Here is a 53742-nt window from a genome sequence, read left to right as displayed (position 1 = left end):
TAACTGCGAGATAAGTTAGTGCATGTCAGCTTTCTAACGTAAAGTATAAATGTAACTTGCGTATTTCGTTACGTCTGTTTCTGTAATCTGGTGCCCATACACCGTCTGCAGCATGCTCAAGACGTATCACGTACCCCACTGCGGCTGCGTCGCTGATAGACTACCTGATTATTGTTTTTATTGCGATAGCAATTATATGAACAATCCAGGCGCATTTTTGTCGTCGGCGTCGCCGTGAGGTTCCGTATAAAGTCTAAGGGCGATAGAATTATCGCAGTAAGCTGTATGTGCGAGTGAAAGCGTGCGAGGGTGAGCCGGCGATCACGGCTCAATATGCCACCAATATCGGATATGCCACCGCACACCGGGTCGTCCTACTCAGCGCGGCCCTGGCGGTCGCGCGCTGTACCTTGAAAGCCATCTGCGACGTGGACAAAGACCGTCGTGCGCTGTGACTCTGCGAGTTGGTTCGCGTTGATGCGAGACGCAGCACCAAGGTCAATTCGCTCATTCGCTCACTGCTTATGCCGCGCTTGCTCACTCCATCGTTTCGACAGCGAGTTTCCATGGTCATCAGTGAGATGTGTTCATGTTTTCTTGCGCGCGCGGGATACCATGCTTGTTAATTTAGTTTGTGTGCCTGTGTTTACAAGTTTATACGGCCGATAGAACTACTACCCTTACTTCCTGTCGCTGTTCACTAATTTGCTCTCACAATCGATGCTTCGCCTTTCGGGCGAAACTGCGACTTTTTTTCTTACGAGAAGGGCAGGTCTTAGTCAGGTGGTGTAGCGTCTTCTACCTCTCTTCCTCATTTTGTACCCAATAATCTGAAATAAGCTTATTAAAATTGTAAGCATTATAACATCCATTTCAGCACCGAATTAGTCTCGTAATAAAACCTTATAGTCGATTTTAATGATATTCTGGGTGCTACCTTAGCACTCTTAAGCCAGCAATAAAAGAAGCTGTCATCGCTTATAATAGTAGTTTTCAGTAAGGTACGTTCAGTAAGGTCGTTGAACATATCCGGCATTCCTTTTTTGTGTAGGTTTCACAAAACTTATGTACAAATGGTGGCATCTTGCAGAGTCTTGCACATTATTAAGTTTTGTCCCCTTTAATATTTTTACGAGATGTACTTACATGAATATTTGTTTTTGTTGGGGAGTTACATAGAGACATGGTTTCAATAAGTAAATCGTTTGATTTCCATCGCTTTTCATGGAATAGTCTGACCCTCTGCATTACCGTCTACTTTTATGACTCATTACATAACCTGCCTTTTTTTCTTTAAGTGCAACAAATTCTATTGAGGCCGTTTGAAATACTACCGAATATATGACGTTTTCTGCGTTTCACATGTGCTTGAAGAAGTAAAGGTTCTAGACAATGATTCTATTTTCTTGCATATTTAGCACAGAGTACGACTTTATACAAAAAACTGTTAAAGCAATGCAGCTGCGTTTCTGCTGGCTTTTCTTGCAGTTGATAGACTTGTCACTCAAATTCGATTGAAAATCATGCAAATGTTTACCTTGTTACCACCTTTAATGTAGCGCAGGCCAATACTCAGTTACAAAGGAGGAACTCGTAGCATTCATCTAGGAGAGGTCTGCGTGTGTTCACCATGTGTTCTGACAAAGAGGAAATCGTGTACAGCACCTCCGAATGGGATAGCGTAGCCCGGCGAGTAGCCGTCTGGTCTGTGTACTACTTCTTCCCCACATACTTGCACTAAACGAACATTTCCTTAGCAAGGGAACTTGTTTTAATTATGTTTTTGCATCTCCAGCCGAGCTTGGCGCGTTTTTGCGAGTGGATTTTTCTGCAGATGTCACGCACTGCGGCGTTCGCGGTTTAAATGCATTGGCAAGTCCGACGAACAAAAGCCGTTCTCGAGTATTTTAAGGTCACACGCTCTCAAAATCTGAGTTTTGAGGACAATTCCGAATTCGTAAAAAAGTTTCTCCGACTGTTTTTTTTTAGAATTTTGCGGATTTATTCCTTAACTCAGAGGCCTACTTATAACTCTGGCATTCAAGATAACCAAAACTCAATTTGGCAGGCTCTGTGGTCATGAGGCTTCGCTGCAGAAGCACAGCTAATGCGAATGTGGGGAGTAGGTGACGCAAATAAACTATCATAAGCAGCTGTCAGAACAACACCACGCATTGTCCACTGTACAATGCGGGCCCTACTATTACGAGCGTGGAGTTTCGTACAGGTTGGTCAGACATTCTAAAATAGTTGAAGCGAAGTGATTGACGGGGACAAGCAGGAAAACATACACACGCGCTTTATAAAGAGGAGCCATTGCACACAACAACAAGAACACGAAGCCCTCAAACACATTTGCTCCATTTGGAGCTGTATCAAATACTCGGCCTAAAGTTGGCAGTCACTTACGTGGTTGATAACACGGGCAGGCTTGCAAGTAGGGCGCGTAGTAGTTGTTCGTTATGTGTGATCTGAACATTGTAATAGAGCATGGCTCGCCAAGATCAGCACGCTTCTTGCAGACTCCTTTCTGACCTCGTTGATATTTCTGTATTACACAGCAGAAGTTGTCTAACGACCCGCATTCATCGCTGTATTCGCAGATTTTTCCTACAGTTGGCTCTCCCTGAAAAACACACGGTACCAGCATGACCTCCAGAATTAATAGTTGTGACGCGTATCATTATGTATTCACTTATGTATTAACTATTGTATAAGTAATAATTCTTTATTGTACTCTCCCCCCTTACACAATGCCTCTAGGGGCCTGTAAGGTATCTTTAAATAAATAAATAAATAAATAAATAAATAAATAAATAAATAATAAATAAATAAATAAATAAATAAATAATCTTAAATTCATTTTCGTTTCAATTTCAACATTTCTGTGAAGCATTGGTTCTCATTCACCCGAGAAGTGTCTCTGGCCTTGTTTGGCATACAAATATTTACCCTCGAGACCGCAATCAATGCGACGACGTAACGTATGCGTCACGACAGCATCATTAAAGTTACTGCAATAAGGCACCCATACGCTTTAGAAAATGAGGCGGGGTCAACCAACATTTGTCTTTTTCTTTCTTTTACTAATGCGGGTGACACGATTGTCTCGGCCTTAAGGAATTAGTAAACTGCCTACTTTTCTATTGATTCAACTATCGTGGAGCTAGATCAATAGGAATCATGTAATTCCAAACGAACACATCATCATAGGCTTGCGTTCGAACTTCACGAAAAAGTGGGCCAGCTTGCATTGCGCTGAAACATAACGTTATAGCAGGTGTTAGTTCCCGTGGAACAGAAAACAAGCACCCGATTTAACAAAATAATAAAGCAGAATGTGCACTAACCGTTGCGAAAATAGACATGATGAAACTAAAGGTAACAAGGCACCCAACGAACGTGGTCATGTTTACGCGATTCTTAGCTCTTCGGTGAGCTTCCAAATCGAGAACGAAGACGCTACTGCAAAGGAATGAGACCTCTTGCTTGGTACGACCCTTATTGCGGCGCTGCCTATACTTGCAAATATTCATACTTGTTAACAATTGCACCGCGACAGGAGGACATGACATCAATCGTACGTTCCAGAAAACAATTCTCAGAAGCTAAACAACCCACGTGTCGCAAACCATCATTGCTCATCCCGAAATGGTGCTCCTCTTCAACGAAACGGGCACTCCTTGATGTATCAATGCTATCGTTACGCTGGTTCTTTCCTTTATCTTTCTTTTTGTTATTGATATGCAATTGAAGAAATTGGCGCCTGTATTGGCGCCGGTTACACCTCTTTGCAGGGCAAATTTCTCGACCTTGTGTTCTAATCACCCAAACATCTCATACGGGTTTTAATTGGTCCCAAGATATTAAAGTTATTTTTTCGGAATTCTCGAAGCCTACTTCGCCTCCTCAGCATGTCGGCCCGGGGCTGCGCTACGCTGCTGCAAAACGCTGCTACTTTTGATTTATGACCAGCCAGTATGGAGCACAGTTGGTCTTACTTTATTTTCTACACAAGTGGAATTAAAAAAAAAAAAAAGCGCAAACAATCGACTTAGAGGTGATTTCTTTAAAGCCGGGCTTTCTTTATCTATCCCCCGAGGTTTCGTGAAAGTACGTAAGTACGATATTCTCGCCGAATACACCACATATAGAGCTCTAAATAGTGACCGGCAAACTACACTTTTAGCACGGTAACGTTTATGTTAACCTATAATTGCAAGTAACTTATAACATAAAGGTTACTCGGTGACTAAAAAAAAACTTGATCTTTGTGTTTTCGTGAATTTCCGTCGCGGCTAGAGGTTACATGTGCCGACGAAGCGTATATTAACACGAAAGTGTTTTATTCCGGGGTCCACCAAGACTTCACTGACGTATTTCCGTCACGGAAATACGTCATAGAACATAATACAAAGAAAGAAACCAGAAGAAAAAGTTCCACAAACATGCAAAATTTAGGAATCGAACCCACGACCTCTCGGTCCGCGACGATAGATCGCCGAGCGTTTAACCCATTGCGCCACAAACGCATTTACAGAGAGCTACACAGACGCGCCTTATATATCTAACACTCCTCCGTGTACCCGCGCTCTTGCTCGGGGCGGTGCCGCCGCCTACGAGCAGAAAAGAGAAGTACTGCATTATGACACTAAAGCCCGGGATACATGGAGCGAACTTTCTCGACGAACTTCACGCGTCAAGTAACGACGCGGCGACACGACGCAGGATGTTTGCTGTGTTGCAATACATGCGGCGAACGCCGCCGCGCGTTGGCCGCCGTGTTGGCGGCGGTCCCGGCCGCCCGCTTCGAACTGAATTTGGCGTTGTCCTTGTAGAATTCACTTAGTTGGAAGCAAATGACTGCGTAAACGGCTTTCGCTTAGTCTCAGGCCGCTTCGACGACAGAGTATTATGGATAACCTTGAGTAGTTTTCGAGATCGCTTCTCGTTTCGAACGCGTCTAAGCCTAGCGAAAGAAATATCCGATGCCAGCGCCATCTATCGGGGAAGTCGGGAGATAGGCATGACGACAGCATGTGGCCTCTGAGATCAAAAGATTTCTGTTGAAGGTTGTTGTAGAGAGCTTGCACTGCTTGTCTGTTTCCTCGCAGATCAGCGGATATGGGATGTACAAATACAACGCGATTCCTGAGAGATCATACTAGGAACTACTCAATCGGTGCAGAGACATGCAGACACGGCAACACCAACGCGATTGCAGACGACGCGAAAAGGCGCGCGCGCGCGAAACACCAGCATGCATTGCGACCGGAACTAGTGCCTCCTGATTGGCTGTCGTCCACCGCTGCGCGCTAGACGCTTCCGGCGGCGGCGTTCACCCGACGAAAATGTTTGGACAGGCAGATCGGCTGCGGACGGCAAATTTCTTGACGCCGGCCGTCGGACGTTCGCCGCCCGACGAAGTTCTTCGCTCGGACGCCGGTTATTCGCTTCATGTATTCCGGCCTTAACGCGCACCGACAGTGAACGCTTCGGTGGTCTCAGCACTACGACGCCTCGATGCCAGCATTCGAAGGGACGCTGGCATCAAGAAGCACTACCAACGCCACCTAGGTGGCGTTCACCGTACTCAGCACAGCGGAGCGTGGCCTCCGCAATTAGCTCTGAAAATGTTTCTGAAGTTGATCGCGGAGGCTGCAATTACGACGCGCTGTACGCGCTGATTTGACTCGGTGACGATTCAGTTACGTGCTTTGTCTTGCGCGTTGTATTAGTGTGTCAGTTACGTGCTTCGTCTTTCGCGTTGTGCTAGCGTGTGCAGCGTAGTGCAGCTTCCATATGCACGACGGTTGCTCATGGTCATCGACGTTGGTAGTCGTGATGGAGGAGACGTGCCACCAGGCGTCAGCGTGGGTGCATCAACGCCTAAGGGCGCTTTAGCCACAAAACACCAATAGACATTATATATCAATGTGCAATAAACATTACACTACTTCTGTGAAGACACGTTTCACTTTCGTGTTCTATACCGATTCCTATATAAGAGGGATCAACCACATTTTTTTTTTAAAGGTTACTGCGACGCCAAATGTCTCGTAACCTTTAGATTGTAACCTCTAAGAGAGTTGGCATTCGTGGCTTAGGGGACCTACGGTATGGATTGGAAGTTTACTTATTATTGTGTCGTATTGCGATTCTGATGTCGTGTTTTTTAGCCGGGACTAACCTATACGATATGCTGTGCGGCCGAGGGAATGAGGCGGGTTAGACTAAATTAATATTTTATTGATACCAGTGGGGATCTTTGGTTTCGCAATGTAAAAAAAAAAAAAAATCTTGCACGAGCGTATGCTCAAGACAGACAGCAGCAATTCATTCGCCACTGATCTCTACTGCATACCTGCCATTATAATCTAAAAGGAAGCCACAGAAACAGTGAACGTACATCGGAGAATATTGTGGCAAACGATGTTGTGGCATGAATTATCACTACAGTTCAATGTGATGGAAAGCCCCCGCTACCGCTGCAGGCATTTTAGGCTGTGGTATAAAACATGGACTTGTATACCTGCACAAAAACTAAAAGCGGATGCATTACGGTGATTGAATATATATTTGTACCGAATATTTTTTTTCGTTTTTTATTATTTCCTTGTGTATCAATTCTCCCTATATTCGCGTTTGTTTTATGTTCTCCTGAAACACGACACCCACTAACAGCGGGCGCACTCTGAAGGTCGCACGTGGGCGCACGCTAGAGTACTGTAAGAGTACTGCAGTACTGAGTAAGAGTACTGCACGCTAGAGTACTGTGAGAATCAAAGCGTCGAGCAGGCCCAATAACTAATTTGCAGGGCGAGAAAGATGCTTCGTAATCAGACTTACTGTACACTGCAACTGAATGTTTTGCCACCGCGCTTTGTTTTCTTCTTTTCTTTCTTTTTTGTATTTTTGACGTATTAGAGGGAGTGGTTCCTAAATTACAGCAAATGTTGGGTTCATTAAAGAATACGAGACACGCACCAATTTTGCCCGATCACTAACACGCGAGAAAGACGCCGCTACATTCACATGACAACGGGCGACAGCCGCTCCAGTAAGGTCGCGTAGAGAGATGAACGTGCGCTCACGGTAGGAGGCCACAATGGCGGCCAGCCAAATGAGCAGGGAGAAAACATACAAATACAAACGAGCAACAACATCCGGAGACATTAGACTATTAGCATCTTGATATATATGGTCTTGTGACACTTTGAAGTAACTGTAGTTTATCTTTAGTTGCGCTAGATGTGGGGCGAAATCAAACGCGCTTCAGCTTCAGCCAAACATGAGCGCCGTCATATCTCCTCTGCATTGCGCAGCTCTCGCGATGCATGCCGGGAATAGTATCGCCGGTGGTGTCTTTTTGAAACGGTGTCGTGTCACGCTTTGTTTCATCGCTTTAACCACGTTTTTACGCTTTCCGACTTGGTGGCGTGCGCTTACCAAGCGTGTTGTGTGTCTGAGTCACTCGTGACGGGTGGTACAGTTACGAAAAAGACCCCTAAAAGCGCGCGCGCCGCTGAAAAGAAGCCACGACGCCGGGCGTGGAACAGGGACATGTTTGGCGTGCTGCGTGGCCGCTGCGACGAGACGCATTGCCGATTGCCAATGGTAAAAGTTCTTCGCTTACCTGAGAGTGGTGAGCATCGGTTGTGTTGTGACTGCTGTTATGAATGCCAAAGACAACAATAAATGTGACCTAGGTAAGCAATGCTTCCTGTTCAACTATTTATTTGCTGGTGTGTGTCTGTCGTAAATTTCACCGTCAATTCATGCTCATACTCGCACTATTCAGTTTTATTGAAGTGAGCTACTTGCTCGCTTCATAAACACTGTTTTTTATTTTTTTTCGCTATCAGTCACCGTTTTGGTTATTCTTAAATCTCAAGTTTATGTTACACTTTTGTGCGGACGCACAACATTGACCTCATGCACGGAACTGGTGTTTTGTGCTGATATTCAGTTTGTAATCACTTGATATTGCGTTTTGACTGTTAAACTGTCCATATTATTGTGTGTTGTCTTTTGTACGAAGAAATCGTCGCCGCGCGCCGAACGCTGTATATGCGAGTGAAAGGGCGCGAGGGGCGCGTCTTTCACGGGGAGTGAACGCACGGCGGAGAACAAACGCGCGTTCTGCGCCGTGCTCGCTTAAGGGCTGCAGAAGTAGGCGTCTCTGTTCTCCTTCACAATCACCATGTATGTAGAGCAAACGCGCCTTCTTCCGACGAGCGAGATGCCGTGGGGGAGGCGACGTTTAGCTGCGGCACGCAGTGCCTATTTATATCAGAGGCTCCGGCAACAGTCACCAACGCCGCACGCATTTTGAGCGAACGCGGGCAAAACGCCGATGGCGTCGACAACAGTTCTGCGTGTTGCCGATGCTGCTGCATGTCCAAGTTTATACAGCTGATAAAGCTAATATCATTACTCCGTGTAGCTCTCTACAAGTTTGCTATCGCAATTGATGCTTCGCCTTTCAGGTGAAACTGCGACAACTTTTTATTGTGGTGTTGTCTTTTGTACTTGTACTGGAGGGGAGTTTTTTAATCTTGAATTTTTATTCTTACAGACATTTCCTAGAGAGAACAGTATATTCACCTTAGGCGTGTTTAATTATTTGTTCTGTGGTATAGTTTTTCATCTGTTTGGGGTATATTTATGTCTCTTTCATTACAGGCAACTTATTAAAGTCCTCGATGAAGCGTTGATGACAGTCCACAAAATGTAAACAAGCGTATTGTTGAGAAATCTAACCCCGCAAAGGGAGTGAGTCAGCATGTATGTGCTCATCTTACGCGATCCGCATTGCCAGCTGTTTGAATGAAGTGATGTATTTGATAATTGTTGGATTGTTCTCTGAGCTCGTGCGGGGACAAACGTTCTGCGTCTGTTTTCAAATGCTGTGATATATACACGTAACCTTCTCATGACCTTAAGAGGAAGCTTTAGCTCGGCGGCTCCTATCTAAATGCATGGAGAAGGACAAATCGTTTTACAGCGTAAGCGGTTACGGGCTCATTCCGATAGCCGTTTCGGTTGGCGACGGTGTCCGCCGCCGCCGCTGTAGTCCGGTCTCCGTACGGACACTGGACTACGGCAGCGGCGACGTAGCAGCTATCGCCGGGAAGGAGAAAAAAAAATCCGGTTCCCGCCGGGATCGATCTCGGGCCCGCCGCGTGGGAGTCAGCTATTCTACCACTGAGCCACGCAAGCATTTTTTTAATTGTATTTACGCATGTATACGCACGTAAGCTTTATGAGCCACGCGAGCGCTTGCTGTCATGCCGCAAAAAAATGCCCTATAAACGCGCCCTAGCGCGCGAGACGCGCGATGTCACATGCGCGCCCCATAGCGTTGATACGTGGACATTTTGGATTGAAGTTGCTTATTATTACACCAGGTAGAACGCGATTTAGCAGATGCACAGGTAGCAAGTGGTACAAGGCGGTTAATGAAGGTTTGAGGAAGAAAAAAAAATGGAGGACGCTTAAGCTTCGCCTTTAAGAGTAGAACGCGATAGCGTTATCGGGACCCGTTCGCATCGCATCGTTCGCATACGGCAAGTAGGTTTCATTCACGGCAACGCGGAACGTGGGAAAGCCAGCTTACAAAGACCAAGCTTACACCGATTCTTACCCGCCGGGGTAGCTCAGTCAGCTAAGGCGTTGCGCTGCTGAGCACGAGGTCGCGGGATCGAATCCCGGCCGCGGCGGCCGCATTTCGATGGAGGCGCAATGCAAAAACGCCCGTGTGCTTGCGTTGTAGTGCACGTTGTAGTGCAAAACCCCAGAAAGAAGTACACCGATTCCCTTAAAGTCGGCTTCACTATTAAACAGAAATGCATTGCTGGAAAGACGTTTTTCCAGCGGCAATATAAGTGGCCTTATATTAAAATGTGAAGGCCCTAGCTCCTTTTTTATTATTTTATTAATTGTTTGCTATTGCCCCGACGCGCGCGCGTGTCCAAAACGAATTAGCAGGCGAAGTCCCAATTTGACCTGCCTAGGATGCGAGCGCCATCTGGATATCATTTTTGCAAGTACCCGAACGCGCGGCTATAGGTCTGGTGGAAATGCTGGAAAAGGGGTTTCTGTTTGAGTTTCCTCGTAGCAGAATTAGGTCTTCTCGTACAATTACTTTCTTCTCATTCTCGTAAATCGCCATTGTCCTTTTTGTTTCCTTTCCTTGCATCCAATTCACTGTCTCTGTTTCTCTCACTTTCTTTCTGGTGATAATCGCCGTAACACCTGCATTTATCGTGAGATAGGTTCTGCCAGTTTTCTTAAGCCGGCTATGAGAAAATGTGAAATATTGTTTACAAAAAAAAAAACAATTGCGTAGAAACCATCAAGAGTGATTGTCGATGTAAGCGAATAGCTCGAGCGTGCATGAACAAACGAATAGAAGAACGAACGTTTTTCTTGCCGAGTCGCTCCACTACAGCACTTACACATTCATACACATCAAAGCTCGAGCGTAATAGCACGTGCGTATCAAAGAGCTATGAATGAATTCATTAACATATTTATTGAAAGGGCTATCACTTGTGCCTGGTTTGGGAAGGGGTAGTAGGAAAGATGTCCCTAGCAGGGACATCTTTAAAAAAAATTATGGAGTTTTACGTGCCAAAATCACCCTCTGATTATTAGGCACGCCGTAGTGGGGTACTCCGAATTAATTTGGACCACCTGGGGTTCTTTAACCTCCATCTAAAACTAAGTGCACGGGTGTTTTTGCATTTCGCGCCCATCTAAATGCGGCCGCCGTGGTCGAGATTTGATCCCGCGACTTTGTGCTTAGCAGCCCAACACCACATCCACTAAGCAACCACGGTGGGTCTGTACATGTTCGGGTAGATGCCTGTTTCCAAGGCGGAGGACCACAGCGACTTGAGAGAGGCACGAGTTGGCGCTGCAAACGGGACGATCCACCCTTCCAAAGAGCGCCCCGCACCCGCGTGACCCCGGCTCGCATGTTTCAGCCCTTCACTGGTCCACAGCAGGTGTCTGACATTGGGTGCCGTTTCCGTGTTCGCAGTGATAAAATTTAACGGTGGTTGAAGTAAGTCCGGGCTGTTGCCGAGGCGGCGGCATCGCACCTGGCTCGTCATCAGCACTACTCGCACTTGCTTGCATCTTTACGTAGGTAAAGTTGGCATTCGGCGTCGAACGCGCGCCCGCATCTCGGTTGCGCTAGAGGACGCGTCCTTTGCACCGGCGCCTTATCGCAAGTCAGACCATCGACCACCGACCGCCGATTACCGACCGCCCACGTACCACAGGAACGGGCTAAAGAGGCAAAGAAAGATATTCGCTTTAAAGGTTGCCGTCTAACACGCAAAGCGAAGCAGAGACGGGAGACGGAATAGCTGGCGCTACACTATGTTCGCTAAATCCTGCGCTGTGTTGTGTGGTTTCTGTAGACACCCGAAAATAGCGCGCGAGCCGTCTCCTTTCGAGCGCCATTAAGCGGGGGAAATCCGAGCGGACGTAAACCAATCGTAACGTGTGCACAGTGGCGGAAGTGCGTTCTCCCGATGCAGTATTCATCTAGCATCGTTTCTGTGGCTGAGAGGTAAAAGTTTCGACTGGGAATCTGTGGGCCCGCAGTTTGAATGCTCATGAAGCGGGATGCTTTGTCTTTTCCCTGTGCATTTATCGTAAAACACGTTGGGATTCATATGACGGACAGCTTTTGACGTCAGGACAATTAGGGTATACATAGTGATCACATATAGCAAGCTTTTCACTGTGAAAAGAAAGACAAAACAATCGGCAAATAGCAAACATTACAGACACACTAACGCAAGTCACAAGCGTTCAAGTGTTGTCATCGCGGGCGACAACCACACGAAACACGGTTTGGTATTTCGCACAGTAACATCATAGACACATTGTGAGGAACCCTGCAGGAGGCCGACATATAAATATAAGCGGCACCCAAATTTGCATATACACCCACTATGGAAAACCACCGTAAGGCAGCGACGTGAACATCTTTAAAAAAAGTACAAAAGGAAAACAACCGTATAAAAAACAGTAAGAAAATCACTTTCCGGCCAGGTGTTGCTACTCTTCGTGAGTCACCATAAACGCCATAATGCAAAGGTAGGCGCCAGTTGGAAGATCGTACATACATATACTTGACATTGAATAAAACATCAACAATGAAGCTGTTAAAAACGAAAAGAAAATGAAAAGGATATTGTTCCCCAGCGCGTACTGCCCTATTTTGTTTTTCTTTCTTGCCGGCGAGCACGGGTCGGGGCCCTCTACATCATGTTTACCTGACATGTGGGGCCACAATAGAACTTTCCAGCGCCTAATTTGCTTCGTGGAGAACAGCAATTTCACAAGCAAGCAGGAACTGCAGAACTTGAACAATTGAGAAAGGCAATAGAGCTGTACGCAAGAAAAAAAAAAGCAGAAAGACAGCAGAAGAAAAACTAAGTGGCGATTGAGCAGTAAATGCGATAGAAACGAGCCAGAATTACGTCGCACCTCATTGAGGTCCCGTATATATATATATATATATATATATATATATATATATATATATATATATATATAGCCGCGCCACACTTCGCTCCGCTTGCAACGTGCCGCACGAGACAGATTGTCCGCGCCAGCCAATATATCGCGAAGTGAACACACGTGTAGAACTGCGCTCAAATTTCGCATTAGGTGGTATCATAATAGTCGGTGAAGTTTTTCCACTTTGACATTCCTAATGGATAGGATAGGAATAAACTTTATTTGTCCGACGGTTGTGGTTCTTGGTGCCTGGGGCTAGGCTGCCAGGGGTCCATCGTCGGAGAAAAATCTTCCGAGATCCTCGGCAATAGCCCTGGCCCGCTGGACGGTCCACTCCTGGTCCTCGGGTGCCTCGCTGAGGAGCGCGGCTTGCCATCTCTCAGCGAGGCGCCCCGCTTCAGAGGGTCCTGCTGTTGCCTTCCCCTTCCTCTTGGTCCTTCTTCATCATGGCGTTGGCATTGCCAAAGCATATGGGCCACATCAGGCCGTTCGGGCTCGCACCACGGGCAGCCGGGCGACGGTTGCAGCGCGGGCCACAGGCGGCGCAGGTGGTAGGGGTTGGTGAAAGTGCCCGTCTGCAACCGCCTCAGGTCGACTGCCTAGGACCTGTCCAGCCGACCGCGGGGTTGTGGACATTTCTTACGTTCTTTCTTGTAGTGACCAAGAACCTCTCGGTACGAGGCCGGAAACTCCTCGATATCGCGGTCGGCGTCCCTGTGGCCCCCAGATCCGTCCGCCGCGATTTGGGTTGTGTTGGTAACTCTTCCGCTGGGGTCCCGCACAACAACGGCGGCGGCTGCCCTCTGGGTGATCGCGTCGCGGTGTGTAAGCTGCTTCTATATGACTGGCCCGTTTGAAACCTTGCCCACATATACCGTTTTCTAGCACTGGTTAAGGAATATTTAAAAAGGAACAGTAATTCATCCACACACATTTTACTCCGTAAAGACATTGGCCCTAATGTCGATCCCCTCCCTTCAGCTCTTCCTTTGCTCACGGTTACGCTCACGGTTTGATCAACGGTTACGCTCATAGATTTCCGGGAACAGCTGGATAATTTCTGGGTTGTTCGTGGAACACAATTACAACGCTCCAGGTCACTTGTATATGTAATTTACTGCTAACGCAATAGTTAATTCACACACTTTAACCTTCGCTACATATTTCGCATAACATGACTATAATTTTAAATGAATGAAACAAGATGCCTTGTTTGGTTCACGGAGGACAACGGGGAAACCGACTATGAACTCCTTTGAACCTCGACTATGAACAACGTTTTATCGAAGTTGAGAAATGCATTTGAAATTAAAATAGACTATTTCAGGAATACTTTATCGCAAAAAGTACTCCAATGTGTTCAGAAGAAGCTGAGCTATTGGCAATGAAAGGTCGCGTATGATCCCGTTCGCTGTGCTCCCGTTCGTCCTTCAATGATTTGCACTGCGAAGGTTTCGCCGGAGCGGGGCCTACTTACGACGCTCCGCCTTATTGAATGTCGCGGTGGCGCGCAGTTCAAGTTTGATTTTGGATGTTCACGCAGACGCCACTACTGCCACTAATACCGATTTTGGCGCCTATGACTCACCAAACGTAGTGAAACGCGGTTGTCCGCAGGTAGCATATGCAGTAACTCTAGCGGACTCGTCGCGGAAGCCGGTGGCAGCCGCGGTATCTACGCTACGTAGCAGACCGCAGCTGTGGTGCGTATGCGCAGCGTTTGCTCTGTGCACGACGGGGCTTTAGTGCGCGCACACGCATATTCTCCAGTCGAGTCGTGCGGACCGCCTTTCTCCGGCTCCAGCTTGACCGACGGATAGTAGCCGCACCCAACTTGCACATTTTGAAACGCTACCAATAGCCCAATACGAAGCAAAGTCTGCCTGGGCGTCTAGTCTATCCACGAGAAGCTAGGGAGTGTGAGCGCTGGCAATCGTGCGTGTAGTCTGACCTTAAGGTATGCTTGGTTCGAGGCTAGTTCAGTGTTCAAAAGTAGTCGAAATTTGTGAGACTTACACAATGGAACTATCAGCGCATCTGCGCCCACCATATAACACGGCGCGCGACATTAATTTTGACCACCTGGCGTTAAAGAACCCCAGGTGGTCAAAATTAATCCGGAGCCCTCCACTACGACGTGCCTCATAATCACAACTGGTTTTGGCACGTAAAACCCCAGAAAGAACATACGTATCGTAGAACACTGCAGTTTACATTCGCAGTTGCACCGATAAGAACAGTGGGAACTGCAACGCCGCGCTACCCCGCGCGCTTCGGTGACTTCAAGGTGCCACACTTTACGTCGCGCTTAATCCCGTACACACTGCGTTCGCTAACCTCAGTCAGCTCGCTCACCTTCCGACATGCGTCTGTGATAGGAAGCTGCGGGTCGCTTTTGCTTACTTGTGCGTAAACGTTGTACACTCCTTTCTTGGCCTTCGTGGACAGCTTTTCCATCGACAATGCCAGTGTTATTGTTTTGAACATTATAAAAGAAAGAGAGTCTCAGATATTTTCGCCTGTTTTCAAGTAACGACCACCCTAACTTTTCGCGCAAACCAGAAGAGCTCTTTTGAAAATTATAGTCGCCGAATCTGGCAGCCCGTTTTTGGACGCGCTCCAGTTCTTCAACGTACAGCTTTGTATGCGGGTCCCAGGCTGCGCAAGCGTACTCGAGTATAGGACGAACACTTGAAATATATAAAGTTTCCTTTAGCTTAACGGGAGCAACCTTAAAGTTACGTCGGAGGAAGCTTAATGTGCGGCTGGCTTTCGCGGTGATATAGTTGACGACGTGTGTATTCCATGATAAATCAGTGGAAAAAATGACTGTTAAGTACTTATAAGTTGAGACAGCAGATATTTCTGTGCTACCAAGGAAGTAGTCTGCTTGAAGGAATTGTTTCTTTTTCGTAAACCGGGCCAGATTACATTTCAAGGGATTCAGCGCCATATTCTATTTTTGGCACCAAGAGTACACGGAGTTGTGGTCACGCTGTAGTGTAACTGCATCTGCTTCAGAGGATATGGTGCGGTAGACACAGCAGTCATCGGCGTAAAGTCGAACGGTACTTGAAATGTAGTTACAAGATCATTTATAAATATCAAAAAAAGAAGAGGGCCTAGAACCGACCCTTGCGGAACACCAGAGGTCACACCCACACTTACTGTTAAAGAACCCCAGGTGGTCAAAATTTCCGGAGTCCCCCACTACGGCGTGCCTCATAATCAGAACTGGTTTTGGCACGTAAAACCCCATAATTTAATTTTTTTACCCACACTTACTGAACTGATACCGTCACAAATTACGCACTGTTTTATTTCCACGAGATACGCTCCAATCCAGGTTAGGAGTGTAGTAGGAATATTCAAAAGTGAAAGCTTCTGCAGTAATATGTCGTGAGCAACTAAATCGAAGGCTTTTCGAAAATCTAGAAAAAGACAGTATACCTGACCGGCAGAGTTTAAGGAAGCGGAAATATCATGCGTGAATTCTACAAGCTGTGTTTCACATGAGAAACCTGACCTAAATGCATGTTGTGTTGGACAGAAAAAATTATTGTTTTGTAGATGGCTGATTAACTGAGTATAAATGATATGTTCTAGTATTTTGCACGACACGCTCGTCAAGAATATAGGCCTATAGTTGCATGTTTTACTTCTTTCACCACTCTTATGTATGGGAACAACATTGGCACTTTTCCAGTCATGAGCAAGTTCACCCCTGTCTGAAGATTTCTGAAACAGCACAACTAGATACGGGGCAACAGAAGCAGCACAATTTTTCAGAATGTAATTTGAAATGTTGTCGGGCCCCGGAGCAAATGTAAGCTTAACTTTCTGTAATAACAGCATGATTCTTCGTTCAGAAATTTCTATATCATCCATTCTTGTCAGGTTGCTTGAAGTTTGGAAGGAAGCGTGTCTTGTTTTTTTTTTATTTTTTTGACTGGAAAACACCGATTGGAAATAGAGATTGAAACAGTTCGCTTTTCCCCTTGAATCCTTGCCATAATCAACTCCATCTAGTATCTCAGGTAAAGTGACACCGGTGTTTCTGTTGCTTTTAACATATTTCCAGACTTCCTTCGGGTTTGTCTTTAATCTCTGCCCATGTGTGCTTAAGTATGCCATTTTTGCTTTGCGTATTTCCTTGGATAGGTTTTTGGTTTGTTTGTTTTTTTTTCATCTCGGAGTACAGATTTAGTGCCGGCGAATCACAGTATTACGAAAGAGGCTTTTTCGTCTGGTTGAACATCACTCGCAGCTGCCTATTCATCCAACGCTTATCGTCACGACGCTTAGCTGAAATGAAGCGGGACGGGATGAACGTGTGTGTCAGAGATAATATTTTAGTTTTAAACAAGTCCCAGAAGGAATACACATTCACAGACGGTCTGTGGAAAAGAAACTCAGGAAAAAAAACGCATCAAGTTCTCATGATAACGACGCATAATAACCTTTTTTCGTAAAAATAGACTTTGCGGGGTTGCGTGGGCTGCCGCTTCATAACTTTATACGATTGTCACAGCTGTCCCCGATTCGTCGTCGGCGCGAAGTCGATCGACGGGGTAGACAAGCTGGTTGGTCGTTCCGTACGCAAGCGAGCACAGTGAAAAGAGTCAGAGTCGGGAGTAAACAAAAAACAAGATATTTATCGGCTGATAAATACACACAAGTAAATAAAATACAATAATAAAAAAAACACAAGACAGACCAACACACCTGAACTTAATCTAACACAATGATGAAGACAAATAAATACGAGCAATGAACAGTAGATATAAAAATGAAACAGTGCGAGGATCACATACACAAGAATACACTTAGCAGTTATTGACTAAAGCAAAGTTCCAATGAAAACAAAAAGAAACAAACGATGTCATACGCGTGGCCGGGCAGCAGCAGCAAGTCCATAAACCATGAAGTCGAAGCACAAAGCTTTCCCGAAGAATGCTGGTGGCCGATCTTGTCGAGGTGGATGCGAATTGCTGGGCTGGGTTTCCCGGGAGTCTAGATTGGACGTCTTCTCTCAAGCAGGTTGAGCTAACTTGAGGCGAACTACCGTGAGCTTCGTTGCAGACGCTGGTTTGACGTCTCGTACGTCAACAAGTTCCTCGGAGTTCCGACGTGGCCAGGCGGCCCAGGCGATACTGGACGGCACTAGCCCCCCAACGGCTTCTCAGCAGCGCATAGGTTCAGCTTCTAGACTAATCAGCAGGGCCCAAAACATGCGCCTAAATAGCCTCTGCCTTCCCTAGTTCCCTAGGTAGGGAAACTGCCGCTACGTAGCATTCTCCGAATTCAGCTCTCTTAGCTCCCAACAATCTTGGCCGCACTCCCACTATGGACGAAGAACCGCAGATCAGCCTCTCTCCCACTGTCAATGGCCAAGGTTGATCCCGGCACTACCACGTGGCCGTACGCGCACACTTCGGGGCCCGTAATTCGGCGTGTCGATGTCGAATGCATTGTACGCTGCACAGTCAGGAGCCCACGTGTTTGCCGCTCGTAATTCGGCGTGTCGATGTCGAATGCATTGTACGCTGCACAGTCAGGAGCCCACGTGGTTGCCGCTCGTAATTCGGCGTGTCGATGTCGAATGCATTGTACGCTGCACAGTCAGGAGCCCACGTGTTTGCCGCTCGTAATTCGGCGTGTCGTTAATCAGCGTCCAAACCATTCGAAAATATGCCGCTCCGTGACAACGATAATTTTGCTAGAACCACATCATGGTCACTTATGCCTGGCAGTGTTATTGCAGAGGACACTAAGTTGTGGTCATTGCAAAAAAACTAAGTCTAGCACATTAGCGATGGAAGCGCCCAGTCTCGTAATGGTTTCAACAAACTGGAATAATGAATGCGCATTGATCATTTCACGGAATGCAGTATACAGAAGGGATGGAATGCAAATTACTGGTTGGTAAGACGACCATGCCGCGCTAGGTATATTAAAGTCTCCGGCAAGGAGAATGTATGTTGCGTGTAAAGTTAATAATCTATTGCTAAGTTGAAAAAAAAATCACAACATATCCACGGGGTGAATGATGATGAGTGGGCGAAGCTCCGGAGGGAATCATCGGATCTCCCGCTTAAGGGGACGCTAGCATAAACGCGTTAGAAACGTGCAGTACTCTCTAGTAAGGGGGAGCGGCCACAGCGTCTTACGCAGCCATTTACACATGCCGGAACGTGCACCGCGTTTGCTGACGCCATCACATGACTGCTGAGATAGTATACCCCCCGTATTCATAAACGCTCCTCGACTTGAACTTGACTTGCCACCGCCTTGGGCAGCGCGTTCGAAACGCGTTGAAGGTAAGGCGGAGAGGCCACAGCGTCTTACACCAGCTTCTTACACGGGCCGTAACGCACTAGCACAAACGCGTTAGAAACGCGCTAGAAACGCGGCCTTTCGTTAATGTTGGGTATTTATTGCCATCGTGGTGCGTGTGTCTATGTGCGCTTCGTGGCGTAGTGGGCTAACGCCGCGCGCTCGGAAGCGAGGGGTCCCTGGTTTGATTCCGCGCTACGGACACAACTTCGGATTTTTTTCCCCCATTTTTCTCAGACTGGTTACACACTACTACTACGACGACGGGGACGGAACGGGTGCCGCTATAAGGAGCTTCGCTCCTAAAATGATACTGGACTGGTGGAACCTGGAGGCCTATAAAAGAACCAACTGCTAATGAAGTACCATCGCCCAGCACTTAGCAGGGTACTGTCTGGTGCAGTACCCTGCACCAGACAGCTTCACAGGAATCCCCGTCTATGTTAACCGATACGCTTTTCAAACTGCTATGAACAAGGATGAATACACCACCACCACGCGCATTGTGATCCTTCCGGTATGTGGTATAGAATGAAGGAAATATTTTACTATCAGTCATGTTGCTGTCCAGCCATGACTCTGTTCCAATTACCACATGTGCATTTGTCATTTCTAAGAGGGAGAGGAGCTGATCAGTGTTGTTTTATTGCGATAGCAATTATATGGACACTTCAACCGGATTTCTGTCGTTGCCGTTGCCGTTGCCGTCGCCGTCGCCGTGAGGTTCCGTATAAAGTCCAAGGGCGATAAAATCGTCGCCGCGCGCCGTATTCCCCCGCGCGCCATCACGGAGAGCGAGCGCACGGCGGAAAGCAAACGCGACCGTCGCGCGAAAGGCCGTAGAGGTATGGGACGTATGGGAGGGAGGCGGGGCGACGCTGAGCTGCGGCACGAAATGCGTATCTTGCAACCGGGCGCAAGGGGAACTGGCCACTCAATCTCCCACGCGAAAGCAAGAAAGCGGGAAGGCAGCGCGGAAGGGAGGGGGCGGGGGCAGCTTCTACTCTGGCAGCAACTGCGTTTTGCTTTGCCCGGCTGTGGCGGTCGCCCGCACCGTCTCTTATCTCCACATGGCTCTGACCTTTGTATGCGCTGTACATTCGCCGCTCAGTTTCCGTTGAAGCGATAGACCGTACGAACCTTCGCCCGCTGCAGCGGCTGCGCTTGCTGCCAGCGTTTTGACAGTCGTTGTCTGCGGTCATTCCGTGTGATCTATTCATGTTTGCTTGTGCGCGCTGACACCACGCTTGTTGATTCAGTTAGTAAGCGAATGTGTCCAAGTTTATGCACCCGATAAAACTACTATCCCTACACCGAATAGCTCTCTACTAATTTGCTATCGCAATTGATGCTTCCTTTTCGGGCGAAACTGCTACATTTTTTAAACTGCGACAATTAATGACAATGCAAACAAGGCCACTTTTAGTAACAGTTCGTGGGTTAGCTGAAGGGCATGGTGATGGCTATTCGTCTACGCATGTGATAGTCTGTTTCAGTGTTGTACATGAAAGTTTTTTTATCCAAGTGTTGTTATTAAAGAGCAGTTTCAGTTTTCCTCCGCGCTATTTAGCAAACTGTAGAAGCTTTTTTCTTTGTTCCCGAAGATTGGGCGAATAGTCCTCGCTAATTGTCCAGTCTGTATCCCTTAGTTTTGCCGCATTTGAAAGGATTCTGTTCTTATCCTTAAAAGACTAGAATTTCGCAATCAGGAGCCTCTTCTTGTCTGGCACATATCTGCCTAGTCTATGCGCTCTTTCAATGGTCGCAGCATCAACAGATATACTCAACTTCTCAGAATAAAGGAGATAATGTTTCTCTCAGACTGTTCCCATGATTCGTTTACATTGTCAAGGATGCCGTAGAAAATTAAGTTGTTTCTACGGGACTGGTTCTCCAAGTCATCGTGTGATGACTGTAGTAACGTGCACGCGGCATCAAGTTCTACCTCATGCGTTAGCGGGAGCACCAATGACACATTATATTCAATGAGCTTGACTTTGTCATTAAGTTTTGTTAGCTTTTCTTCGAGCGTCTTTTGCTCAAGCCGAATGGAACGTAGTTCTTCCAGTATCATGGACTGCTGCTGCTGCTGCTGTATCAATGGTATTTTTACAATAGTATAGAACATCTGCTTTTCCTGTTCAGGGGACAAAGGCCTCGGGTTTAGTTCTACGTCTCCCGCAAGCAAAAGCAGTTGTGGCAAACGGTGTAGCGTGCGTAAAGAAAGGAAAAGCACGCAGCAGAACACCTGGGTGTTTTTCTTCGTTCACGCGCGAGTTTTCGAAAACACCTGGAAGCACAGATTTCAAGTGAAGCTGAATGCCTAACTGTAGTCATATATCATAATAGTTTGCGCAGAATTAACAATGCCCTGCCAACGCTCTTATTGCACATAATACTGAGCCTGCAATGTCCGCACTAACCGTTTGTATATAGGCAAGACATCGTACATATATATATACCGAGATAAGTCCACACTTTTCTGATTCGATTTCTCTGGACCACACTCCCATGAGAGGCCATGCTGATGAGATGTTACGGAAAGGGAAGATCATCACCACGACGCTTCTACTAATTTTTATAACCAGCCATGCCTCTTCAGACCTCGACTGGGGTTTTGTGAGTATGAACTGGCGTCGTTAATCTAATGTCGTTTTTATATTCGTATTGCCACGTGTACGTATTTATATATCCCGATAACCATCTTTTACAGGCTAACAATTGCTCAAAACTATCGCCCAGCGCTAGACGTGCCTTTTTGTATCGGAAATTTCTTGAATGTAATCGCTAGTCCTATGTGTTGTTTATGTTGTTACTGAGCCTTGTGTAATCCGACTGCGTGCGCGAGACTGGTGTACATTCTAGAACTTATGCGAGCACCTGCAATTACGCTGGAAGGTTGACTGAGTCGTGTCTAAATAGCCGACGCTTCTGATACGCAAATCAGTCTTCGACGAGCCACTACGGTGTGCCGCTGTAGTTGGGCTGAGTGTTACCTGTGTTGCTGGGAACAAGTTCGCCCAATAAACAGTTAGTTTGGTGACTTGTATTGTGCCATTATGGTAGTTCACCATCACTACAACGTGGCTGTATTTCCTTTTTATTTTATCGTAGCACATGTTATACTTTCCAAGTACAATCACGGTGTCGCCGTCGTATCGTACCTAACCTAACCTAACCTAACCTAACCGTACAGCTACCTGTAAAAATTACGGCAGAATTAAAAACTAAATTCTCGGGTTTTACGTGCCAACACCGTGGTATGCTTATGAGGCACGCCGTAGTGAGGGACTCCAGGGTTAATTTTGACAATCTGGGGTTCTTTAACGTGCACGGGCGTTTTTCCATTTCACCCCCATCGAAATGCGGCCGCCGCAACCGGGATTCGATCCCGTGACCTCGGGCTTAGCAGCGCAACACCTAAGTCACTACGCCACCGCGGCAGGTAAAATTACGGCAGAAATCATCGATCGCCTATCGCCGATCCTGGATATAGTGTAGAAAGGGTCCAAGCTCATTGGCACATACCAGGAACGAAACAGAAAGAGAGGAAGAGAGAGAGAAAGAAAGAAAGAGAGAAAATCACCACGAAGGGCAGAGAAAGAAAGAGAGAAAGAGAGAGAAAAACAAAGATGGATATAGAGAGAGGAAGAGAGAAAGAAAGGAAATCACCCCGAAGGTCAGAGAAACAAAGAAAGAAAGAGAGAGAGAGAGAGAATATCACCACGAAGGTCAGATACAAACACAAGCTTCGCTTACTCCCATTTTCTCGACAGGGGAATGGCTGGTGATTTATTAATGCTTTGAATAGGTTTGATTCAGGCAATCTTGTTGCACCATGTTTATTTTAGTTTCATTTCTGTGTTATTACGGTGGAGGCCGCATTGTGGTGAACTTGTGAACGAAGTCATATTGTCTATTTCTATCATTCAGTAGGACAACATCGAAGCACCTACCTGGCTTACGTATCCGAAGCGTTGCCTTTGAAATTACCTTTAGATATGATGTTTCATTACAGCATTTCTTGAAGTCAGTGTTTGTGTAAATCAATCCTTAAACGGTCAGGAATGAGAAAGTTCGAAATACAAATACACCTTCAAGCGCATATAGTATGAAATATGTGAAATTCATCAAGTTCATTTGCACGCATTTATACCTTGACCCACGCAAGATGACAGAAGTAGCCCCAGAAGTGTAAATAAAGCAGGGGCGCGCGAGATTGCAGTGGTTATCTGTAACTTTAGTTTTCAACCAATCACGACGCAACGAGTTCCAAACGCCACTGGGTGATGATGCGATCGGAAGCGGTGTAGTGATTCGTTTGCGTGATTAAAATTGTATATATTTTGATATCGCTGCCGTGACCTACGCTAGAAGCACCGTTATGCCACGTACACACTAGCGGAAAAACGCGCGCGGCGCGCCGCCGGCGGCAAGACGGGCGCCGCGAAAGCAGCCGCGAAACGGGTTTTTGTTGCCGCGGCAGGGATCGCTCCTGGACCGATTTCTTGCGGTTTGCCGCGTGCCGCGGGTGAAGGAGACCAATGAGAGCGGCCCGCTTCCGTGACGTGCGCGCGGGAAACTGGTGCCATGCGGACCCGCCCGACCGCTTGTTTCTCGTTTCGCACTATCCTCTGCACGCGTGAGCTCCCGGATAGTTCGAGAAGGGGAGAGGAGTCTAGTCTGTCACGTGATTACAGCAGCGTCGCGCCGCCGGTTGGTGTGGCCGCCCTGCCGCTGCTGCGTTTTGCCGCCGGCGGCGCGCCGCGCGCGTTTTGCCGCTAGTGTGTACGTGCCATTAGTCTACGCAACCAGCAACAGAAATATCGTGGCTCGAAAATTGTTCGAGGGCCCTTTTAACAATGTGCAAAAGCTCACTTCCAGTATTTACCATATCCCTCATTAAAGCGAAACTTTATGTGCCCTCTTTCCCAGGTATTTAGCGCTTCTGCTCAGTCGGCTTCTTGCCGAGTAAGGTGGGCCGGTCATGCAGATTGTGAAATAGTAAACTAGGCTGATGAAAAAAAAAAATCCGGGGATACCTAAGCACCTCTTATGAGTTGTGAATGCGAAAGCATCAATGTCCAAATGAACGCCGCTGAGCGGTCCTTCGAGGTTTATGCTGTTTCGAGTTTTACGAATACATTGGTGCGAGCGATTTTCTTTTTACATTTATACGTTAGCATGTTGGCTGTAGACCGGAATAATTTGGATTATATTGACGAGAAATCAAGGACGCCGCATGCCACCGGCATCCTGCGCAACGAGAGACCGAGGAAGCTGCAGCGGACACCAACGGGGCACCAACGCGACGCCCCTCGGCGTCCCGTCGCCTTATCTGATCCGTCGAGGCACGCCTGGTGACGTGGCGTCGCGGCGATACCCTCTCCCCTACACCTAGTGCGCTAAGGGGCAGCAGGTGTTCACTTTCGCCCGCTCCGCTCCGTCGAGGGCCAAGCCAGCAAGCGCGAGCGAGCGTCACGAGCACGAGAGGGACACTAGTGACGTGGCGTCGCAGCCAGTGGGAATTTAGGTGCTACTAAAATTTCCAAGGTTGTGCCAGTGTTCAAGAAAAGGGATAAGATGAATATGTCCAATTACCGACCAATGTCCGTATTGTCCCCATTTTCTAAGGTTCTTGAGAAGCTAGCTCGGTTAGGTACGTTTTTCGCAGCGCACGTTTATGATAAAGAGCAATACGGATATATAAAAGGAAAGTCGACTGACACAGCGTTAATTAACATTCTGGAAAAAACTAAAATAAACTTAGTGCAGTGGGGAAGAGTCCGCAGCCATTGAGAGAGTATGACGAAGTCCAGCAGCCCGAAGAGCGCGAGACAGCGACCGACGCTCTTGAGCCAATTCTGTTGGACTTCGTCATCCTCTTCCACACTGGATACTATACTTCCATGCCGGCCGGATGCATCCGAATACCGGCCAGCCTCAGAACTTGCTCAATGTGCCGTGGAGTGCCACCAACTTGCACGCTCATTTACATCAGTGACACAATTAAGATCTTCAAAAAGAGCGCCTTGACCCGGCTGAACCTAGCCCTACCTTCCCTGTTGGCTCGTTCGTGTGGCTTTCAATTCCATGCCCCACCCCTGGTCTCTCCCGCAAGTTTGCAGCGACATATCACGGTCCCTGCCGGATCGTTGAATGCACATCGCCGGTGAACTACGTCGTCGAGCCTGTGACACCTCCCACCGACAGACGCTGCCGCGGTCGTGAAACAGTCCACGTGAGCCGCTTAAAGCCCTACTATGACCCTCTGGTGCTTGCCTCACCTTGAGTCACCTGGATGGCTCCTCTTCGCCGCCGGGGCCAATGTAGTGGGGAAGAGAGTCCGCAGCCATTGAGAGAGGATGACGAAGTCCGGCAGCCCGGAGAGCTTGGGACAGCGACCGACGCTCTCGAGCCAGGCTGTTGCGTAGCCCTAACTGCTTTATAACTAAACCCCCTGACATTAGAAACAAAATTATTAACCACGGATATTTTCATGGACCTAACCAAGGCTTTTTATCTTCTGAACCACGACATATTACTAAAACAAATTGAAAGGTATGGTATTCGTGGAGCAGCCTTGAGCCTAATTCGTACATATTTGAGAGACCGGCAGAAGTATGTTGTGGTTAACAATATGTCGTCATCTGAAATGATAACAGCCGACTTCCCCAGGGATCCATATTATAGCCCTTTTCTTTTTCTGGCATACATCGACAATTTACCCGACTATCTCTCAGAAGACTGCATTTTATACGCTTACGATACCAATATTTTCCTGACAGCTGGTACGGAAAGATATCTGTACAAAAAAAAAAGTAATGTCGTCCTGCTAAAACTATCTAACCGGCTTCAACCCGGCTTCTCACAAACACAAAGAAAAGTAACTATATAGTTTTCACGGCAAAAAACACCTGACTAATGAACACTAAATCATTAAACTTCAACAACTCTCCTTAAAAAGAGTTAACGAGGCGAAATTTTCAGGCGTCTACCTCGACAGTCAACTAAAGTGGCATAAACATATCATGAAACTACACTAACAATCTATAAGAAACTCCCAATACTGTATAAACTACGTTAAATTTTTCCTGTGAGCACACGCCGTACTTTTTATGCCAGTTTTATACATTTGCATATTACGTATGCTATTATCATGTCCGGACTCACGTACCCCAACACTTTATTTGGCAATTATTGCAGCACAATATACAGCGCTTCGAGCTAGTCTCTATACCTAAAAAGACCGAGCTCAATCACATTCGCATGCCACTTACTTGATACCCGTGAAACATTGTATTGATTACCACGTTATCATTTTGCTTTGCAAAATCATGAACAAAATCTTACTACGTCCTTCTGTAAAAATTAATTATCAAAATACCACATACCCATTAGGATCAGTCACCTCGAAAACGCTAACTGCTCCAAAATTTCGCACTAATTACGGATCACTTACATTCTCGCATGCCGCATCCCAGCTAGGGAATAAATTATCAACAGATCTAACAGCACAACAGCCATATCTACCAGCTACAAAACCAACCTTCACTCTTTTATACTGGCGTCACTTGTTCAATGAGTATGTACCATGTTTGTAATTTTTAGATGCGATGCATCTTATGCTCGGGGCTATGTCACTCCCTCCCTCCGCCGTGCGGCGTCCACTTCCGGTTCCGATTCCGGTTCCGGAAGCCAGCTTCCGGCTTCCGGAGAACGCTTCCGGCGTTTTGCCCGAATGATCCCCCGTTGCTTCGCCCACTCATCATCATTCACTTCGTCCTGTCATTCTCCTCCCGCAACGCCGCGATGAGTGCCACGAACAGCGCCAGCGTCAACGCCAGCGTCAACGCCAGCGTCAACGCCAGCGTCAACGCCAGCGTCAACGCCAGCGTCAGCGCCAGCGTCAGCGCCGTGGACAGCGCCGCGGAGAAGAGGGCTCGAGCCGCTGCCACGAAACGGCAGCGGCGACAGGCCGATCTGAAAACTAATGGGAACTTGAGTCGGCGCCATGGCTGCTTCGCATACTACTCAGGGTTCCCCTACGGGAAGATGGCGTAATTTTTTTTTTCTTTTTTAGAATGTTGATGTTAGTGCGCCCCGTAAGAATTTTCCTGGGAATCCACAATGCTTTTAGTTATACGAACTTTTCTTGACTGTATGGTTGTCATCGCTTATGGTATGTTGCGCTATTTTGTTTGGTGCACTCCTGTTTCACAAATGCATGAAAGATGCAGAATAGTAGAGATTCATGGCTAAGACGTAGTTGATGTTTGTTTTCCCAACAGGACACGAATGCCGTCGACTACGTTGCAGGAAAGCCTTGCAAGTCAAGTGCTGACTGCGAGCCAACAAAAGAATATTGTTGCGTGAAACAAGGTTATCGATATAGACAAGGATTTTGCAACTATAGAGGTGTAGACGGAGAAAGGTGCAGCAATTTTCTTGCCAGAGATAACGAGAATAACAACTACTATGCCCCTTACCTTTATCGGTGCCCTTGTGTGCAACCAAGTGAGTAGTATAATTTATTTTCTTCTCTTTGAAGATCCCACCTGGTTGATGTGACCTAAATAAAGGTTATATCCTACAAAGTATCCCCCTCTTCGTAATCGACAGCTTTCGTAAAGAAATGTTGCATTTCGTGCGGTTAACTTGCACTGGCTACTGTGTGTGCGAATACAAAACGATTGGAAAGTGACGTCGCCGTTGCGATTAGGACCAACGCAGTGGTTTCCATTTACTACGCACCCACGCGCGCACGCAAAAATGAAAGATTATGAAAACGGAAAGACGTATAGATTGTTTCCATTGACGTGATCACGGCAGCCATCTTAGGGTACTAACACGTCGAAAAGCTGCGTAAACAAGAAATCACCGCCCATGCACCCCGTACAGATGGTAAACCAGCGAAGCTGAAATGAGCGGCCCCGGTATGAGCCACACGTGATTGCTTTTTCTTTCTTTCTTTCTTTCTTTCTTTCTTTCTTTCTTTCTTTCTTTTTTTTCTTTTTTTCTTTCTTTTTTTCTTTTTTCTTTCTTTCTTTTTTTCTTTCTTTCTTTCTTTCTTTTTTCCCTGGCTCATGCCGGCATATCCCTGGCGCATACCCGCATATCCAATGCGGGTATGAGCCACACGTGATTTTATTATCGTTAATCGTGACATAATTGAGGAGCATGTGATGTTATCGGTGTCATGACCTATCAGTCATGTTAGTCATACATTCGTACCCTTCCATGCCAATTTTGGTCAATACTAAGTGAAGGAGACGCGAGTTTTCGCCTCCAAAAATTGTTGTTCTACGCGTCGTTTTGTCCGCGGACGTGATCCGCCAGAACCTAGCCATATATAGCTTCGCTGTAAAATGTGGCACAGGCACGTCTTGCACCAAGTGACAAATTAATAGCCGTGATAAACCGCTGGTAAAGATATTCACCGTCAAAAAGAAAAACGATATACGCATACGATAATATTGTGCACTGACGTCATCTTGGCCGCCATGTTTTATTTCTAGCACGGTGAGAAGCGGCGTTCAGGACGTCATGTGCTAACTAAAGTGACGCGCACATAGATACTGAAGGCTACATATAGATGTAGCTTTCGTCATGTCACATTTCTCGTGTCCGCTGTGTTCACGACACCGTTATTGCTGATAGCCCGATATCAAGTTTTAAGTGAGAAGCACTTTAGGGGACCGGGATGTCGGTGGCTAATGTGACATCACGTCGTCGTGGTCACGCGCAAAACCAAGATCTCAAAACACGGTCAAAACAAGCGCAGAATTGATGAAAGCCGCTTCAAAACAAACACTATGCAGAATCTTTTAAAAGACAGGAATAATCAAGTATTAAGCGCATTATTAGCAGAAATTCGTGAAAATCGCTTCCGAAACGCCAGTCTGGTACCAGAGCAGTGCAGAAGGGGGCTCCACCACCCCACAAGCGCTCGATTCGTCCTCACTTGTGCCCGAATAGCACAAGAATAACTTAAGGGAAACACCGGCGCATCACTGCTTCGCAATTTCCAAGGTTCCACGTTAGTGGAACTGCATTAGCGCTGGAGTTGAACTGCACAAGCGCAGAATTTGAATCCAGCGCTTAATGTAGCTTCAATCCGGCTCAAATCCTGTCCTTGTGTAGTTCAAACCAACGGTGAGTTAATATAAGGGAAACACCGGTGCATTACTGCTTCGCACTTCCCCAGGTTTCACGTTGGTGGAGCTGCATTAGCGCTGCATTTGAACTACACAAGCGCACTATTTGACCAGGATTGCTGCTACATTAAGCGCTGGTTTTTATATATAAAAGGGTAGTCGGGTCATTCCCCACGTCGCAAGCTGCCGCGGCCGCGGCCGCCTGCGCAACAGTAATCTTTACCGGGAAACGTACGCGGGGGACGCTACGTGCTTCGCATTGTTAGCAGGAGCGCCTTGTAACTATATATGTGGTTTGGATGTTTCTTTTTTTTTTCTTTTTTTTTTTTGCTACGTAGACTGTTTCCGCTACTGTCTGATCCTAAATTGAAGTGGTATTCGTCGTGCGTCTACTCTTTTTCTTGCCTTTTTCGTGAATTGCAGGCTGTGAACGTGTACGTCTTAATCGATTACATTTAACGAAAGCGCCATTGCTATCAGCTTGCAGGACTTAGGGAATAAAGGGAGAGCAACCTCTTTACCGTAACATCATATCTATCAATAATGAACTGCCGTTTCACACTTTGAGGTCCAAATTAGGGGCAATTTGATTCCTGCACCTGTGCCACGTACATGTTAACGGCGCTACCGAGAACGAGACACGGAATGCATTGTGCTAACATTGAATACAAGGACTAACTAAAGCACCACCGGCGCTTGACGAGTTTAATTCATGGCGTGTACCACTATTGTCGTGGCTGTTGCAAATTGTCTGAACTGTTTTATTGATTGTTTACTTTGCTATGTCGGAATCGAATTAAGAAACTCATTGTCTCTTTTATATGCCATGGGTCCGAAGTCTACCCATTTTTCCGTCGTGCTGGTCTTTGACGAGAAGTATTCTGAATGCAAACGTTAGAACCGAATGAGAAGGAAGGCCTGGTTTGTTTGTGCCCTGACCAAGTCTTTTCGCACCGCCTTTTTTACTCTGCAGACTATACGTGTCATCGACGTCACGGTCTCCATACGTACGGCACTTGCCAACCGTACAGCCGCGTCAAGCCTGGTTAATACGCGATGGAGCACTTGAGCAACCAGATTAAAAAAAAAAGACATGTGATCGTTTAACCAGCGAGAATATCAACTTATAAGTTTCATTGCAGTTGAATAAAAATGCTTGGAGTCACAGGAGTTTTTCTCACTCACTCACAAGAATGTGCGCAGAAGCCATTGCTTCATATATCGGCTGAGAGTTTACCTGGCTGTAGTGAAGCGTCGCTTAGTACGGAGTATTTAAAATAAGCTATACGAAGAATTAATAAATGTCAGTCCCGTCCTTTTTTGTGCAGAGATAGAAAACACGCTTCAGAAAATGGGCGATAATTCTGGTGAAATATTATATTCTATAAGAAAGGCACGCCGGATGCATCCCCGACTTTGAGTCGTGCCTATATATATACAGTCAAGTGAGCGCTAATGGCGTGAGGTACACAGACGGCGTAAAAGTATGGGATATGGATGATGATACACCCGAACTGACGAGAATGCAAAACGACAAAAAGGGCGGACAGACGGACGAAAGGACGGACAGGAGCGTCAAAAATGCAGTTTGCAATTTTTACTCCGAGTGGCAAATACAAACTGCGAACAACAATAAGAGTCAACAAATACATACACACAAAAAAATTATGGTCGCTCCCTTTTTCATAGTAATTGGTAGAACACGAAAGTGAAACGTGTCTTCACGGAAGCTGTTGCACGTTTAATTCGTGAACTCACAGTTCGCTGCAGAGAAAGGCGCACGATTTGCGGGACGGCGACCGTGTTGCTTGTTTGCTTCGCGCGCGGCGTACTGTTGGCGAACGGCGTTCAAACGCGCCAGTGGTGTTGTCTCAACACGCTAACTTGCCCGCGAGAAATTGATAAGGGCGTTCTAAGCCGCGTTACAGTGCATGTGCCCGTGGCGTAATTAATAATAAAAAAAAAAAGTTGCGTCCGTGACGTAATGGCTCCAATGTCGGGCTTCTGTACTAGAGGTCATGGGTTCGAATCCTGCCCTTAGACTCTTTTAATAATGTTTAATTTATTATTTAATACTTAGTACTTCGTTGAAAATGACGAGTTTATAAAGTCGCGAAGCCGTTTACACTTGGTTCTTTATCCTATCGATACACCGCGTTGGAGCCTCCGCTGCAATGATGATGATGATGATGATTTATTGGCATCCCCTTTGAAACGGGGCGGCGACAAATAGTCACCTAGCCTGCTTGATTTAATCAGGTATACTATACATGTTCTTTATCTAGCATTTTTGTATACCTCTCATTATTTTTCTTTTTCAAAAATTTAGCTTGTACCGCTGCCTATGATTTTAAAAGATCAGGTTGTATCCATCTTTTCCCTGCTTTTTTTCCACCAGTACTCTAATCGTCTCTTGCTGATCTCTACGGTTGATCTGTTTATGTTTCCTTCCACTTTAAACCCAAGCGCTTCTGGGAGTTGCACGTTACCTACGGTTCTCGCTGGGTGGATCCCGTCGCATTCCATTAGGATGTGCTGAGTGGTCTCTGGATCTTTACTGCAGCATACACATGTCTCATCTAGTTCCGAATATTTGTTCCGATATGTTTTCGTCCTTAGGCAACCGGCTCGAGCCTCAAATAGCAAGGCACTGCCCTTTGTGTTATCGTACAGATTTTCCCTTCTAATTTCTTTCTTCTCATTCTTGTAAATCTCCATTGTCCTTTTCGTTTCCATTCTTTGCATCCAATTCACGGTCTCTATTTCTCTCACTTTCTTTCTGATGACCCCTGGTTGTCTATTTACAGTTTCGATTATCCTGTACTTGGTTGCCAACTTCCTTGACCTCTTCCTCCATTCTGTGTCCACGCTTTTCATGTAGAGATACTTGTGCACTTTAGCCGCCCATTTATTTTCATCCATGTTCCTGAGCCTTTCTTCAAAACTAACTTTGCTTTGTGCTTCTCTGACTTCAAAAGAGGCCCAACCCATGTCACCATGCACTGCCTCATTTGTCGTATTACCGTGTGCTCCCAAAGCCAACCGGCCTACTGATCTTTGGTTAACTTCCAAACCCGCCAATATATCCGATTTTAAGCATATAATGGCATTTGCGAGTGTTAGCGCTGGCACCATTACTCCTTTCCAGATTCCACGCACCACCTCATACTTATTGTGGCCCCACAGTGCTCTGTGTTTCATTATTGCTGCATTCCGCTTCCCCTTTATTTTCAGATTATCTTGGTGGTTGCTTGAGTAATTCTTTCCTTCGTTTATGTGTACGCCGAGGTACTTATATTGCTTCACTATGGGTATTACTTGCTGTTGAATTGACACCACGAAGTTACTCGTGTGTTCATTAAAGATCATAATCCCTGATTATCCCTGATTTCTCTGTGCTAAACTTAAGGCCTAGATTTGTCGTTGCGTTCCCACAGATATTCGCAAGTATCTGTAAATCTTTTTTATTGTCCGCTAGTAGCACAATGTCGTCTGCGTACATCAGTCCAGGGACCTTCTGTTGCACCATTTGTCCATTACGCATGTAGGATAAATCAAAACCTAATTCGCTGTTTTCCAGTCGTCTGCGCTGCGTAGGGTGCATCGATGCCAGCGCCGCCGTTCAGGGTGGTGCCAACCTTTGACCGCCCCCGCGCCGCCGCTTTCTCGCTGCGACGCCATATTGTGTCACAGCGAGCCGTTGCGATTGCTTGGTGCCGGTGCTGAGTTCGAGGCACAGTGCGCGCGTATGCTTCGCGGACGCTTCTACTTGCTAGACAGTGTTCAGCCGCATGACTGACAAGCTATCAAGTGCATCGTGTCGACATGACGGGCTGTTGTGTTCCCAAGTGGGCCGGATCGACGCGTAAAGGACTGCGTTGTTTTCGCTTCCCCCGGGACCCAGAGCGACGGAAGAGATGGGAAACCCAAGTAAAGCGCGATCACTGGAAGGCAACGGATAACTCCTGCATTTGCGAGGTAAGTGTCAAGAATGTTTAGACTACCGCACCGTGTTTTTCATTTAAATAAGAAAGTATTCTCTGATCCTCGCTCACGAACTAAGTGAGCACTGCACCGATGCTGTCTGAGTAGCGTATGGTTTGCGAGCGCGCGTCGCATAGGCTTTTTTCGTTTTGATGGGCGCAGTCTGTGCCCTTATTTTAAGGACTGACGAAGATGCTTAGCCGCGAAATAGTCTTAGATTAGCTACGAATCGTCACGTAAGCCACCTATTTTCCTTTTTCACGGGAAGCACACATCGTGTGTGTCTCTTGTTTCTTTTTTTTTTTTTTTCTTTTTTCGGTACTGGTTATTTGGGACTAAAGAACGCAGTGCTTCGTCTGGGGAGAGCGGCTGTTTTGTACGTGGTAAGCGAAACATTGTGATTTTCTCTGATTTCTCAGGAGATATCTTGCGGACCTCAGGGTGTTACGTTACATAGCTGATTTTTTAGACTTGTACATATTTGTAGCGTGGTGATCGTAAGCCGATGGTCATTCGTGCTCATTCCCGATCGTAGTGGGTACTGTGACGGTCTTTAAATGCCTGTGCACGGTATGCCCAGGTGTAGTAGAGTTAAGGGGCATCATGGGACCAAAATGTTTCGGCGCTTTCTGGCATGGTGTCTGTTGTAGCCTGTCCATTCCTTCGAAACGTGTGAAGCGAGGTAATACAGCATTGCTTCTGCTAAAACTTATTTTTAAGCACTGTAATGGGTTCTTTGTATTTACAAGGCAACTTTTCATATCAATAATCACTTTTGTTGTTTTACCTGTACTTAGAAACACTCTGAAGAGGACCAGTACGAGGGAAATCGACAGGATGGGCGCCGTCTGTTAAAGTCAACAGCCCTACATCATCATGGACTATATTTTCGAAGTGAAAAACATTGCTAATCTGTATTTGACTGTCTTAGTTTCATTTACGGTTTTTGTACGTGATATGTATGCAGTGTTGTTTATTCTTTCAATGTAGTTATCAGTTTTCTAATGGTTATTTATGAAATGTTCTGTACTCGCCATCGATGTGTTTGGCTGATGCGACGTATTCGATGGTAGCTGATGTATGTATTCTGGCTGGATATCTTGATTAATATTACCCGCGGTTGCGTTTTCTTGTTTGCATTCTTGTTTTCGATTTATATTGTGTGTAATAAGGTTGATGTACTCACTTGAACCCCCCCCCCCCCCCATGTAATGAATAAATAAATAAAAAAACTCTCTCTATCCCGAATTGTGTGTCGAGCCTACCTTGCGAATTAATTTTTTTTATGTCGTCTTTCAACGTAACCTTCAGGCGCCACACAGTACATATAATTTTTCATGTACATATCTCTTTCATGATTGATTGTACTAGACATTATAAGTAAATGTATTTTGTGCATCGTTTGATTTCTTGTGTGTACTACGCAAGATTGACACAGACAAGTTACGTTACATTTTTCTCTACAGCACTAACTAAACCTTATTTTCACATCGCAGTTATTTTTACACTAGCTTAATTCTGTCAGCACACAGTTTTGTGGGCAAAAAAAGCAAAAATTGCGCGTAGATATCGTCAAATAATTGCAACGAACGCGAAGAGCACGCGCAACGCAAGGGAAACTAACCGCCGTGCGCGAGTGGCTGGCTACGGTAAAGGAGGCGTGACGTGTAAACCAAAATACAACAGCGAAAAAGAAAAACTTCCACACACAGGGGGTCGCAAACCTTATATACCAAGCATCGAAGCGCAAAAAAAAAAAAAATAGTGCGTATTTTAAACATACACACGGCATATTAAATGTGATTGAATTAGGCAACTTGGGGCATGTTCCCGGCGCCATATATTTACGTCTTCGACCTTCGACGAGTTAACGGCTATTGGTTATAAAGATATGCAGATGGGACACCGATAAAAAATCCTCATCAAGGCAAAGCATTTGGAAGCGCGCCGCGAGTAACACTTTATGAACGCAAGCGTAGCTGAGTCTCGGCTCGTGTGACACAATATGGCGGCGCCAGCGGGGTTGTCTCCACCCTGGACGGCGGCGCTGGGCATCGAGGCACCCTAGCGCTGCGACTACTGAAGCGCACCCTGTCGGCACTCGTTAGTACCACGATGCACTACTTCGCTTCACCGCTCCTAGATGGGTGCACCGCAGCCGACGCACATCCGTTGCCTGAAATCAGTCGTGAAACCCGGCACAGAACACTTTCGTGTTAAAAAAAAAAAAAAAAAAAAGAAAGAAAACTCAATGACTCACTGACTTCTTCCTGCTTTTGACAGCCTATGGTATTTGCCTTAACGGAAATGGCGAGCTTGAAAGGCAGCGCTCATGCTTGTATGTCCTTTACACGCTTGCTTCAAGTTTTTTCCGCGATTATAACTTAGCCAAGATAGCTTAAAGGTCACAGATGACTTGATTCCCAGAAAAATTGAAGGCACGTACCACGCACTGTCTTCGAAGTAATACATCATTCGGCCGAGTCTACGCGGGATCAAAACAAGATCCCTATTTTCACATGGTGCGTTGGCATTCCGGAATGCAGGCCTAGACGCAGACGCATTCCCAGACCCACACATGGCGGTAGATTGTGTTTTCATCCCTACGAAAGTGCAAAGAAAACAGAATGGTGACTTCATAGTTGAGCTGGGCATGCAATTTTGGTGCTGGGTTGATTTATTTGATATAATATACTTTAAATGTCGGAACCTTCCATCGCTGTTTGATCCACGTTTGATGTTCAAACAGTCAGATGAAAATTACATTATGAAGTTAGGATAAAAAGCGCGCACACGCCCACACATGTAAACACACACACGCAACAGCGAAAAGCATTTAGCATCGATGTACTTGAACCGATGACGAATGCAGTGGACGCGACAAGAAATTTGCACAATGAAGACATATATATGGAGAAATGTGAACAGAATATACATACACTAAACTACGTATGTATGAGCACATAAATAAGCTCGTATTAACCAGTATACCATAAACAAAGAAGAAAAAAAAAGAAAGGAGCAGAAGGCGTTTATATTAGAACACGCCGCGTCTGGATCATTCCATAGTCCAAGTATTTTTGTCGTAGGAAAAAGGATTGTAGCCGGCGTAGGATTGTAGCCGGTGAGCTTGTCACGCGTATCAACTTGGAATGAATTTCCAGAATGACACCAGTTTGGAGACATGCGCCATCAAACTCGTCGTGGAAATGCACTGTTGTTCCACTTACTTTTCTACCAAAATGGTGTCTTATACATTGAAACACGAAAGTAACTGGAAGGTGCATGTTTTTCGTCCCACACTTCGAGAATTAATATCTCGAAACTGGTGTCATCCTGGAAATTCATTTCAAGTGGATGCGTCTTGCAAACTCACCGGCTACAATTCATAAATTGCAATATGTGTCGTAAAGTAATTAACTAAGATGTTCATTAGTCAATATTTGTTAAATTATTTGAATATGTGTTTCGCTTTCTCGTGCTAGTAATGTCCGCCTCTTTGAATAACCCAGCTCAACGATAAGAATTATGCTACCTGCCACAGGCGATTTTTAAAATTCCATAAAGCTTAATTTTGAACATCCGGTATATCGTTTATGCAGTCGCACCACGCGTGTTTCTTTCAGGAAGTGAAGAACACGTGTGACTGTCTGGGTTGATAAGCAGTGAGGCTAGGCTGCTAAGACCTTCCCTTCTATAAAAGGCCGATCTTGTCGTATGCTCAAGGCACACCGGAGTCTGGCGTATTTCGTCGAAGCGGGAGTAGTGACGTAGTGATTTATAGCCTCTTCACATTTGCACTGAGCGCACGTAGGTCAGTCTATAGAGCTTCCCTGCAATAAATACTAGAGACAACTCTGGCGCTGCGACGAGCTTATGTTGTCGCCAAACTATAATATTAATCTATCTTGCATATCATTTCTTTCTTTTAACGCAGCGCGCCCGGTACTTCCAGGTCAAGGAACAGCATGCGCGTTATCAACGTGACGTATGTATCATGCTTGACAGGAAAGTAGCGAGCGCAGAGTTTTCAAGAAAGGAAACGTAAGCAAGACAGAGGGCGATTGTCGTTTGTGAACAAAATATGCCCCAAAGAGTGTACAGCATTTTTCAGATTTTATTATACTTACAAATACCCAAGAAAGTGGACGGGAGGATGGCTGGTGCGGTAGCTCAATTGGTAAAGTGTGGCACGGATTATGTGGATAATGTTGGTCCGGCTGATACTTGCGGCAAAAATGCCAGCACTGTGCGGAGAAGTCTTCGGACATCTTCCACATGATGTGGGCATGCCAATCAACCCCGAACCTCACCCCAAAACCAAACCCCAACCGGGAGGACTGGGAGGCAGCCCGGCTCGGCTGCTCCGACCTGGCGAGCCAGAAGGCCCTGGTCGACCGATCACAAGCCGATGCGGTCGCCAATGGGCTCCTGTAATGAGGAGCCCACCTAGTGAGCATGAGAGGCGGCCCTGTCTGTGCCACCTGAAGCTTCCTCCGTGTATTTTAAATAAAGTTTTTCAGACAGACAGACAAACAGACAGGACAGGACAGACCAGACCAGACAGACGTCCATTTTGAATGGCCTGTTGCTTAATTATTTCGGCATTTCAATTAAAACGCAAAGCAATGCTTTCTCTGGCTTGATGCATTCTCTCTTGGCTTCGTGGGGTCGCAACTAACAAAAAAGATTGAACACGTCGATTCTCGATTTTTTTTCTTATCTCTCAAAAAATAAACCCAGCCGTGTCCCCGGTAGCTCGAATGCAACGTGCATTAGCCCGCGTTTTCACCACAGTAAGATTTCTCCCTTGACCGATAATTCAATGATACATTTATTTTAACTTTCAAATAGTTCATACTGACCTGCTATACCTACAGCCGGTGTTAAATTCGTTCGCATTTGACTGCTTAATAAACGTATTTCAGCCAATAGCATACGCTGCAGCACACTTCATCTTGTGCGCTTGTCTCTCGTTAGGTTGTTTGGGCACTGAATAAAACTGCCGTTCAATCAACGCAACCAGGAGCGGGCCGTGAATGCCAAGTGGTTCAAATGGCAACCATTTACAGGTTTTCTTTTCTCCCCGATTATCAGATCACCGTGCTACCTGACCGAAAGGGAATGGAGTGTTGTGGAGTGTCCTCTTGTGGAGTGTCTGTTCTCTGATCAGAAGAATTGTCTCTGTGCCGTGTCGCGCTTTTACAATCTGCCTTTTTATCAAGCTGCACCATCCAGATCAAATGAACACATTGTTGATTATCTACAACCTGTTCGGAGGGCATCGCACCAAATGAACCTTTTTCATGTCTGCCCCACAAAGCTTCCCAGACCCCCGAAAACTCTAGCACACAAACTTACTTTTGCATTAATATTAAAAAAAGCGACGGCTGAATCAGTGGCTGAATATGAATACTACTTCCTCTCAAGAAGCGCCTGAGACTGTTAAGCTCTGAACCACCACTGGCTGCTTTACACACCACGTTGCGCGCCATGAAATGAAAAAATATCGAACCTCGGCTTGGAACAGTTGTTGCGCAAATGCTTTGACACGAGGCGCGACGTCACTAAATTTCTTCGAACAATAAATGGCGATCAAAAAAATAAGTCATCACCACGGCATCAAGCGTTCATCACTTGAGTATACCTAGTCTGGTGGACCAGAGCTCTTGGCGGTCACAGAAGTTTCCAGGGCGGCCAACTTGCAGAGACGTAGAAAAGGACCATTTCGCAGATATTTGTAAAACCCGAAAGATGCCTCCAATACTTGGTATGCATACACGCCGTGATGCCATTGCACCCAAGGTATGCAAATATACATACACTATGGCCTGAACTGCCTTTATGCAAACAAAGTGCACCTTTCTTTCCTTCCTTCTTTCCTTCTCTTTCGCAAATGGAGAGTAGCTCGAAACGGTCAGCAACCTCAGGCGCGGCGCCTTTACACTTCACTGCAAATAAACGTTTGCTCTTTCTCAGTAAGCACTGAAGCTTACATGCACTTTTTCACTGGCGGGTTGCTTGCGCCAAGAAGCACGCCACGTGCTGTTTTGCCTGCCAAATGGTAGATATTAACAGCGACGCTGTTTAAGCCGACCATCAGTACGTGGAAGGTGTACAAAAACCTCGCTGAACGATGACGTCATGGCGCGTTGCCTAGCAACCAACTCGCGGAGTGGCGTGTGCTTCACCTCCTCTCCGTGCCGAGGACATCTTGCCTTGATTTGGGACGTTAAGGAGAGAGAAGGAGAGCATGCGCGCGGCGCGCGCTATGATCGGGAGAGGGAAAGAGAAAATTCTTTTTCTTTTTTAACGCAAGATATAAGTCGCCTCAGTGCACTAGCTTTTAGGTTGTTCGTAGATGCATTACCCTTTGCAGAATACCGGGTTGCCGCCGACGTAAACGTGAGTGGCAGGGTTGGTGGAACCACCTTGTTGCTCCGAGTTAAACCAGAGGTGATAAAGAGGAATTATTGCAGTAACCAACTATGCTGCTTCCTAGTTAGTTTCTGCTGTAATGGGGCGTACTCGTTTACATTCAGCCCTTTTCTTTGACTAGACCACCCCTGTAATGCAAAAACTCATGTAACGCGTTGTGCTTAAAATGAACGCCGCACAAGAGAGAGAGAGAAACGTGGTGGGAAAGGCAGGGACGTTAACCCGAAAAGATTCTGGTTTGCTACCCTGCACTGGGTGAAGGGGAAGTGGAAATGAAAGGCGGAAAGAATAGAGAAGAGAAAAAGCAGTCAAGTATTCCGTAAAGGTCAATGTGCTTATGCGCATGCTAACATGCTCTATAGTGCAGGGCTGGAACACAAAAAGCTGTTCGTTGGTAAATGCTGTTTGTCACACGCCAAACACCTTCGCTAATATATGTTCATTTCCCCTTGCCCTTCCCCCAGTGCAGGGTAGGAAACCAGAATCCTTTCAGGTTAAACTCCCTTCCTTTCTCACCCCTTTTTTTTTCTCTCTCTCTCTAATATATGTCCGTCACCATGATTAGCTGTCATATAATCTCATGAATACTTATAGTGTAAATACTGTTTTGTGAACGCAGACCCATATTGGTAGATAGATTTCGCGCACATAAGAACAAAAGAAGGTGCAGGACATCTGGCTCGTCGCTGCTGAAGGCGTCAGCTCGGTCCACTTTTGGATACTACACGTGGTCTGGATCATTTCGGACGTCATGACTCGGCAGAATAGCTTTAGAGCGCAGCTCTTAGGCGCCATTTCCTGCGTTGAGCATCGGCGTGCCTCGTAACCGAGCGAACGAAGACAGCGCAATATGAAAGAGCGAACGCGGAGCACAGCGGGTGTTGAAATATGGCGATAGCGAAGAGCGGGCGAGGAGGAAAACGGAGGAGAAGAGTATGACGAAAGGATGAGGAAGAAAGCAGTGTGCCGCACGAGACGATGAAATGGCACCATAGTATTAGAGCGCAACCTTTAGGCGCACGTTCCTGGGTTGAGCCACTGATCTCTACTTTAGGGGCTATAGTACAGATCAGTGGGTTGAGCGTCGCCGTCACTCGGCGTACCGCGCGAACGCGCACGTGCTACTGCTCATCGTCTTCTTCCAGCCGCGTCTTCTTCGCCTTCTTCTAGAGCTGGCTCGTCAGCGTCTTTCGGCGTAACCGCGCCAACACGCTCGCGTCACTGCTCGCGTCACTGCTCGCGCCTTGGTTGTCGTCTTCTTTCCACAGCCGCTCGTCATGCCAGCGTTCCCACGCTGCCACTCCCGCTGCGAAGGCGCTGACGGCACTGGCCCACTGCAAGTATAGGTGCGGCGATTTCGGTCTCAAATTTTTGTCTCGGTATATCGCGAAATGAAAACGCGTGTACAGCTGAGCTCAATATTCGCATTAGGTAGTATCGTAATCGCTGGACAGTTTTTTTTTCAAATAAGCTTACAAAAATAAACAGAACATATATTATTGCTTAGCGCCGTTTCTGTTGACGTTGCAAGGAAGAAATTGTATGATCTTAAAGAATGCGTGGCAGGCCAGCCCTGTGTCGCAATTTCTTACGGATGTGTATTTGGGTATCTGTAACCTTTTCACGTGTAAATGCCAAGTGAACAACTTTAGCGTTTCTCGTGTTTCTGCTGCCCCTCTTCTAGCTCCTTTAAGGTCACAAGAGGCACGCCACCTTTCAGTGAGCGGTTAGTAAGAAAGTGTACGGTAGTTCTGCAGAAATGCAGCTATTGTGTTTCCATTGAATATTTTCTTGGCGTCCGCTTTTCAACGTCACTCGCCAACTAACGAGTAAAACACGGACCACTAATGCCTTACTGACGTTCGGTAGCAAACACTACATAAGCCCACCGACGGAAGGAGTACGGTAGTTTTGCATGTAAGAAATGATCATAGGTTATTTGTATTTATGCCTACGTTAAATTATGTTATTGCTCTCATTCGCGATATAGCAAGAAGCCGAACCAACAACCCATGCTAGTTAGTGACTGACCTATAACTGATACAGTAGTGCCTGTCCCTACTTTAATTTGTGCCATCAGATGTACATGTTGCAACCATAGTGCATTGGTTCCAATTTCGGAAGGTGCTAATATACTCGCCGCACCATTGCACAGGTGGACTTAAAGAAACGGACTTAGACATGGGAGAGAGGGGGGAGGTAGTTGGGGTATTGCCCTTCCCCATCCTGAGATATGCTGTGCCAGCACTTTCATTTCATTTCATTCTAGTTCCACGGTCAAAAAGAAGAGGCCCGAACAAAAACTACTTCAATCTAGAGGCGCCCGGGCCCCTTTAACAAGAGAAGCAGTCCGCGTATATAACACATGGTGAAGCTTACAAATCTTACACGCTCAATATTCAGTCATATAACCGATGAAGCGCGAAACTTCCACAGCTGTGGTACATGCAGGCAAAAACAAGGAGCGCACAATATCTGCTGATTTGCACCCAAGGTACATAAGCAGGAACATCATTCCTGAGTGGACATACAACATACATGCCGAGATTCATGCGGAGTCTTTGCAGCTATGCTACGCAGAAAAGAAAGTGGGCGGATAAACTTCAGCGCGCAATTATCTCCCTACTTAAGTTGGGAGAAGAGGCAAGAAAAGCTTTGCTTTAATAACTCTATGCAGTGCTTGCGTATCGTGCTTCCATTCTGGTGGTTCCCTCCCCATTTCTACCTTGATATATTGTATATGTATTTTCATATCAAATAATAATAATAATAATAATAATAATAATAATAATAATAATAATAATAATAATAATAATAATAATAATAATAATAATAATAATAATAATAGTTCTGGTGCAAACCCTGTTTACGCAGATAATGGAAGCACTGCTTACTTAATGACGTCAGCGGAAGCTAATTTGACATTTGACAACTGGGTGCCCTTAATATGGCTTTCATGTTCTATATGAACTTTTCGTCACTTTCAACCGCTGTATATTAAGCAAAGTTCATTCCTTCAGTTTATTTGCTGAAAGAAGCCCACGACATCGTCTTTTCTAGTTTGCCAAATGCGCGTTTGCTGTCCTTTGCCTGCTATGTTTTTTTCGCCACGCTGTGCACTTTGTAGATGCGCAATAGCGAAATAAATACGTTGCCGACGGTCCAGTGCAGCTTTCATGTTCTGGGAGGGAGTCTGTTGGGAACTATCGAGGATACGGGAAGGCCGCAACCGCGCACGTATTGTAAAATAACTTCTTCTTGGGCAAGTTGGTGATTACGGCAAACACAGATTACAGTAAGCACGTATTACCGTTTTTTTATAAGTTTCCCTGTTACTGAATTGCACCGTTTTTACACTATAAAGGTGCTGCACCATAGGGCCAAGAAGATGGCGTGTTTGCGTATGGTGGTAGCTATCAGTGCAATCGCTCTGCATTTATGCCTGATTTATTCGGCAGTGGTGGAAGGAAAAGCGACAAATATGGCCAACATGGGAAAGGTAAGCTCCGGTTAACTTCACTTGAGCTTTATCCTGTCGTTATTCTTTAACGTTGGACATAGCGACGTCACTAAGTAATAAATCGTATCGTGGGTGCAGAAGCTATGACATTGAATGAAGGGGGACATGGACCAATAATCAACAACATGAGCAGCTGTTCTTGTCTGCGTTGCTAATCTTGAGTCTGTCTTGCATAGCATGTAGCTAGGCTAATCTTTCCCGTTATTATCATGCTTTCTCCCTCCCTCTCCCTGTACTTTCGGTTGCGTCGTCCTTTCTGTTTGGAAGTCTTCAAAAATATGCGGCTGAGCTGCTCTCGCGCTCTCCTGTAAACAAACATAGATGCAGTACACTATACAAACTGCATGCTGTATATAAACCCTGCAGTGGCGAGCTCAACGCCACCAGTGACACTCGTGGGCCCAAGTTGACTTCAGTTGAGTGAAGTGCTTAGGTCAGGAGATAAACTCTGCAAAAAAGTGTATCTAATGCGGACGTTTGGAAGTCATCACAGTGGCCACCATCACGACCAACGTCTTACTGACTCATTTCATGGATAACTGACGCTTCCCCTAGGCTTTCTGTCCTTGTCGGCGTACTGCTTTTGTCTCCGGCATGCGACGCGCGTTCCTAAGTGACATGCAGTTGTACCAAAGACATTATGGCTTTTGTACTCCGGTAGCGTAGCCTGTAATGCACCGATTTTAGGAACGACAGCTCGAGAGTTTCAGTACCCGTGGTCCACCGTTTCCTTTACCGTTTTAACTCGATGGCCATTTACGGGCGCTGTTTCGCGAGATTAGACAAAACGCTGGAGCTTGTGAGAGCTTGAACTTGACGCTGCCTGAATCAAAACTGATCAAAAGCCGCCATAAGGTGCACACCCTGTCCGTGTAGCAGTCCGTCAATCTCTGTACATATCGCAATTACACACCGCAGTCACAAATATAGGTACTTATATGTGTGACATCGCAAAAAAGGGGGGACAATCATTTGGGTCCTACAGAAAGCTGCTCACTTTCCAGTCGTTGTTGCGTGTTACTGCAACAACGAAGAAAAAAGAACATCGAAATGCCGTTCGCATAAAACTATGACACAAAGGACTTGCGACAGAAAGTTCAGGACCACAGGCTCACCGAAAACACTTAATTTATTCGTAATTAAGGCGAACACAATGAAATTGATAAGTACACTGAAGAGTTCGCAATGTGAAGCTTGGACTGCAACCTTCAACTTGAAGTTACATTCATAGGCGGAGAATAAAATTGGCTTTCTCGCGAAACCTACCTTGTCCGTATCCTTTTTCTCAAGGGAGCACTTGCGCGGGATCACCAATCGCCGCTTCAAATTCAAGTTAATAAACTTGCCCAAGCAATGCGCCTATACTACGCAATTTAGAGAAACCTATGCCGGTAGAGGCGCAGTTTCGTTCTCCCATCTAGCGGCCCTCTTGAAATGAGGGCTCTTCCTTCCGAAATATCTGTACACACCTTTACGTCTTTACCTGATTTGTTTAGTTTTTTTTTTTCGTTGTTAGACTGAAGACACACAATACGTATGAGAGACGACGACATGAGCCAGTGCGAGCGCTTGCCATAACTTCCTGTCGCAACTGCAATTCTCGCATGTAAGGTAACTGCGAGGCACATATGACACAAGGCGCTTCACGAAACTTCGCAAAAACCTAGTAATTTGTTATCACAAGTAACAGTGAAGTGCTGCTGAAACGATAGCCTTAAAGCACAATAGCGAAGACAGCCTGAACTCATCTGAACGTTTGTACTGACATATTCAGTGTACGTACTTTAGAACTACCCGTTCCTCTTTTCGGTCCCGCATTTGGGCTTTAGAGTCAGAAAAGGCCGAGGTGAGTGAAAAGAGTGTACACCGCTCCGTGCGCGGGCAGTGCGTGCGCATCTAGCCATGGCCTCTGTTCACAAAAATGTTCTTATGCTAAAGCTGTTCGTAAGAGCAGGTGATTGCCGACTGTGATGTCGAACATACTATTAGCAAAAGCAGTCGGCTAACGGCGAAAAGCACTTCTACAAATGAAAATCTTTGTGAATTCGGTCTCGTAGATAGGGTAGGGTTAATTTGTGACTAACTGGAGAGATGGAAGCAGTAGACCTCCATTTCACTTATACGAAAAAAAAAATATTTGTTTTAAATTAAGTAAATAAATAAAGAAATGAGTAGGTTTCCGCTGAGCTACGGAGCGGCAACTCTTGCAAGCATTTAGAAAACTTCTCTTGCATACGAGATTTCCTAATTGACTAATATTCGAGCTTTCGCCGCTGACGATAGTGATCGGCTTGGTAGTGAGATTGTCGCCGTGGTAATGGCGGTTGTAATACTGCGCTTATGTAAAAGTGGTTTTGTAAATCTTGCTTCCTACATATCAGCTATTGTCACCGTCTTTGTGATATATTGTTTCCGCCTGCTGCTGCTCGGTGTGCCGTTTTGGACGCTGGGATATGCATGAAGGCTTCATACATAGGGCTGTCCTCTGTTACTCGTATTCTCGTTGCTGCTTAAACCGCCGGCATGGCCACCACCTACCGGCTTGACGTGGCATGTCCTAATTATAGGATGTGTTGGAGCTTTGTTAAGACGGAATTAGAAGATGGAACTAAATTCTGCCGAAATGCGCAAAAACAAAGCACCCATCGAAGGAAAGCGATATAGGTTCCCCTGTAAGGGAATTTCGAAAACATCGTTCTGGTCTTGGAATCAAAACTATAGCACGCGGATTGAGGTATTCGCTGTACCAATTCAGCTGTAACCCGATGACTGACATATCTGGTGAGAACGAATTAACTGATAACACCAAGCGCATGCACGAATAATGAGTTAGCGAATATGTTCTGCGGAAGTTCGCAAGGGGGAAGAGGTTTCATGAAAAAAACTTCTTTCTGAATGTGAACGCAACGACCTGCAAGCCACCTGGATGATTTTGTGAACGTACAGGCGGCAAACAAATGCACAGCCTAGCGATTAATTATTTCATTCAATAATTGATTTACTGGGTTTAACGTCCCAAAGAAACACTGGGGCTATGAGAGTCTCCGTGGTGGAGGGCTCCGGATTAAGTTTGACCGTCTGGGGTTTTTTAATGCACACCGAAATCTAAGTACAGGAGTGTTTCGTATATCGCTCAAATTGAAATGTGGCCACCGTGGTCGGGAATCGAATCCACGACATTGTGCTCAGCAGCAGAACTCCGTAGCAAATCATCTACTGCGGCGGTTTCACTGCTGAAAGGGCCCATATCATCTCGTTCTGTGAAACAATCGGACCAAGCACCAGCATACTCGGCGAGCTGCAGGTTGCGCACTTCAGTGCCCACTGCGGCGATTTCTCACTTGAGATAAATTTTCAATGTGGTTAGCCGATGATACAAAAGCGATTGCGGAAGTCGTTAAATCTAGCCACAGCACAAACATTTCATTGACAGAGTTCAGATTTAGGTTGCGATGAGATTTATCAGCGTTGAATTCATATTGTTTGGCGTCCTATTACACCGTGACAATCGTCGAGATTGCCCCGTTGTAGTCGACATGCGCCCCTATAGCAATTCGCCGCGCAGGTGCGCGGGAAAGTGGATTTGACGTCAATGCCAGAATCGCACGCACCACGTTCAGAGCTGATTACATTATGGGGTTTTACGTGCCAGAACCATGATCTGATTATGATTCACGCCGTAATAGGGGAGTCGCGTCTATTGTGGACCGAATAAAGTTCACTCACTCACTCACCACCTGGGGTTCTTTAACGTGCACCTAAATCTAAGTACACGAGTGCTTTCGCATTTCGCCCCCATCGAAATGCGGCCGCCGGGGCCGGGATTCGATCCCACGACCTCGTGCTCAGCAGCCCAACACCATAGCCACTAAGCAACCACGACGGGTGTTCGGAGCTGATCCAATAGTATTGTATTGCCTTTAACATACGCGAGAACATCATCTTAGTGTAGATGCGCGCACCGCTCGGTATGCGTGTGGATTAACCATCAGGCACGCGGGCTCGGGTCAGGCCGAGTATGAGTTCTGCTTGACTTTCGGCTAGCTGTAATGGCGATGTCTTCTCTAGTTTTGGCATTGAAAAAAAAATAGTCGCAGTTTCGCCCGAAAGGCGAAGCATCGATTGCGATAGCAAACTAGTAGACAGCTATACGAAGTAAGGATAGTAGTTTTATCTGCCATATAAAGTTGTAAATATTCGCTTACTAACTAAATAAACAAGCACAGTGTCACTCGCGCACAGGTAAACATGAACACATCTCGCTCGACGACCGCGGGAGCTCGTCGAAACGCTGGAGTGAGAAATCGCGCCATCGGCAGCGAGCAAACTGACCTTCGCGGTGGCTCTCTCTTCAACGCGAACTAAACAACGTCGAAAGCGCAGCGCATACGAAGCTACCGGCACTCGGCGAATGCCCTTTGGCCCATCGCAGATCGCTTTGAAGATGACGCCGCCGCGGGCGCAAACTTCAGCTGCGTCGCAGATCGCTTTCAAGACAGCTCCGTGAGCAGCAGCCGCGTAAGGAGAACGCGCCCTCCTGTCTATGTCGCCTCCTCTCCGTTCCTCGCGCGTGGACGAAGAGCGTGCGCTTCCGGCCGCCTTCCTCTGCGCGAGATTAAGCTACGCGTTCACTCGCACACACAATGGACGGCGAGCGGCGATGATTTTATCGTCGCTGGACTTTATACGGAACATCACGGCGACGACGACGGCGATGGCAAAAGTGCTCTTGGAGAGTCCATATAATTGCTATCGCAATAAAATGTACATTTTTGTGGGTTATGCTCTGAAGAACCCGCTCGAATTTGGTACACACGATTTTGCATTTAGACTTCTATGTTGCTGCACTTTCACTATACCCACTTTTAAGCGATAGAGCGTTTCACTGCTGTTGGCGTTAAAAGGCGATCGCACACTCTAACACACCAAATGTATTGCTTCTCGTGGGCATCAGGTGAACGATCCGTGCGATGGCAATAACCAGTGCGGTGCTGGATTGTGCTGTGTGCGCCTCAAGCCTGAAGATGGAACAGTGTGCCAAAAACTGGGTGAAATGGGAGATCGGTGCTCTAATGTTACGCTTCAGGAACACACTGCAGTACCTTCCTGTCGAGCAGATGTCGAAGCTGCAGGAGCAACAACACAGGTTTACACGCCTCCTTACGACGGAGCGTGCCCTTGCACTAAAGGTACGGTTCACTCATCCGCCTGCTTAACAATATCTAGAAAAGCATGATCACCTGAGAAGGTGAACTTTCCGTTAAGTTTGGAGCATTTCAGTTTTATTCACACATAAGAAAAGTTACAAATATTTTGTGCTGAATGGATTGCATAGGGGGTCTCACAATAAACAAAAATGTGTATGGATCTTTTTATGTCTATAAGTACAGAGTTGATGAAAACAGGGGACGAATGAAGGTAACACAATGAACTGTGAAGAAAAGATTGAGTTTACGGAGAAAAAAAAAACAATACCTATTGCGCACAAAGAACTTGCCTAACCAAAAAATTGGTTCATTTTGTGGGCTTGGTAACCGTTATGTAGCTTTGAATTTTTACAAATGTTTATGTAAAGCCCAGCTTATGGTGCTCCAGATTTAAATGGACAAATAGCACAGTTGAGAAGAAGAAGAAGAACCGAGGGACTCAATTTTTTTAGTTACAACCACGGAGCAGACATTCGATGAAGCCAGAGAAAGCTCAGGGAAATTAACGGTTCTTTTGTTTAGTTTAAATGTATAAATAATAAGAAATGGTAAATAAAAGTGGATGAGAAGCTAACGCACCGTACATGCATAAGTTGGCGTACTACTTGCCGCCAGCGGTTAAGGATGTTCCACATCCACCGCCATGACCATGAGAGGCGCTGGCTTACACTCATAGTGATAGATCTAGTACACGTACACAAATACCCAAGAAAGTGGACGGGAGGACGATCACCGCGGTAGCTTAAATTGGTGCAGCACCGCACGCGTAATGCGGAAGACGTGAGTCCGGCTGCTACTTGCGAGAGAAAATCTTTTCGTCCACTTTCATTTTCCTTTACTTTACGATTTCTAGATTTCAGTTGAAGCCACAACTAATTTATCTAAAAGTTTTGTCATGCTGTGTTGTGTTCTCGATTCTATGCTTGCTACTGATGCCGCAGGGTGTTTTTTTTTTTTCTTACAAAGGTGGTAAAAGAATATAAGTTACCGTTAAGTACAAGATTCACAAGTACAAGACTTTTTTAATAAGAAGTTCGAAGAAATGTCGCTCCAGTGCTCGCAGCTTGCAAAAGAAAATGGTGAGCTAAAGGCTCAGAATGACGTTCTCAAAGCTGAATGCTATCAACTAAAGAAGCTGGTTCTAAACAATGAACGTAGAACTACCGCCCTAGAGCAGTATTCGCGAAACCAAAATATTGAGGTAAAAAACGTTCCTGTTGTGGAAGGTGAACAGTTGACCAAGGTCGTTCAGAAGATTGGTGAAGCTGTCGGCGAGTCCGTGAGGGAAGATGACATTGAAATTTGCCATCGAGTGACTACAAAAGATGGCTCTTGCCCACATATTGTTGTACAATTCAACAGCCGGTCAAAGCGTGACGCAGTATTAGAGAAGGCGAAGAAGACGCGTTTAACGACAGCCAATATTGGTTGCCCAGGAAATAGTTTCCTCTATGTAAATGAGCACCTATGCCCGCAGTTAAAAAAGCTACTTGGACAAACTGTAGCGCGCAGGAAGGAAGTCGAATGGAGATTTGCCTGGTCGAAGGGCGGCAAAATTTTTGCGCGAAAGGATGAGAAGTCGCGAGTGCTTCAGACAACAAGTGAAAGCGATCTAGAAAAGATCGTCTAAACTCGTTTCTTGAGTTCCATCTAAAAAAAATCAATATGGCTGCCCATTTTCTAACGCCATACGAGTTGAGTCTATCGCTGTCCGGAAAGGAACGCCACATGTCCTTCCTTCATATAAATGCACAATCAGCCAGAAACAAGGCAGACGAGATAACGATACTGCTCGAATCGTTTAAATTCTCTTTTGACGTCATCATGGTTACCGAAACCTGGTATCGCCACGAGTCTGAAGTTCTTCGCATACCTAGTTATGCTACTTATTTCTTGAACCGGGGTGATAAGATGGGTGGCGGGGTTATGCTTTTAGTAAATGATCTGTTTCCGTGTGAAATAGTTGAGCCTTTTTCTATGATTACTGACGATTACGAGGTGTTGACGGTGAAATGTAGTTCGGAAATTTTTTCTGTGATATACCGCCCTCCTAAATGCAACGTGTCTACCGTCCTTATGTTTTTGGACACCCTCCTGTCGTGGGTCAATGAAAATGATTACCACCTTACTATCGGTGGAGATCTAAATATTGACATGCTAACTTCCAGCCCCCAGTGTCCTGAACTTTCAGATATCTTGGAATCTAACGCATTTACAAATGTTATAAACGAGCCTACTCGATTCCATGCTCAATCCTCCACGCTTATTGACGTCATTATAACAAATAACATAAGTGCGCCTATTTGTGCTGGTGTCCTTAAAACACATATTAGTGACCATCTACCTGTATACGCAATTTTAAGCCAAAAGAAACTTAAATTAAAGGATGCAAAGACACCACCTCCAAAATTCCGGTACATATGCCCAAGCACTATTGATATGTTCACTGCATGTATATCCAGGATAAAATGGGACGCCGTTTTCCGTGAAACCGATGCAGACACAGCGTATAATGTTTTTATTGAAACTTTCATAGAAACCTATACCAAGTGCTTTCCAGTCAAAACAAAAAAGCGGCCACGCAAGGCAAGGAAACCTTGGATTACTTCAGAGTGCCTTAAATCTATAAAATTAAAAAATGCACTTTACGAGCACTTTTTGAAATCTAGGGACAAGGAAGACTTTGAGACATTTAGAAAACACAGAAATATTACAAATTCTCTCTTAAGAAAAAGCAAACTTGATTATTTCAGTAATCTCTTCGACCCTGAAAAAAAACAAAACATCTGAAGCCGTCTGGAAAAAGTTAAATATGTTGCTTAATCCAAGCTCCGACAGCAACACATACCCGATTAAACTTACCGTGGACAACCAGGTCCTCACTGGGTATGACCTTTCCGAAGCCTTTAACAAATTCTTTACCTCCATTGGAGATAGCTCACATGACAAAAATTTCGCCCGGTACATGGGCACGCAAATAAGAGAAAGTGCATTTCTGTTTCCGGTAACTACAGAGGAGGTTACGGCTCACTTCATGTCCCTAAAGAACAGCAGGTGTTGTGACGCTGACGGCCTGGAAATTCGGCCAATTAAACATGTTATTCATAGTGTATCCTCTGTCTTAGAATATATCATTAATTTAATGTTTACATTAGGCACTTTTCCTAGGCGTCTTCAGATAGCCAAAGTTTCTATTATTTTCAAGGGTGGAGACAAAAATAGCATATCAAACTATAGACCCATTTCTATTCTGCCAGTTTTTTCTAAAGTAATTGAAAAACTAATACAGGAACGGATAGTTTCATTCTTAACCAAGCACCACATTATGACGCCTTTCCAGTTTGGTTTCACAAAGCAGCGTTCAACCGAAACTGCTCTACTAACGCAAAAAGAAATCATACTAGATGCATTCGAAAAGGAAACATATACACTTGGAATATTCGTTGACTTTTCAAAAGCCTTCGATAGAATTAATCACATTACACTAATTAAAAAACTAGACCACTATGGTTTCCGGGGTAACTTCTTAAATGTCATAAAATCATATTTGAAATACCGACAGCAAAAAGTTGAAATAAATGGCTACGCGTCTAATTTTAAAGAGTTAACTCTTTAAAATTAGACGCGTAGCCATTTATTTCAACTTTTTGCTGTCGGTATTTCAAATATGATTTGAAATATCAATCAAATATGATTTGAAATATGAAAAGTAGCGGACCCAGGGGGGACGCCATTTGACAATTGTCAAATGGCGTCCCCCCTGGGTCCGCTACTTTTCAATATTTATGTAAATTATTTGGTGAACATAGATAATAGTACAACGTTCATTATTTATGCAGATGATACAAGCTTGTTTTTTAGGGACTGCGATTTGCATAAACTTGTGCACAAAGCAAACGATGTCTTGCAATCACTGAACGCATGGAGTATAAGGAATTCGTTAATTATAAACACTTCTAAAACAAAATCAGTGCTCTTTCGTCCCAAAAACAAGCCCATAAACTGCGATTTGACACTAACGATTGGCCCGGAAACAATTAAAATTGAACCTATAGTGAAAACCCTGGGAGTGGTTTTTCACGAAAATATGTTATGGAACAATCACGCTCATCTTGTTCACTCTAAACTTTCTCGTGTCGTGGGTGTCCTATCACGTCTTCGCTCTATCTTGCCGCAAAGGATCAAACTTCTACTATATAATTCTCTATTCGTATCTACACTAACTTATTGCTATCTGGTATGGGGCACCACAACGGAAAAGAACTTAGGCAGAATATATAGGCTACAGAAAAAAGCTGTACGCATAATTACAGGTGCTCCACGCGATGCACACTCTAAACCCATATTTGAAGCCATTAATTTACTACCAATGCCTGACATTTACAATTCGAATTTACTTAAGAGATATCGTACTTGCAGAAGAAACCATGATTCTTTTCTCGTAGACTTAGCGCATTTAACACCATGCACCTGCCCGTATAGCACGCGAGCCTCTGATGATTGGAGAATCCCTTACACACGTACAAACTATGGTCGCCAAATGATGAAATATTTACTGCCACAAACACTAAACAGGTTTTCCACTAAAAATGAATGATACCATTTCTTTTTCTACAAACCTCCTTTTTTTGTGCATTTCAGAACAAAAAGCGATAAAATACTCAGACATGTTTACCACTGTGTTATAAGTACTTATGATTTCTTGCTGCTGTTTGCTATGTGCTAAATTGTGTGAAAGCCCTTGTCAAGCCTTGATGGCTTTTTGCTTTCACCCCACAGTATCACTGTTGTGACTGTTGTACTGTCTCATCTGATGCTGAAATAAACTGATTTGATATTGACCGCGTTAGCGCGGGCTAAACTTTTTTTGCGAAAGTTATACTATGTAGAAGGATAAACAGATTACAATACTGTGTACCGTTCCCTTGCCAAATTCTAAGTGCTATTTTTATTGCGATAGCAATTATATGGACACTTCAACCGGATTTCTGCCGTCGGCGTCACCGTCGCCGTCGCCGTGAGGTTCCCTATAGATAAAATCTGCGCCGCGCGCCGTATGCCCGAGCGGAAGCGTGCGGGGACACGCGCTATCACGGAGAGCGAACGCACTCAATCTCCCACGCGCAAGCAAGGAAGCAGGAAGCCAGCGCCGGAGGGAGCGGGGGGGGGGGGGGGGCGCACTTTTACTCTGCCAACAACCTCGCTCGTCCCTCGCCCGCACGGTCTCTTACTCCACACGGCTCTGACCTTTATGCGCTGTGCATTCGCCGCTCAGTTTCCGTTGAAGCGATAGACCGCACGTACCTTCGCCGCTGCGGCGTATCCTCTTGCTGCCAGAGTTTTGACGGTCATTGTCTGCAGTCATTCAGTGTGATCTATTCATGTTTGTTTGTGCGCGCTCAGTCGGGCCACATTTTCCAACGCACGCTACACATGCAATGCTGCCCGGATCGGCAGTGCAGCGCTACAGGTGTGTCCCTTCGCACGCGCTGCCCACTGGAAGCGCTTCTCATCAACACCGCCGTTTCACACGCGCCTTCTCGTGGTCATCAGTCTC

General features: G+C 45.8%; 2 long non-coding RNA genes across 2 annotated transcripts; both read left to right on the top strand.

Moving 5' to 3' along the window:
- The first annotated feature begins 21336 nt into the window (after nt 1–21336).
- Nucleotides 21337–30206, top strand: LOC119465870 (uncharacterized). The gene is made up of 3 exons (XR_005194939.2): nt 21337–21498; nt 27171–27396; nt 30010–30206. It is a non-coding gene; the product is annotated as an uncharacterized LOC119465870 (long non-coding RNA).
- A 12399-nt stretch (nt 30207–42605) lies between these two features.
- LOC119466066 (uncharacterized) lies at nt 42606–48169 on the top strand. The gene is made up of 3 exons (XR_005195001.2): nt 42606–42753; nt 42823–42957; nt 47933–48169. It is a non-coding gene; the product is annotated as an uncharacterized LOC119466066 (long non-coding RNA).
- Nucleotides 48170–53742: the final 5573 nt, after the last annotated feature.

This window comes from Dermacentor silvarum, chromosome 10 (genome assembly GCF_013339745.2).
Source record: "Dermacentor silvarum isolate Dsil-2018 chromosome 10, BIME_Dsil_1.4, whole genome shotgun sequence".
Taxonomy (NCBI): Eukaryota; Metazoa; Arthropoda; class Arachnida; order Ixodida; family Ixodidae; genus Dermacentor; species Dermacentor silvarum.
Note: the sequence above shows the minus strand (reverse complement) of the source record. Positions and strands in the feature narration are given on the sequence as shown.